Consider the following 60,948-nt stretch of genomic DNA (forward strand, 5'->3'; position numbering starts at 1 on the left):
AGAGGCTTGAACGATTCTGCGTCATTTCAGCACTTATTACAGGAACTGGGTAACGAGAGCAACATTGTGAGCGGCGACATGACTCTTAGGTCAGACAGAGTTGAGGATAGGAACGGTAGAAACTATCAGAATGACAGGAGAGCATGGAATCAGAGGAATGACGGAAATGGAAGATGGCGAGGAAATAGGGGGCAGAATTCATGGGGATATCGACCAGCAAACCGGGAAGATAGAAGATGGGACAGAGATGGAAGAAGGGAAAATGAAAATGATGGGCGAAGAGAGGATAGGCAATTATTGGGTTCACGACAGGACAATCATTGTCACAATGACGGAGGGACAAGAAGGTGACTACTTGATAGACGGGTACAAACCAGGACTATTAATGATGTAAATATTAGGTATATCGATTACGGAAAACTAAGGGAGAATCTGTTAGAGGAGGTAGGAGATGTGGGGAGTGAAGTCCACCCAATAATTAGCGTAGAAATAAATAATATAATCGTACCTTGTGTCATCGACACAGGCAGTGTAATGAGTGTTTTGAGGGAAGATGTGTTCAAGTGTTGTAGCCTTACGAAACCATGGCCAACGTTGCCATTGCAAAGGACAACAGTGAGAGGGGCAATTACAGGAAAGGGAATTGAGGTGAAGTTACAAGCGCAGGTAGACTTCGTGTGCCAGGCGAAGAGGTTTAGTACAGTGTTCATGATTGTGTCATCTCTAACTGTTGAAGGGATATTAGGGGTTAATTTTTTGAACCAATATAAAGCAGTCGTTAACATGAGAAATGGTTCGATGGAGTTGAAACGAGATTCGGAGGAAATTACATTAAGATTCGACGATTGCTTACATGGTAAAGATAATGCACACTTAGCATTATGTCTGGCGGTAAAGTCCGGTAAACAGGCACAGAATACGGGGTTCGAACAAGAGAAGAAGGAAATTCATAAATGTTTGGAGGAGGAGATCAGGGAGAAAATCTGGCATTTACGAGGGACCACGGTCTACGGGGAATTGCAGAAAATTTTATACGAGAATAGAAAGGTATTTAAACATGCTGCGGGTACAATAAGAAATTTTGTGTATAGATTCAAGGTCAAGCCACATAAACAGTTTAGGGCCCAAGTGTACCCGATACCTGTTGTGTACAAAGAAAGAGTGGAAGCTGAGATCGAAAGCATGCTACAACAAGGGATTATCGAACCAGCATCCAGTCCGTACAACAGTCCTTTAGTTTGTGTTGAAAAAAAGGATGGGTCAATTAGATTAGTTTTGGACGCAAGAAGGATTAATAAGATAATAGAGCCAGAGACAGATCGGCCGCTGACACTTGACGAATTGCTACAAAAGTTCCACGGGATCAGAGTTCTCAGCTCAGTTGATTTGAGAATGAGTTTCTGGCAGGTGGAGTTAGACAGGGGGTGTAGAAAATACACTGCTTTCTTGTGCTACGGGAAATCGTATCAGTTCCGGAAACTACCATTTGGGTTAAATGTATCATCCGCGGCATTTATCAGAGCGCTAAATACTGTCATTCCTAATGAAATAAAAGATAAGATAACACAGTACGTGGATGATGTCCTGATAGCCGAAAGAAACTGGGAAGACCACAATAGAACGTTAGGCATATTGCTCGGTGCACTGGAGAGACATGGGGTGACCGTGAATTTGGGAAAGTCAGAATTTGGACGAAAAGAAATCGAGTTTCTAGGTCACATTGTGACACCAGAGGGAATAAGACCAAATCCAGACAAACTCGAAGCAATCAGAGATTTTCCGGTGCCAAGAACAAAACGTCAGCTACGGGGTTATTTAGGATTAATCAATTTTTACAGGAGGTTCATTAAGATTGGGGGTGCAGCGACACCCAGACTATGTCAGCTGACTGGAAAGAAAACGGTATGGAATTGGGACCCTGTTGCGCAGGAAGAGTATGAGGCGTTAAAGAAGGCACTGCTATCGGCACCTCTTCTCGGGCATCCAGACCTAGGGAAAGAGTTTTGTATGGCCACGGACAGTTCCCGTAGTGGACTTGGGGTAACATTGTTCCAAGAGCAAGAGCAAGGAGGAGAAGTAATACAACAACCTATTGCATTTGCGAGCCGAGTGCTTAGCAAAGCTGAGAGAAATTACACGGTAACTGAGCTTGAAGCTTTGGCAATAGTATGGGGTTTTAGTAAGTTTAGATACTATTTGTATGGAAGGCATACTAAAATCTATACTGACCACAAGTCACTACAGTTTCTGATGTCGGCCAAACTTAACCATAGACGACTCGCTAGGTGGGCACTCTATTTACAGGAGTTTCAGTTTTCGGTCATGTATATTCCTGGGCCACAGAATATAGTGGCAGATGCGTTGTCAAGGAATCCAGTAGGTCACGGTCAATGCTTTGATGAGGAGGTAAACGAGAACAGATATGATATATTGTATATGCAGGGCGTGCCGTTCGAGAAATACATAGGGACGGTACTCACAAATATCGCGAAAGAGCAGGATAAAGACGCGTCATAGAGAATGGTGAAGGACAGAGTTACAGCGAACTTAGATGCCAATATAGCACGTTTTTATACAATTCAGAACGGGGTCCTTTTCTACCGTAGAAATCCGAACACACAGGACTGGGTGTTGTGTATACCAAATGAAATAGTCAACAAGCTGATCTGGTACACTCACCTAAGTTACGGGCATTACGGGGCAAGGAAATGCTGTAAGAAGTTAAGGGAATCAGTTTATTTCATTAGTATGGAGAGGAGGATCAAGAACGTGCTTGGTAGTTGCAAATTGTGCCAGAAGGCAAAATCGTTAACTATCTCATGCAAAGCACCGCTTTTTCCGATAGTGCCAGGTAGATTGAGGGAATTCGGAGCAACAGATTTGTTTGGCCCGCTACCTAAGTCAGTGCAGGGATATAGATATGTTTTAGTAGCAGTGGAATTGGTGTCAAAGTATGTGACTTTTACCGCATTGAAACGTGCGACGGGAAGGACAGTGGCAGCAGCGATCGTTAAAAACTTTTTGCGAGAAGTAGGAACTGTAGAAAAGTTCATAGCTGACAATGGACCGCAATATAGATCCAGACAATGGCTAACCACACTGAAGAGAAGAAGGATAAAACCGGTGTTCATATCCCGATACCATGCTGCAAGTAACCCCAGTGAAAGAGTGGTAAAAGAACTGGGAAAATTGTGTAAGATCTATTGCCATAGGCAACACAGAAGTTGGAGTATTTTTCTCAAAGATTTTCAGGACATCCTCAATGAGCTACCACATGGAGCAACTGGATTATCACCAATTACGGTACTAAAGAATGAACCACCACCAGATCGAGTCAGGGAGCTGGTAGATTTTCCGCGATCAGGAAAGCAGAGGCACACAGAAATTGTCAAGGTTGCGATAGAGCGTATTAAGAAAGCAGCTAAGGATAGGCAGGAGAAGCAGAAAGGAAAGATCCGTAAGATCGAATTGGCAGTAGGAGACAAGGTTCTAATTAAAACTCATCGATTATCAAAGAAGCACAGATTCCTAACTAGCAAATTCTTTACTGTGTATAGTGGACCATTCAGAGTGAGGCGGATTGTCCATGAAAATGCTGTACTGATTGAGACGATCAAGGGAAAACAGTCTCGTGGGCTTCATCACATTTCTAACATCAAATTATGGAAAAGTTAAGGATAGATCTAAAGTAGGCAATTTATGGTAGATAGTCAGTGTATTTATTTGTGGTGTGTAACGTTGTGCAGGGTCAAATCGAACATAAGAATTTTCAGGCGGGATGTCAGGAAGTATGACGGAATAGACTGGTCAAATGAGTCATGAACAGGAGTCGACAGAGTGGTGTATGTACGTATTTTTTGTCGTATGAATAAGGATCAAGCAGAAACGACGTGATAATTTATGAGGGAATAAAGATGGTAGATAGAGAAGCGACGTGATAAATAGTAGTGGATAAAGGTGATAGGTAAGGGAAGAAGCGACGTGAAGCAGTGTGATTAATAAATAGAGATTCGACGTGATGAAACAGTGGTAAATAAAGGTGAGTAGAATTGAATAATGTGGAGATGTCTTAGATGTATGTTACAGAGAGACCTGTGTATGCTGCAATAGAGATTGATGCGAATGGCGAAGGAAGACCAGGAAATGATGGAGTAATGGACGGACGGAGAGCCGAAATACGAATGAAGAGATGAGGACAACTGCACAATGTGAAAGGACATAAAGGGAGTATGAGATCCAGATGGTGAACGTTGTGGAAAACTGACGTAAGATGTAATATAAGTGTAAGATCTAATTCTTAGCATAACATTTGCGATTTGGCAAAAATAATATTTATTGTTGTTGTTGTTGAAGCCTGGTACCAGGATAACTAATCAAAACGGTACCAAGAATGTGTACAGTTATTTTGCAGGTTGAATAATTTGTGTATTTTTGTTTCTTAGATGAAATGTCGCAATTCTAAGTTGATATTTAGCATGAAGTGAATGCGGAGGTAAGCCGATGGAGAGAGGTGCCAGAGTGAAAGGACGAATTCGGAGACTGGAAAGCTATCTCCGGAACAGCTTCATGTGTTATGTGGTTGAGTATAAGGGAGCAAAGGTATGGTATGTTGTCGTGAGTGTGGTGGTGTTATAAGTATAAGGGAGCAAAGGTATGGTATGTTGTCGTGAGTGTGGTGGTGTTAAGGTTAACTGACTTCTAGACCTATTCAGTTAGTGTATTAATGGATTGAATGAGAAGGAAAATGTGATGTCTGGTGAGTGAGAGTCGTAGAGTAGTGTGATCAATGCGCCCACTCCTGTAAAGGGGATCCTACCGATCTGTAACTAAAACATTATTGTGTATTGTTTGATTTGGATGAACCTCGATGGCAGGTCAGGATTTGACATCATGTGGATGGTTCATACATGTCCTAGAAATGTTGTTATATATAATAAAATGTAAAATGTATAAAGAGATACTAATTTCAGTCTGTCACAAACACAAAGGTGCATTGTATGTTGTAGATTTAGAGTCACCAGTTTCTAAAATGTTTATTGTCATAGGATGTTAAAGTAGTTTAATATTTAATAACCTGTGTTAGGTAATTGTGAGCTGTATAGATTATTTCTTATTTTTTTGTTAGAACACTTTCAAGTGGTATTAATTTCAATCTGTCACAAGCACAAAGGTGCATTGTATGTTGTAGATTTAGAGTCATGAGTTTCAAAAAAATGTTTGTTGTGTTAGGATGTGAAAGTAGTTTACTATTTAATAACATGTGGTAGGTAATTGTGAGCTATGTGGATTATTCTTATTTTTTGTTAGAACACTTTCAAGGGGTATTAATTTCAGTGTGTCACAAGCACAAAAGTTCATTGTATATTGTAGTTTTAGGATAAAGTTTCTAATATTTTCACTGTGATAGGATGTTAGAGTAGCCTACTATTTGATATTGTAATTATGAGCTGTATAGATTGTTTATTATTCCTTTTGTTTTTTTTTTTACACTTTCATGTTTTGTATGAGGGACGACAGGTACAATGAATAGCACGAGTGTGGGCTGTCTATAGAAAAGAGATAAATGTTGATGTATGTGTAGAAAACTAGGGTGTATAATTTTAATGTAAGAATTTCCTTTTGTCTGTAATGTTGCGAGATGCACGGAAGGCTAAATGATTGGGTGTCGTAACGCCCATACCGCTAGCGGGCCGAGCTGACGATGCCGTGGCGACAGGCGACAGAGCCGCGGCACTCCCCACTCCACTGTCAGACGGGGTACACTCCACGCGCCCGCTACAGCAGGTCAACGGCCTGGGGCGACACGCACGTACCACTGGCCATTCATGAGTTCCGCCACCCTTACGACTGGGGAAGGTATCCCGCGGAGGCAACAGCGGGTGGTTTCTTCTGCTCAACGGCGCGCGCAGCGGCGCTACTGCAGAATGGACGAGGCGCGGCAGAGCCCGGCGAGCATTTTTTTTTTACCAGCAGCTAATAACTAGTACTGGACTGTGGAGCCGTGAAACAAGATGACTGCGACTTTCCATAATGTGGAAAGTGAAGGACTGGTGTTTCCACGTTGTGAGTGGTGGAAAAGATTTTGTCTTTAGCAGACAGGACGATCGTTTTGTTTTGTCTTGACCACTGAATGGTGGGATCCATAGACTTTTGGCAGTGACTTGTTAAGTGTGCTTTGTGAATTGCACGTGGGACACTTGGTACACTTAGAGGACAGTTGTCGTTTGGTGAACAATTATTGTATGAAGGCAAGAAACTAGAGTGGGACATTGACATTTGCGTCTGTAGTAGGAGACATTTCTTGAACTGGTGCGGGAATAAGTGCTGTTTGTTGAAACTTACGACTTTTAATTACACCATGAACTGAAAGGACAGAACCGTGGGTAGTAGTAGTTGTAGGGCCATTTTTTTGGACGAACAGATTCGTGTGGATGGTACTCTGACAGTGACTATGACGTTTGTGTTTAATGTGAGATACAGTTTGCTGTCCAGTGCGTGTTCAAAATGCCGATTTGAGTGACTCAAAGACTTTCGTCCGGGTAACCATGGGAGAGCTTTGACACCGAGACAGTGGTTCTAGGAAAACTATCAGCAACTTTTTGACCACAAGAAAATCACAGAATGAAAGGTTTCCGTGTGACTCGCAAGATAGGAAATAATGTATTTGTAATTGTGTAAATGTTTTTTTATGTGTTTCATTCCTGAAGGGACAGCAAGTGTAATTGTATTTCATCAACATTTGTGTTTAGAATAGTTAGTGTTTGTTTTTTGTCTGTTCTGGGTTATCAAGTTCACGTAGCATGTTTATTAGAATATTTCGTACAATGATGCTCTAATTATAAGCAAGTGGCGTAATACTAACGTAGCGGTTCATGTAGCATTGATCAGTAAGATTGTCACAGGGGACAAGAGTTTGCATTGCACAACAAATATCGGAATTAACTGATGTATTTTGATGTCGTCCATAGTAATAATCTTGTTGGTGTTTTGACTGAAGCCACTTATTTTTATTATCACAGTGGTGACATTTCACATTAAAGTGTAACGAAGGCTAGTCGAAATGCAAGTTCTGGTCGTCTATATGTGTGACAACAGAGAAAGTATTTTTTATTTGTTTTAGAATTATTGAAATTTGGATTACTCATAAAAATAACGAAGATCCCAGTAACTAAAGCAAAATTTTATCTCAAGATTATTTTTTCATTTCTATGATGTGATGTTTTATTTGTCATGTAGATTGTTGTAAATTTGTATGTGTACGTTACTCCGGATTGTGGAGAGTACAATAATGCAACAACTGCCAATTGCGTAAAGTAACAACATTTGGTCGTCTATTTGAGGTCACCAGGGGCTAAGGTCTCCTCCTGGTTACTTTGATGATTTGCTACGTTTGTTCTAATACAGTTTTCTTAAAAAAATGTTCGGAACTACCCTCGCATTGCAAGGATAGTACCGTGCCATTTTTTTCTGCATGGGTAGCCGGTGGTGAAAGGGTACAGTACCGCCCAACATTGAAAATAGGTACGAAATTCTTGTCAGAACAACACATTTTTTGTGTAAAAGTAACTCAATTTCAATTAATACAGCGAAGCCGGATACCAGTGTGGGAAAGAATGACAATTTATTTATTTAATTGATCACATGTGCACTCCCTCAAAATAAATCCCTACATCCAGTTTGGTGAGATCTGTGAAAGGAATGAATGTATGGTCGTCTGCTAACCACAGATAGTGAATCGGAATATATGATCATCTTTGAGTCGATCCTTTGGCTACCTTTGGTGAGACCAAAGAGATGGAAGTTACCAGAGCTTTGAGCGTCTGAAATGTGGCTGACCAATAAGGTAGCAGGGTGCTTCTCCCACTTCGAGAGAGGTGCGAGAGAATCAGAATACGGCCATGTTTCAGCACTCTGCCGCTGAACCTTCTGCTGTAAAGACCTGTTTTTTTGTTGTGCTCCGGAATGAAAGAGTGGAGGCATGGTATGGATGTGGAATATTTAAGAGTAGTTAGAATTAATAATTTCTCTTTCACAGGACCTTTTGTGGGGAAAATTACAAAGTGAGGCAGGTAATTTTAAGGGGATTGTAGTAAACCAACGGTCACAAAGAGTCCACGTGTAGTTATAAGTTGAGATACTTCCGTGAGCTTAAGCTGAAATATTTAAGAATTAATAGCGTGTGTACATTAAGCTGAAATATTTAAGAATTAATAGCGTGTGTACAATAAGCTGAAATATTTAAGAAATAGCGTGTGTATCATAAGTTGAAGTATTTAAGAAATATCATTCCGTGTGACGCTAAATTTAAACTCTGAGAGAGAATCAAGGTGAGTCGGCCGTTTTTCCAGCAACGCCACTTGGCTTGCATTGCACAGGAAGACGTGCGTTTATCTCCAGAGTTCACAGTAGGAAAGTAGAATTACAAAGTGGGGCAGTGTCGTGTGAAACTGGGATAAATATTGATTGAAGTGGGAAAGCGGAAAGTGATGAAGTTGTAACCGTTCTTTGTGTAATATTTCATATTGTTGTGCTGTGTATGTCTTGTAATTTGGGTATGTGTGTTTTGCATGGGAGTAGCAAGGTAGTTTCGAAAGATTTGTGGGTATGCCTGTTCCTTCTGTATCGCTCGATCTGGAGGAAAGTTTCGTGAGGATTATTGTGAGAGGCGAAGTGTGAGGTATAATAAAAGATCCACCATCCGATCCAGGGAGTGCACTGTTGCGGTAAATAGATTACGAGACCATAGTATAGAGATTCACTAACGTAAAGCCATGCCCACTGGGCGGAATTTCTCATGTGATTTTGTTGTAGGTTGTAGAATTTGTGTGTTTAGGAATAAATCAAATAGTGAAAAGAAAGAGATTGGTGGCCTTTTTCATTAAATTGTATGTTATCGTAATGTCCCGAATTTATATAAAAGCCGTTAAATCAAAGACAAAAGGTAAATGTGGTATTGCCAGTGCGTAGTGTACAGTCAGAGTTCTATAAATCACTGATAGTCAGATGCGTGTTTCCGTTGCGTATTATTCATACAGGAGGATAATTTGTAACTAAATAGTAAGATACGAGAATTCATGTTGCTCGATAAATTAAGGAAGATTCCACTCGCTTGGCAAACCACACATCTTGCAGGCCTGACTGCTTGATGCCACAGTATGAGAAAGGCAAGTGGGTGCCTCTCATAATTTCGACCCTGCCAGGATTCCGTTTTTTTTTTGCCACGATAATTTTGTTACCAGGATATTTAATTTGTTGCCAGGATTCCGTTTTTTTTGCCACGATAATTTTGTTACCAGGATATTTAATTTGCTGCCAGGATTCCGTTTTTTGCCACGATAATTTTGTTACCTGGATATTTAATTTGTTGCCAGGATTCCATTTTTTGCCACGATAATTTTGTTACCAGGATATTTAATTTGTTGCCAGGATTCCTTTGCCAGGATCGTTTTTGTTAGGATATTTTGTTGTTAGGGTTTGCTGTTAAGATTTTTTTTATGGAATGCATTGTGATAGCGCTAAGAAGTAAAATTTTTTCTGTTTGCAAATTCTTTCTGGATTGGTGAGGATCTTTGATTTTATTTTATGTAATTAATTGCTATATCGCACAAGGCTGGAAGATCGTTTCATAATTTTTTTTTTGCGTAATGTCCGTAGTAACTAGGTCGCAGTCAAAAAGTGTAGCCACCATGGAGAATAGCGATTCTGGGGTGGACGTAGCAGTGCAGCAGGAAGTAACTGTTGACCATGGGTTAATGAGCGAGAAAGACAAACACTCCGAAGGGGCTGTATTGTTCAGTGGACCGCTGCAAGGGGATCCTATATGCGGCGGGCTTTGTCCACAAACGCGGGCTTTTCCCGACGACGCGGGCGAGCCGAGACTAGGCCAGGTGTGCGGTGAAAGTGCAGCTACCCTTAGCGAAGCTACGGTTTCTCAGGCGAACGAGGTGAGCGCGTCGAAAGTAAGAAATAACGATGTGATACTGCAGTTTTTACAAGCGATGAGTAGGGAGACTAACGAAAGATTAGAAGCAATCAATAGAGATAATAAGGAGAGAGATAGGGAGGCTAAGGAGAGAGATAGGGAGACTAAGGAGAGATTGGAAGCAAATAAGGAAAGATTGGAGGCAATTGATAAGGGAAATAAAGAGGCAATGAGGAAGCTACACACAGTTATCGATGAGCGTCTGTCAGCAGTTAATAATCGGTTAGATGAGGGGGAGGAGAATCTGGGTGCGTCGAAGCAAGTACAGGATGCTGTGAAAGAAAAAGCCAATAATTTGGAGGTACGAATAATTGCAATAGAGAGGGATATCACAGAACGTAGGGACGTGTTGCCAGATGAGCGAATCAAAGAGGTAGTGAAGGACTTACTTGCGGATAAACAAGGGGCATTAGACAGCGTGGAAGCTCAAGTCACCCAGCAGGAAGTGGCGCTAAATAAATACAGGGATGAAGTTGCGGAGGTAGTGGTCAGAATGAATACAATTAGTGCAGAGGTAGAAAAGGTCAGTGTAAGAGGCGAGACAGGCTCTGACAGTACGCAGCGAGAGGTTTATGCCGAGCAGGAAGAGATACAATCACTATTACAGTTTAAAGAGGCGCAATTAGAAATAAATGGGAAACATAGGGAAGAGCTAGCACAGTTGCGATTAGCATGCAGTAGCGGAGGTGACACACCACCAGGTAGATTGCAGAGGGAGACTGAAATAAATTCAAAAAAAGGAAATAGGCAGAAAGAGAAAGACGAACTCAGAGAGTTAGAAGAACGGTTATGTCGGATAAAACAGGTGGCAAACCCAACTGGGTACAGCCCAAGGTCGGAAAACATAAATGCGGAAGAAGAATGTAGGAGACACTTCGTGTCGGTACAAACGTACACTTGTTTTCCGGATCCTGATAATTACCAACATCCATGCCTGTGGCTGTCTCAATTTCAAGATTCATTACCTTCATCGTGGGGACCGCTCCTAAAAATGAAGTTTGTGTGTAACCATTTGAGGGACGAGGCTAGAGCGAAAATGCAGGAAGTTATTAAAGACTGTAGTAGCTACAAGATGTTTTGTGACAAATTTTTAAATGAATTCTGGTCGAAAAGTAAGCAGGACCAGGTTAAGCAAAGCATATTGATGATGCCAAATTGTAACGAAGGTGGTATAAGAGATCCAGTGTCGTGTTATCAGGAAATGCTGAGACGAAACAGGTATTTGGATGTGCCATACGAAACTGGGGAGCTCATTAGGATCTGTATAACGAAGTTGCCAGTGAGATTGCGCAGAGATATAGTGATAGCAGGCAGAGGCTTGAACGATTCTGCGTCATTTCAGCACTTATTACAGGAACTGGGTAACGAGAGCAACATTGTGAGCGGCGACATGACTCTTAGGTCAGACAGAGTTGAGGATAGGAACGGTAGAAACTATCAGAATGACAGGAGAGCATGGAATCAGAGGAATGACGGAAATGGAAGATGGCGAGGAAATAGGGGGCAGAATTCATGGGGATATCGACCAGCAAACCGGGAAGATAGAAGATGGGACAGAGATGGAAGAAGGGAAAATGAAAATGATGGGCGAAGAGAGGATAGGCAATTATTGGGTTCACGACAGGACAATCATTGTCACAATGACGGAGGGACAAGAAGGTGACTACTTGATAGACGGGTACAAACCAGGACTATTAATGATGTAAATATTAGGTATATCGATTACGGAAAACTAAGGGAGAATCTGTTAGAGGAGGTAGGAGATGTGGGGAGTGAAGTCCACCCAATAATTAGCGTAGAAATAAATAATATAATCGTACCTTGTGTCATCGACACAGGCAGTGTAATGAGTGTTTTGAGGGAAGATGTGTTCAAGTGTTGTAGCCTTACGAAACCATGGCCAACGTTGCCATTGCAAAGGACAACAGTGAGAGGGGCAATTACAGGAAAGGGAATTGAGGTGAAGTTACAAGCGCAGGTAGACTTCGTGTGCCAGGCGAAGAGGTTTAGTACAGTGTTCATGATTGTGTCATCTCTAACTGTTGAAGGGATATTAGGGGTTAATTTTTTGAACCAATATAAAGCAGTCGTTAACATGAGAAATGGTTCGATGGAGTTGAAACGAGATTCGGAGGAAATTACATTAAGATTCGACGATTGCTTACATGGTAAAGATAATGCACACTTAGCATTATGTCTGGCGGTAAAGTCCGGTAAACAGGCACAGAATACGGGGTTCGAACAAGAGAAGAAGGAAATTCATAAATGTTTGGAGGAGGAGATCAGGGAGAAAATCTGGCATTTACGAGGGACCACGGTCTACGGGGAATTGCAGAAAATTTTATACGAGAATAGAAAGGTATTTAAACATGCTGCGGGTACAATAAGAAATTTTGTGTATAGATTCAAGGTCAAGCCACATAAACAGTTTAGGGCCCAAGTGTACCCGATACCTGTTGTGTACAAAGAAAGAGTGGAAGCTGAGATCGAAAGCATGCTACAACAAGGGATTATCGAACCAGCATCCAGTCCGTACAACAGTCCTTTAGTTTGTGTTGAAAAAAAGGATGGGTCAATTAGATTAGTTTTGGACGCAAGAAGGATTAATAAGATAATAGAGCCAGAGACAGATCGGCCGCTGACACTTGACGAATTGCTACAAAAGTTCCACGGGATCAGAGTTCTCAGCTCAGTTGATTTGAGAATGAGTTTCTGGCAGGTGGAGTTAGACAGGGGGTGTAGAAAATACACTGCTTTCTTGTGCTACGGGAAATCGTATCAGTTCCGGAAACTACCATTTGGGTTAAATGTATCATCCGCGGCATTTATCAGAGCGCTAAATACTGTCATTCCTAATGAAATAAAAGATAAGATAACACAGTACGTGGATGATGTCCTGATAGCCGAAAGAAACTGGGAAGACCACAATAGAACGTTAGGCATATTGCTCGGTGCACTGGAGAGACATGGGGTGACCGTGAATTTGGGAAAGTCAGAATTTGGACGAAAAGAAATCGAGTTTCTAGGTCACATTGTGACACCAGAGGGAATAAGACCAAATCCAGACAAACTCGAAGCAATCAGAGATTTTCCGGTGCCAAGAACAAAACGTCAGCTACGGGGTTATTTAGGATTAATCAATTTTTACAGGAGGTTCATTAAGATTGGGGGTGCAGCGACACCCAGACTATGTCAGCTGACTGGAAAGAAAACGGTATGGAATTGGGACCCTGTTGCGCAGGAAGAGTATGAGGCGTTAAAGAAGGCACTGCTATCGGCACCTCTTCTCGGGCATCCAGACCTAGGGAAAGAGTTTTGTATGGCCACGGACAGTTCCCGTAGTGGACTTGGGGTAACATTGTTCCAAGAGCAAGAGCAAGGAGGAGAAGTAATACAACAACCTATTGCATTTGCGAGCCGAGTGCTTAGCAAAGCTGAGAGAAATTACACGGTAACTGAGCTTGAAGCTTTGGCAATAGTATGGGGTTTTAGTAAGTTTAGATACTATTTGTATGGAAGGCATACTAAAATCTATACTGACCACAAGTCACTACAGTTTCTGATGTCGGCCAAACTTAACCATAGACGACTCGCTAGGTGGGCACTCTATTTACAGGAGTTTCAGTTTTCGGTCATGTATATTCCTGGGCCACAGAATATAGTGGCAGATGCGTTGTCAAGGAATCCAGTAGGTCACGGTCAATGCTTTGATGAGGAGGTAAACGAGAACAGATATGATATATTGTATATGCAGGGCGTGCCGTTCGAGAAATACATAGGGACGGTACTCACAAATATCGCGAAAGAGCAGGATAAAGACGCGTCATAGAGAATGGTGAAGGACAGAGTTACAGCGAACTTAGATGCCAATATAGCACGTTTTTATACAATTCAGAACGGGGTCCTTTTCTACCGTAGAAATCCGAACACACAGGACTGGGTGTTGTGTATACCAAATGAAATAGTCAACAAGCTGATCTGGTACACTCACCTAAGTTACGGGCATTACGGGGCAAGGAAATGCTGTAAGAAGTTAAGGGAATCAGTTTATTTCATTAGTATGGAGAGGAGGATCAAGAACGTGCTTGGTAGTTGCAAATTGTGCCAGAAGGCAAAATCGTTAACTATCTCATGCAAAGCACCGCTTTTTCCGATAGTGCCAGGTAGATTGAGGGAATTCGGAGCAACAGATTTGTTTGGCCCGCTACCTAAGTCAGTGCAGGGATATAGATATGTTTTAGTAGCAGTGGAATTGGTGTCAAAGTATGTGACTTTTACCGCATTGAAACGTGCGACGGGAAGGACAGTGGCAGCAGCGATCGTTAAAAACTTTTTGCGAGAAGTAGGAACTGTAGAAAAGTTCATAGCTGACAATGGACCGCAATATAGATCCAGACAATGGCTAACCACACTGAAGAGAAGAAGGATAAAACCGGTGTTCATATCCCGATACCATGCTGCAAGTAACCCCAGTGAAAGAGTGGTAAAAGAACTGGGAAAATTGTGTAAGATCTATTGCCATAGGCAACACAGAAGTTGGAGTATTTTTCTCAAAGATTTTCAGGACATCCTCAATGAGCTACCACATGGAGCAACTGGATTATCACCAATTACGGTACTAAAGAATGAACCACCACCAGATCGAGTCAGGGAGCTGGTAGATTTTCCGCGATCAGGAAAGCAGAGGCACACAGAAATTGTCAAGGTTGCGATAGAGCGTATTAAGAAAGCAGCTAAGGATAGGCAGGAGAAGCAGAAAGGAAAGATCCGTAAGATCGAATTGGCAGTAGGAGACAAGGTTCTAATTAAAACTCATCGATTATCAAAGAAGCACAGATTCCTAACTAGCAAATTCTTTACTGTGTATAGTGGACCATTCAGAGTGAGGCGGATTGTCCATGAAAATGCTGTACTGATTGAGACGATCAAGGGAAAACAGTCTCGTGGGCTTCATCACATTTCTAACATCAAATTATGGAAAAGTTAAGGATAGATCTAAAGTAGGCAATTTATGGTAGATAGTCAGTGTATTTATTTGTGGTGTGTAACGTTGTGCAGGGTCAAATCGAACATAAGAATTTTCAGGCGGGATGTCAGGAAGTATGACGGAATAGACTGGTCAAATGAGTCATGAACAGGAGTCGACAGAGTGGTGTATGTACGTATTTTTTGTCGTATGAATAAGGATCAAGCAGAAACGACGTGATAATTTATGAGGGAATAAAGATGGTAGATAGAGAAGCGACGTGATAAATAGTAGTGGATAAAGGTGATAGGTAAGGGAAGAAGCGACGTGAAGCAGTGTGATTAATAAATAGAGATTCGACGTGATGAAACAGTGGTAAATAAAGGTGAGTAGAATTGAATAATGTGGAGATGTCTTAGATGTATGTTACAGAGAGACCTGTGTATGCTGCAATAGAGATTGATGCGAATGGCGAAGGAAGACCAGGAAATGATGGAGTAATGGACGGACGGAGAGCCGAAATACGAATGAAGAGATGAGGACAACTGCACAATGTGAAAGGACATAAAGGGAGTATGAGATCCAGATGGTGAACGTTGTGGAAAACTGACGTAAGATGTAATATAAGTGTAAGATCTAATTCTTAGCATAACATTTGCGATTTGGCAAAAATAATATTTATTGTTGTTGTTGTTGAAGCCTGGTACCAGGATAACTAATCAAAACGGTACCAAGAATGTGTACAGTTATTTTGCAGGTTGAATAATTTGTGTATTTTTGTTTCTTAGATGAAATGTCGCAATTCTAAGTTGATATTTAGCATGAAGTGAATGCGGAGGTAAGCCGATGGAGAGAGGTGCCAGAGTGAAAGGACGAATTCGGAGACTGGAAAGCTATCTCCGGAACAGCTTCATGTGTTATGTGGTTGAGTATAAGGGAGCAAAGGTATGGTATGTTGTCGTGAGTGTGGTGGTGTTATAAGTATAAGGGAGCAAAGGTATGGTATGTTGTCGTGAGTGTGGTGGTGTTAAGGTTAACTGACTTCTAGACCTATTCAGTTAGTGTATTAATGGATTGAATGAGAAGGAAAATGTGATGTCTGGTGAGTGAGAGTCGTAGAGTAGTGTGATCAATGCGCCCACTCCTGTAAAGGGGATCCTACCGATCTGTAACTAAAACATTATTGTGTATTGTTTGATTTGGATGAACCTCGATGGCAGGTCAGGATTTGACATCATGTGGATGGTTCATACATGTCCTAGAAATGTTGTTATATATAATAAAATGTAAAATGTATAAAGAGATACTAATTTCAGTCTGTCACAAACACAAAGGTGCATTGTATGTTGTAGATTTAGAGTCACCAGTTTCTAAAATGTTTATTGTCATAGGATGTTAAAGTAGTTTAATATTTAATAACCTGTGTTAGGTAATTGTGAGCTGTATAGATTATTTCTTATTTTTTTGTTAGAACACTTTCAAGTGGTATTAATTTCAATCTGTCACAAGCACAAAGGTGCATTGTATGTTGTAGATTTAGAGTCATGAGTTTCAAAAAAATGTTTGTTGTGTTAGGATGTGAAAGTAGTTTACTATTTAATAACATGTGGTAGGTAATTGTGAGCTATGTGGATTATTCTTATTTTTTGTTAGAACACTTTCAAGGGGTATTAATTTCAGTGTGTCACAAGCACAAAAGTTCATTGTATATTGTAGTTTTAGGATAAAGTTTCTAATATTTTCACTGTGATAGGATGTTAGAGTAGCCTACTATTTGATATTGTAATTATGAGCTGTATAGATTGTTTATTATTCCTTTTGTTTTTTTTTTTACACTTTCATGTTTTGTATGAGGGACGACAGGTACAATGAATAGCACGAGTGTGGGCTGTCTATAGAAAAGAGATAAATGTTGATGTATGTGTAGAAAACTAGGGTGTATAATTTTAATGTAAGAATTTCCTTTTGTCTGTAATGTTGCGAGATGCACGGAAGGCTAAATGATTGGGTGTCGTAACGCCCATACCGCTAGCGGGCCGAGCTGACGATGCCGTGGCGACAGGCGACAGAGCCGCGGCACTCCCCACTCCACTGTCGGACGGGGTACACTCCACGCGCCCGCTACAGCAGGTCAACGGCCTGGGGCGACACGCACGTACCACTGGCCATTCATGAGTTCCGCCACCCTTACGACTGGGGAAGGTATCCCGCGGAGGCAACAGCGGGTGGTTTCTTCTGCTCAACGGCGCGCGCAGCGGCGCTACTGCAGAATGGACGAGGCGCGGCAGAGCCCGGCGAGCATTTTTTTTTTACCAGCAGCTAATAACTAGTACTGGACTGTGGAGCCGTGAAACAAGATGACTGCGACTTTCCATAATGTGGAAAGTGAAGGACTGGTGTTTCCACGTTGTGAGTGGTGGAAAAGATTTTGTCTTTAGCAGACAGGACGATCGTTTTGTTTTGTCTTGACCACTGAATGGTGGGATCCATAGACTTTTGGCAGTGACTTGTTAAGTGTGCTTTGTGAATTGCACGTGGGACACTTGGTACACTTAGAGGACAGTTGTCGTTTGGTGAACAATTATTGTATGAAGGCAAGAAACTAGAGTGGGACATTGACATTTGCGTCTGTAGTAGGAGACATTTCTTGAACTGGTGCGGGAATAAGTGCTGTTTGTTGAAACTTACGACTTTTAATTACACCATGAACTGAAAGGACAGAACCGTGGGTAGTAGTAGTTGTAGGGCCATTTTTTTGGACGAACAGATTCGTGTGGATGGTACTCTGACAGTGACTATGACGTTTGTGTTTAATGTGAGATACAGTTTGCTGTCCAGTGCGTGTTCAAAATGCCGATTTGAGTGACTCAAAGACTTTCGTCCGGGTAACCATGGGAGAGCTTTGACACCGAGACAGTGGTTCTAGGAAAACTATCAGCAACTTTTTGACCACAAGAAAATCACAGAATGAAAGGTTTCCGTGTGACTCGCAAGATAGGAAATAATGTATTTGTAATTGTGTAAATGTTTTTTTATGTGTTTCATTCCTGAAGGGACAGCAAGTGTAATTGTATTTCATCAACATTTGTGTTTAGAATAGTTAGTGTTTGTTTTTTGTCTGTTCTGGGTTATCAAGTTCACGTAGCATGTTTATTAGAATATTTCGTACAATGATGCTCTAATTATAAGCAAGTGGCGTAATACTAACGTAGCGGTTCATGTAGCATTGATCAGTAAGATTGTCACAGGGGACAAGAGTTTGCATTGCACAACAAATATCGGAATTAACTGATGTATTTTGATGTCGTCCATAGTAATAATCTTGTTGGTGTTTTGACTGAAGCCACTTATTTTTATTATCACAGTGGTGACATTTCACATTAAAGTGTAACGAAGGCTAGTCGAAATGCAAGTTCTGGTCGTCTATATGTGTGACAACAGAGAAAGTATTTTTTATTTGTTTTAGAATTATTGAAATTTGGATTACTCATAAAAATAACGAAGATCCCAGTAACTAAAGCAAAATTTTATCTCAAGATTATTTTTTCATTTCTATGATGTGATGTTTTATTTGTCATGTAGATTGTTGTAAATTTGTATGTGTACGTTACTCCGGATTGTGGAGAGTACAATAATGCAACAACTGCCAATTGCGTAAAGTAACAACATTTGGTCGTCTATTTGAGGTCACCAGGGGCTAAGGTCTCCTCCTGGTTACTTTGATGATTTGCTACGTTTGTTCTAATACAGTTTTCTTAAAAAAATGTTCGGAACTACCCTCGCATTGCAAGGATAGTACCGTGCCATTTTTTTCTGCATGGGTAGCCGGTGGTGAAAGGGTACAGTACCGCCCAACATTGAAAATAGGTACGAAATTCTTGTCAGAACAACACATTTTTTGTGTAAAAGTAACTCAATTTCAATTAATACAGCGAAGCCGGATACCAGTGTGGGAAAGAATGACAATTTATTTATTTAATTGATCACATGTGCACTCCCTCAAAATAAATCCCTACATCCAGTTTGGTGAGATCTGTGAAAGGAATGAATGTATGGTCGTCTGCTAACCACAGATAGTGAATCGGAATATATGATCATCTTTGAGTCGATCCTTTGGCTACCTTTGGTGAGACCAAAGAGATGGAAGTTACCAGAGCTTTGAGCGTCTGAAATGTGGCTGACCAATAAGGTAGCAGGGTGCTTCTCCCACTTCGAGAGAGGTGCGAGAGAATCAGAATACGGCCATGTTTCAGCACTCTGCCGCTGAACCTTCTGCTGTAAAGACCTGTTATTTTGAGGGAGTGCACATGTGATCAATTAAATAAATAAATTGTCATTCTTTCCCACACTGGTATCCGGCTTCGCTGTATTAATTGAAATTGAGTTACTTTTACACAAAAAATGTGTTGTTCTGACAAGAATTTCGTACCTATTTTCAGTGTTGGGCGGTACTGTACCCTTTCACCACCGGCTACCCATGCAGAAAAAAATGGCACGGTACTATCCTTGCAATGCGAGGGTAGTTCCGAACATTTTTTTAAGAAAACTGTATTAGAACAAACGTAGCAAATCATCAAAGTAACCAGGAGGAGACCTTAGCCCCTGGTGACCTCAAATTGACGACCAAATGTTGTTACTTTACCAAATTGGCAGTTGTTGCATTATTGTACTCTCCACAATCCGGAGTAACGTACACATACAAATTTACAACAATCTACATGACAAATAAAACATCACATCATAGAAATGAAAAAATAATCTTGAGATAAAATTTTGCTTTAGTTACTGGGATCTTCGTTATTTTTATGAGTAATCCAAATTTCAATAATTCTAAAACAAATAAAAAATACTTTCTCTGTTGTCACACATATAGACGACAAGAACTTGCATTTCGACTAGCCTTCGTTACACTTTAATGTGAAATGTCACCACTGTGATAATAAAAATAAGTGGCTTCAGTCAAAACACCAACAAGATTATTACTATGGACGACATCAAAAGACATCAGTTAATTCCGATATTTGTTGTGCAATGCAAACTCTTGTCCCCTGTGACAATCTTACTGATCAATGCTACATGAACCGCTACGTTAGTATTACGCCACTGGCTTATAATTAGAGCATCATTGTACCAAATATTCTAATAAACCTGCTACGTGAACTTGATAACCCAGAACAGACAAAAAACAAACACTAACTATTCTAAACACAAATGTTGATGAAATACAATTACACTTGCTGTCCCTTCAGGAATGAAACACATAAAAAAAACATTTACACAATTACAAATACATTATTCCCTATCTTGCGAGTCACACGGAAACCTTTCATTCTGTGATTTTCTTGGGGTCAAAAAGTTGCTGATAGTTTTCCTAGAACCACTGTCTCGGTGTCAAAGCTCTCCCATGGTTACCCGGACGAAAGTCTTTGAGTCACTCAAATCGGCATTTTGAACACGCACTGAACAGTAAACTGTATCTCACATTAAACACAAATGTCATAGTCACTGTCAGAGTACCATCCACACGAATCTGTTCGTCCAAAAAAAAAATGGCCCTACAACTACTATTACCCACGGTTCTGTCCCTTCAGTTCATGGTGTAATTAAAAGTCGTAAGTTTCAACAAACAGCACTTATTCCCGCACCAGTTCAAGAAATGTCTCCTACTACAGACGCAAATGTCAATGTCCCACTCTAGTTTCTTGCCTTCATACAATAATTGTTCACCAAACGACGACTGTCCTCTTTAAGTATACAAAGTGTCCCACATGCAATTCACAAAGCACACTTAACAAGTCACTGCCAAAAGTTTATGGATCCCACCATTCAGTGGTCAAGACAAAACAAAACGATCGTCCTGTCTGCTAAAGACAAAATCTTTTCCACCACTCACAACGTGGAAACACCAGTCCTTCACTTTCCACATTATGTAAAGTCGCAGTCATCTTGTTTCACGGCTCCACAGTCCAGTACTAGTTATTAGCTGCTGGTAAAAAAAAAAATGCTCGCCGGGCTCTGCCGCGCCTCGTCCATTCTGCAGTAGCGCCGCTGCGCGCGCCGTTGAGCAGAAGAAACCACCCGCTGTTGCCTCCGCGGGATACCTTCCCCAGTCGTAAGGGTGGCGGAACTCATGAATGGCCAGTGGTACGTGCGTGTCGCCCCAGGCCGTTGACCTGCTGTAGTGGGCGCGTGGAGTGTACCCCGTCCGACAGTGGAGTGGGGAGTGCCGCGGCTCTGTCGCCTGTCGCCACGGCATCGTCAGCTCGGCCCGCTAGCGGTATGGGCGTTACGACACCCAATCAGTTAGCCTTCCGTGCATCTCGCAACATTACAGACAAAAGGAAATTCTTACATTAAAATTATACACCCTAGTTTTCTACACATACAACATCAACATTTATCTCTTTTCTATAGACAGCCCACACTCGTTCTATTCATTGTACCTGTCGTCCCTCATACAAAACATGAAAGTGTAAAAAAAAAACAAAAGGAATAATAAACAATCTATACAGCTCATAATTACCTACCACTGGTTATTAAATATTAAACTACTTTAACATCCTAACACAACAAACATTTTAGAAACTGTTGACTCTAAATCTACAACATACAATGCACCTTTGTGCTTGTGACAGATTGAAATTAATACCACTTGAAAGTGTTCTAACAAAAAAAAATAAGAAATAATCTATACAGCTCACAATTACCTACCACAGGTTATTAAACTACTTTAACATCCTAACACAATAAACATTTTAGAAACTGGTGACTCTAAATCTACAACATACAATGCACCTTTGTGTTTGTGACAGACTGAAATTAGTATCTCTTTATACATTTTACATTTTATTATATATAACAACATTTCTAGGACATGTATGAACCATCCACATGATGTCTAATCCTGACCTGCCATCGAGGTTCATCCAAATCAAACAATACACAATAATGTTTTAGTTACAGATCGGTAGGATCCCCTTTACAGGAGTGGGCGCATTGATCACACTACACTACGACTCTCACTCACCAGACATCACATTTTCCTTCTCATTCAATCCATTAATACACTAACAGAATAGGTATAGAAGTCAGTTAACCTTAACACCACCACACTCACGACAACATACCATACCTTTGCTCCCTTATACTTATAACACCACCACACTCACGACAACATACCATACCTTTGCTCCCTTATACTCCACCACATAACACATGAAGCTGTTTCAGAGATAGCATTCCAGTCTCCGAATTCGTCCTTTCACTCTGGCACCTCTCTCCATCGGCTTACCTCCGCATTCGCTTTACCCATTAATCATTCTGCTAAACACCAACTTAGAATTACGACATTTCATCTAAGAACAAAAAATACACAAATTAATCAACCTGCAAAATAACTGTACACATTCTTGGTACCGTTTTGATTGGTTATACTGGTACCAGGCTTCAACAACAACAAAAAATATTATTTTTGCCCAATCGCAAATTTTATGCTAAGAATTAGATCTACACTTATATCACATCTTACGTCAGTATTCCACAACGTTCACCATCTGGGTCTCATACTCCCTTTACGTCCTTTCACATTGTGCAGTTGTCCTCATCTCTTCATTCGTATTTCGGCTCTCCGTCCGTCCATTACTCCATCATTTCCTGGTCTTCCTTTGCCATTGGCATCAATCTCTATTGCAGCATACACAGGCCTCTCTGTAACATACATCTAAGACATCTCCACATTATCAATTCTACTCACCTTTATTTACCACTGTTTCATCACGTCGAATCTTTCTTTATTAATCACACTGCTTCACGTCGCTTCTCTCCTTAAATATCACCTTTATCTACTACTATTTATCACGTCGCTTCTCTATCTACCATCCATATCCACTCATTAATCATCACGTCGTTTCTGCTTGATCCTTATTCATATGACAAAAAATACGTACATACACCACCCTATCGACTCCTGTTCATGACTCATTCGACCAGTCTATTCCGTCATACTTCCTGACATCCCGCCTGAAAATTCTTATGTTCGATTTTGACCCTGCACAACGTTACACCACAAATAAATACACTGACTATCTACCATAAATTGCCTACTTTAGATCTATCCTTAACTTTTCCATAATTTGATGTTAGAAATGTGATGAAGCCCACGAGATTGTTTTCCCGGAATGAAAGAGTGGAGGCATGGTATGGATGTGGAATATTTAAGAGTAGTTAGAATTAATAATTTCTCTTTCACAGGACCTTTTGTGGGGAAAATTACAAAGTGAGGCAGGTAATTTTAAGGGGATTGTAGTAAACCAACGGTCACAAAGAGCCCTCGTGTAGTTATAAGTTGAGATACTTCCGTGAGCTTAAGCTGAAATATTTAAGAATTAATAGCGTGTGTACAATAAGCTGAAATATTTAAGAATTAATAGCGTGTGTACAATAAGCTGAAATATTTAAGAAATAGCGTGTGTATCATAAGTTGAAGTATTTAAGAAATATCATTCCGTGTGACGCTGAATTTAAACTCTGAGAGAGAATCAAGGTGAGTCGGCCGTTTTTCCGGCAACGCCACTTGGCTTGCATTGCACAGGAAGACGTGCGTTTATCTCCAGAGTTCACAGTAGGAAAGTAGAATTACAAAGTGGGGCAGTGTCGTGTGAAACTGGGATAAATATTGATTGAAGTGGGAAAGCGGAAAGTGATGAAGTTGTAACCGTTCTTTGTGTAATATTTCATATTGTTGTGTTGTGTATGTCTTGTAATTTGGGTATGTGTGTTTTGCATGGGAGTAGCAAGGTAGTTTCGAAAGATTTGTGGGTATGCCTGTTCCTTCTGTATCGCTCGATCTGGAGGAAAGTTTCGTGAGGATTATTGTGAGAAGCGAAGTGTGAGGTATAATAAAAGATCCACCATCCGATCCAGGGAGTGCACTGTTGCGGTAAATAGATTACGAGACCATAGTATAGAGATTCACTAACGTAAAGCCATGCCCACTGGGCGGAATTTCTCATGTGATTCTGTTGTAGGTTGTAGAATTTGTGTGTTTAGGAATAAATCAAATAGTGAAAAGAAAGAGATTGGTGGCCTTTTTCATTAAATTGTATGTTATCGTAATGTCCCGAATTTATATAAAAGCCGTTAAATCAAAGACAAAAGGTAAATGTGGTATTGCCAGTGCGTAGTGTACAGTCAGAGTTCTATAAATCACTGATAGTCAGATGCGTGTTTCCGTTGCGTATTATTCATACAGGAGGATAATTTGTAACTAAATAGTAAGATACGAGAATTCATGTTGCTCGATAAATTAAGGAAGATTCCACTCGCTTGGCAAACCACACATCTTGCAGGCCTGACTGCTTGATGCCACAGTATGAGAAAGGCAAGTGGGTGCCTCTCATAATTTCGACCCTGCCAGGATTCCTTTTTTTGCCACGATAATTTTGTTACCTGGATATTTAATTTGTTGCCAGGATTCCATTTTTTGCCACGATAATTTTGTTACCAGGATATTTAATTTGTTGCCAGGATTCCGTTTTTTGCCACGATAATTTTGTTACCAGGATATTTAATTTGTTGCCAGGATTCCTTTGCCAGGATCGTTTTTGTTAGGATATTTTGTTGTTAGGGTTTGCTGTTAAGATTTTTTTTATGGAATGTGTTGTGATAGCGCTAAGAAGTAAAATTTTTTCTGTTTGGAAATTCTTTCTGGATTGGTGAGGATCTTTTATTTTATTTTATGTAATTAATTGCTATATCGCACAAGGCTGGAAGATCGTTTCATAATTTTTTTTTTTGCGTAATGTCCGTAGTAACTAGGTCGCAGTCAAAAGGTGTAGCCACCATGGAGAATAGCGATTCTGGGGTGGACGTAGCAGTGCAGCAGGAAGTGACTGTTGACCATGGGTTAATAAGCGAGAAAGACAAACACTCCGAAGGGGCTGTATTGTTCAGTGGACCGCTGCAAGGGGATCCTGTATGCGGCGGGCTTTGTCCACAAACGCGGGCTTTTCCCGACGACGCGGGCGAGCCGAGACTAGGCCAGGTGTGCGGTGAAAGTGCAGCTACCCTTAGCGAAGCTACGGTTTCTCAGGCGAACGAGGTGAGCGCGTCGAAAGTAGGAAATAACGATGTGATACTGCAGTTTTTACAAGCGATGAGTAGGGAGACTAACGAAAGATTAGAAGCAATCAATAGAGATAATAAGGAGAGAGATAGGGAGGCTAAGGAGAGAGATAGGGAGACTAAGGAGAGATTGGAAGCAAATAAGGAAAGATTGGAGGCAATTGATAAGGGAAATAAAGAGGCAATGAGGAAGCTACACACAGTTATCGATGAGCGTCTGTCCGCAGTTAATAATCGGTTAGATGAGGGGGAGAAGAATCTGGATGCGGTGCAGCAAGAATGTGATGCTGTGAAAGAAAAGGCCAATAATTTGGAGGTACGAATAAGTGCAATAGAAAGCGATATTACAGAACATAGGGGCGTGTGGCCGGATGAGCGAATCAAAGAGATAGTGGAGGACTTACTTGCAGATAAACAAGGGGCATTAGACAGCGTGGAAGCTCAAGTCACACGGCAGGAAATGGCGCTAAATAAACACAGGGATGAAGTTGCGGAGGTAGTGGTCAGAATGAATACGATTAGCGCAGATGTAGAAAAGATCAGTATAAGAGGCGAAACAGGCTCTGACAGTACGCAGCGAGAGGTTTATGCCGACCAGGAGGAGATACAATCACTATTACAGTTTAAAGAGGCACAATTAGAAACAAATAGGAAACATAGGGAAGAACTAGCACAGTTGCAATTAGCGTGCAGAAGCGAAGGTGAAACACCACCAGGTAGACTGCGGAGGGAGAGTGAGATAAATTCAAAAATCGAAAATAGGCAGAAAGAGGATGACGAACTCAGAGAGTTAGAAGAACGGTTGTGTCGGATAAAACAGGTGGCAAACCCAACTGGGTATAGCCCAAGGTCGGAAAACATAAATGCGGAAGAAGAATGTAGGAGACACTTCGTGTCGGTACAAACGTACACTTGTTTTCCGGATCCTGATAATTACCAACATCCATGCCTGTGGCTGTCTCAATTTCAAGATTCATTACCTTCATCGTGGGGACCGCTCCTAAAAATGAAGTTTGTGTGTAACCATTTGAGGGACGAGGCTAGAGCGAAAATGCAGGAAGTTATTAAAGACTGTAGTAGCTACAAGATGTTTTGTGACAAATTTTTAAATGAATTCTGGTCGAAAAGTAAGCAGGACCAGGTTAAGCAAAGCATATTGATGATGCCAAATTGTAACGAAGGTGGTATAAGAGATCCAGTGTCGTGTTATCAGGAAATGCTGAGACGAAACAGGTATTTGGATGTGCCATACGAAACTGGGGAGCTCATTAGGATCTGTATAACGAAGTTGCCAGTGAGATTGCGCAGAGATATAGTGATAGCAGGCAGAGGCTTAGACGATTCTGCGTCATTTCAGCACTTGTTACAAGAATTGGGTAATGAGAGCAATATCGTGAACGGAGACACGACTCATAGGTCAGACAGAGTCGAGGATAGGAACGGCAGAAACTATCAGAATGACAGGAGAGCATGGAATCCTGGTATTTCTTTCTTGTCGTAATAGATTGATGGATAGGAGAAACAAATCCAACATATCAGCCCTTAGCATCTTGCCTTAAAACACATGCGGCTGGCACTGAAAATTGTCTATGTAGCGGACATACTCTACTGATATGTAGGAATGCAAATACCATACTTCTGATCAGAGAATAAACCACCAGTAATGGCATCTGTTAGGCTGGTCTCTCAGAGCAAAATTTGCAAATTTTTATTTCGAACAGTAAAGTAAAAGGACTGCTTCCTCAAAGAAACCAGTTGCTAAAATGTTGTGTAATAATGCCAATGAGTCCAGTTTAATTAGAGTGATTTGACTATTGCAGGTACTTAACACGTAATGTAAAAAGTAAACATTGTGATCTGTATGGAATAGGGTACGTTTATACTGCTGTTACAGGTAACATCAGTAATGTGATCGAAGTTTTTAAATTAGATGCCATCTGATCTATAGTATGTCATAGTCGTGGTGACAGTTATAATTAGGTGCTGTGTATGGTTGTTCGGATTCTGGTGTTAGTGAAAGAGGCTACTAGCACCAAAGTTTCTAACACTTGGGCTGTCCCATTTCTCCCAGCTTGTATATTCTCTGCATACATTTAATTTTCATGTAAGCTTAGATTCCTAACTAGCCAATTCTTTATAGTGGACCATTCAGAGCGAGGCGGATTGTCCATGAAAATGCGGTACTGATTGAGACGATCAAGGGAAAACAGTCTCGTGGGCTTCATCACATTTCTAACATCAAATTATGGAAAAGTTAAGGATAGATCTAAAGTAGGCAATTTATGGTAGATAGTCAGTGTATTTATTTGTGGTGTGTAACGTTGTGCAGGGTCAAATCGAACATAAGAATTTTCAGGCGGGATGTCAGGAAGTATGACGGAATAGACTGGTCAGATGAGTCATGAACAGGAGTCGACAGAGTGGTGTATGTACGTATTTTTTGTCGTATGAATAAGGATCAAGCAGAAACGACGTGATGATTTATGAGTGAATAAAGATGGTAGATAGAGAAGCGACGTGATAAATAGTAGTGGATAAAGGTGATAGGTAAGGGAAGAAGCGACGTGAAGCAGTGTGATTAATAAATAGAGATTCGACGTGATGAAATAGTGGTAAATAAAGGTGAGTAGAACTGAATAATGTGGAGATGTCTTAGATGTATGTTACAGAGAGACCTGTGTATGCTGCAATAGAGATTGATGCGAATGGCGAAGGAAGACCAGGAAATGATGGAGTAATGGACGGACGGAGAGCCGAAATACGAATGAAGAGATGAGGACAACTGCACAATGTGAAAGGACATAAAGGGAGTATGAGATCCAGATGGTGAACGTTGTGGAACACTGACGTAAGATGTAATATAAGTGTAAGATCTAATTCTTAGTATAACATTTGCGATTGGGCAAAAAAATATTTTTTGTTGTTGTTGAAGCCTGGTACCAGTATAACCAATCAAAACGGTACCAAGAATGTGTACAGTTATTTTGCAGGTTGAATAATTTGTGTATTTTTGTTTCTTAGATGAAATGTCGCAATTCTAAGTTGATATTTAGCATGAAGTGAATGCGGAGGTAAGCCGATGGAGAGAGGTGCCAGAGTGAAAGGACGAATTCGGAGACTGGAAAGCTATCTCCGGAACAGCTTCATGTGTTATGTGGTTGAGTATAAGGGAGCAAAGGTATGGTATGTTGTCGTGAGTGTGGTGGTGTTATAAGTATAAGGGAGCAAAGGTATGGTATGTTGTCGTGAGTGTGGTGGTGTTAAGGTTAACTGACTTCTAGACCTATTCTGTTAGTGTATTAATGAATTGAATGAGAAGGAAAATGTGATGTCTGGTGAGTGAGAGTCGTAGAGTAGTGTGATCAATGCGCACACTCCTGTAAAGGGGATGCTACCGATCTGTAACTAAAACATTATTGTGTATTGTTTGATTTGGATGAACCTCGATGGCAGGTCAGGATTTGACATCATGTGGATGGTGCATACATGTCCTAGAAATGTTGTTATATATAATAAAATGTAAAATGTATAAAGAGATACTAATTTCAGTCTGTCACAAACACAAAGGTGCATTGTATGTTGTAGATCTAGAGTCACCAGTTTCTAAAATGTTTATTGTGTTAGGATGTTAAAGTAGTTTAATATTTAATAACCTGTGGTAGGTAATTGTGAGCTGTATAGATAATTTCTTATTTTTTTGTTAGAACACTTTCAAGGGGTATTAATTTCAGTGTGTCACAAGCACAAAAGTTCATTGTATATTGTAGTTTTAGGATAAAGTTTCTAATATTTTCACTGTGATAGGATGTTAGAGTAGCCTACTATTTGATATTGTAATTATGAGCTGTATAGATTGTTTATTATTCCTTTTGTTTTTTTTTACACTTTCATGTTTTGTATGAGGGACGACAGGTACAATGAATAGCACGAGTGTGGGCTGTCTATAGAAAAGAGATAAATGTTGATGTTGTATGTGTAGAAAACTAGGGTGTATAATTTTAATGTAAGAATTTCCTTTTGTCTGTAATGTTGCGAGATGCACGGAAGGCTAAATGATTGGGTGTCGTAACGCCCATACCGCTAGCGGGCCGAGCTGACGGTGCCATGGCGACAGGCGACAGAGCCGCGGCACTCCCCACTCCACTGTCGGACGGGGTACACTCCACGCGCCCGCTACAGCAGGTCAACGGCCTGGGGCGACACGCACGTACCACTGGCCATTCATGAGTTCCGCCACCCTTACGACTGGGGAAAGTATCCCGCGGAGGCAACAGCGGGTGGTTTCTTCTGCTCAACGGCGCGCGCAGCGGCGCTACTGCAGAATGGACGAGGCGCGGCAGAGCCCGGCGAGCATTTTTTTTTACCAGCAGCTAATAACTAGTACTGGACTGTGGAGCCGTGAAACAAGATGACTGCGACTTTCCATAATGTGGAAAGTGAAGGACTGGTGTTTCCACGTTGTGAGTGGTGGAAAAGATTTTGTCTTTAGCAGACAGGACGATCGTTTTGTTTTGTCTTGACCACTGAATGGTGGGATCCATAGACTTTTGGCAGTGACTTGTTAAGTGTGCTTTGTGAATTGCACGTGGGACACTTGGTACACTTAGAGGACAGTTGTCGTTTGGTGAACAATTATTGTATGAAGGCAAGAAACTAGAGTGGGACATTGACATTTGCGTCTGTAGTAGGAGACATTTCTTGAACTGGTGCGGGAATAAGTGCTGTTTGTTGAAACTTACGACTTTTAATTACACCATGAACTGAAAGGACAGAACCGTGGGTAGTAGTAGTTGTAGGGCCATTTTTTTGGACGAACAGATTCGTGTGGATGGTACTCTGACAGTGACTATGACGTTTGTGTTTAATGTGAGATACAGTTTGCTGTCCAGTGCGTGTTCAAAATGCCGATTTGAGTGACTCAAAGACTTTCGTCCGGGTAACCATGGGAGAGCTTTGACACCGAGACAGTGGTTCTAGGAAAACTATCAGCAACTTTTTGACCACAAGAAAATCACAGAATGAAAGGTTTCCGTGTGACTCGCAAGATAGGAAATAATGTATTTGTAATTGTGTAAATGTTTTTTTATGTGTTTCATTCCTGAAGGGACAGCAAGTGTAATTGTATTTCATCAACATTTGTGTTTAGAATAGTTAGTGTTTGTTTTTTGTCTGTTCTGGGTTATCAAGTTCACGTAGCATGTTTATTAGAATATTTCGCACAATGATGCTCTAATTATAAGCAAGTGGCGTAATACTAACGTAGCGGTTCATGTAGCATTGATCAGTAAGATTGTCACAGGGGACAAGAGTTTGCATTGCACAACAAATATCGGAATTAACTGATGTATTTTGATGTCGTCCATAGTAATAATCTTGTTGGTGTTTTGACTGAAGCCACTTATTTTTATTATCACAGTGGTGACATTTCACATTAAAGTGTAACGAAGGCTAGTCGAAATGCAAGTTCTTGTCGTCTATATGTGTGACAACAGAGAAAGTATTTTTTATTTGTTTTAGAATTACTGAAATTTGGATTACTCATAAAAATAACGAAGATCCCAGTAACTAAAGCAAAATTTTATCTCAAGATTATTTTTTCATTTCTATGATGTGATGTTTTATTTGTCATGTAGATTGTTGTAAATTAGTATGTGTACGTTACTCCGGATTGTGGAGAGTACAATAATGCAACAACTGCCAATTTGGTAAAGTAAGAACATTTGGTCGTCAATTTGAGGTCACCAGGGGCTAAGGTCTCCTCCTGGTTACTTTGATGATTTGCTACGTTTGTTCTAATACAGTTTTCTTAAAAAAAATGTTCGGAACTACCCTCGCATTGCAAGGATAGTACCGTGCCATTTTTTTCTGCATGGGTAGCCGGTGGTGAAAGGGTACAGTACCGCCCAACACTGAAAATAGGTACGAAATTCTTGTCAGAACAACACATTTTTTGTGTAAAAGTAACTCAATTTCAATTAATACAGCGAAGCCGGATACCAGTGTGGGAAAGAATGACAATTTATTTATTTAATTGATCACATGTGCACTCCCTCAAAATAAATCCCTACATCCAGTTTGGTGAGATCTGTGAAAGGAATGAATGTATGGTCGTCTGCTAACCACAGATAGTGAATCGGAATATATGATCATCTTTGAGTCGATCCTTTGGCTACCTTTGGTGAGACCAAAGAGATGGAAGTTACCAGAGCTTTGAGCGTCTGAAATGTGGCTGACCAATAAGGTAGCAGGGTGCTTCTCCCACTTCGAGAGAGGTGCGAGAGAATCAGAATACGGCCATGTTTCAGCACTCTGCCGCTGAACCTTCTGCTGTATCCTGGTAACAAAATTATCGTGGCAAAAAAAACGGAATCCTGGCAACAAATTAAATATCCTGGTAACAAAATTATCGTGGCAAAAAAAAACGGAATCCTGGCAGGGTCGAAATTATGAGAGGCACCCACTTGCCTTTCTCATACTGTGGCATCAAGCAGTCAGGCCTGCAAGATGTGTGGTTTGCCAAGCGAGTGGAATCTTCCTTAATTTATCGAGCAACATGAATTCTCGTATCTTACTATTTAGTTACAAATTATCCTCCTGTATGAATAATACGCAACGGAAACACGCATCTGACTATCAGTGATTTATAGAACTCTGACTGTACACTACGCACTGGCAATACCACATTTACCTTTTGTCTTTGATTTAACGGCTTTTATATAAATTCGGGACATTACGATAACATACAATTTAATGAAAAAGGCCACCAATCTCTTTCTTTTCACTATTTGATTTATTCCTAAACACACAAATTCTACAACCTACAACAAAATCACATGAGAAATTCCGCCCAGTGGGCATGGCTTTACGTTAGTGAATCTCTATACTATGGTCTCGTAATCTATTTACCGCAACAGTGCACTCCCTGGATCGGATGGTGGATCTTTTATTATACCTCACACTTCGCCTCTCACAATAATCCTCACGAAACTTTCCTCCAGATCGAGCGATACAGAAGGAACAGGCATACCCACAAATCTTTCGAAACTACCTTGCTACTCCCATGCAAAACACACATACCCAAATTACAAGACATACACAGCACAACAATATGAAATATTACACAAAGAACGGTTACAACTTCATCACTTTCCGCTTTCCCACTTCAATCAATATTTATCCCAGTTTCACACGACACTGCCCCACTTTGTAATTCTACTTTCCTACTGTGAACTCTGGAGATAAACGCACGTCTTCCTGTGCAATGCAAGCCAAGTGGCGTTGCTGGAAAAACGGCCGACTCACCTTGATTCTCTCTCAGAGTTTAAATTTAGCGTCACACGGAATGATATTTCTTAAATACTTCAACTTATGATACACACGCTATTTCTTAAATATTTCAGCTTATTGTACACACGCTATTAATTCTTAAATATTTCAGCTTAATGTACACACGCTATTAATTCTTAAATATTTCAGCTTAAGCTCACGGAAGTATCTCAACTTATAACTACACGTGGACTCTTTGTGACCGTTGGTTTACTACAATCCCCTTAAAATTACCTGCCTCACTTTGTAATTTTCCCCACAAAAGGTCCTGTGAAAGAGAAATTATTAATTCTAACTACTCTTAAATATTCCACATCCATACCATGCCTCCACTCTTTCATTCCGGAGCACAACAAAAAAACAGGTCTTTACAGCAGAAGGTTCAGCGGCAGAGTGCTGAAACATGGCCGTATTCTGATTCTCTCGCACCTCTCTCGAAGTGGGAGAAGCACCCTGCTACCTTATTGGTCAGCCACATTTCAGACGCTCAAAGCTCTGGTAACTTCCATCTCTTTGGTCTCACCAAAGGTAGCCAAAGGATCGACTCAAAGATGATCATATATTCCGATTCACTATCTGTGGTTAGCAGACGACCATACATTCATTCCTTTCACAGATCTCACCAAACTGGATGTAGGGATTTATTTTGAGGGAGTGCACATGTGATCAATTAAATAAATAAATTGTCATTCTTTCCCACACTGGTATCCGGCTTCGCTGTATTAATTGAAATTGAGTTACTTTTACACAAAAAATGTGTTGTTCTGACAAGAATTTCGTACCTATTTTCAATGTTGGGCGGTACTGTACCCTTTCACCACCGGCTACCCATGCAGAAAAAAATGGCACGGTACTATCCTTGCAATGCGAGGGTAGTTCCGAACATTTTTTTAAGAAAACTGTATTAGAACAAACGTAGCAAATCATCAAAGTAACCAGGAGGAGACCTTAGCCCCTGGTGACCTCAAATAGACGACCAAATGTTGTTACTTTACGCAATTGGCAGTTGTTGCATTATTGTACTCTCCACAATCCGGAGTAACGTACACATACAAATTTACAACAATCTACATGACAAATAAAACATCACATCATAGAAATGAAAAAATAATCTTGAGATAAAATTTTGCTTTAGTTACTGGGATCTTCGTTATTTTTATGAGTAATCCAAATTTCAATAATTCTAAAACAAATAAAAAATACTTTCTCTGTTGTCACACATATAGACGACCAGAACTTGCATTTCGACTAGCCTTCGTTACACTTTAATGTGAAATGTCACCACTGTGATAATAAAAATAAGTGGCTTCAGTCAAAACACCAACAAGATTATTACTATGGACGACATCAAAATACATCAGTTAATTCCGATATTTGTTGTGCAATGCAAACTCTTGTCCCCTGTGACAATCTTACTGATCAATGCTACATGAACCGCTACGTTAGTATTACGCCACTGGCTTATAATTAGAGCATCATTGTACGAAATATTCTAATAAACATGCTACGTGAACTTGATAACCCAGAACAGACAAAAAACAAACACTAACTATTCTAAACACAAATGTTGATGAAATACAATTACACTTGCTGTCCCTTCAGGAATGAAACACATAAAAAAACATTTACACAATTACAAATACATTATTTCCTATCTTGCGAGTCACACGGAAACCTTTCATTCTGTGATTTTCTTGTGGTCAAAAAGTTGCTGATAGTTTTCCTAGAACCACTGTCTCGGTGTCAAAGCTCTCCCATGGTTACCCGGACGAAAGTCTTTGAGTCACTCAAATCGGCATTTTGAACACGCACTGGACAGCAAACTGTATCTCACATTAAACACAAACGTCATAGTCACTGTCAGAGTACCATCCACACGAATCTGTTCGTCCAAAAAAATGGCCCTACAACTACTACTACCCACGGTTCTGTCCTTTCAGTTCATGGTGTAATTAAAAGTCGTAAGTTTCAACAAACAGCACTTATTCCCGCACCAGTTCAAGAAATGTCTCCTACTACAGACGCAAATGTCAATGTCCCACTCTAGTTTCTTGCCTTCATACAATAATTGTTCACCAAACGACAACTGTCCTCTAAGTGTACCAAGTGTCCCACGTGCAATTCACAAAGCACACTTAACAAGTCACTGCCAAAAGTCTATGGATCCCACCATTCAGTGGTCAAGACAAAACAAAACGATCGTCCTGTCTGCTAAAGACAAAATCTTTTCCACCACTCACAACGTGGAAACACCAGTCCTTCACTTTCCACATTATGGAAAGTCGCAGTCATCTTGTTTCACGGCTCCACAGTCCAGTACTAGTTATTAGCTGCTGGTAAAAAAAAAATGCTCGCCGGGCTCTGCCGCGCCTCGTCCATTCTGCAGTAGCGCCGCTGCGCGCGCCGTTGAGCAGAAGAAACCACCCGCTGTTGCCTCCGCGGGATACCTTCCCCAGTCGTAAGGGTGGCGGAACTCATGAATGGCCAGTGGTACGTGCGTGTCGCCCCAGGCCGTTGACCTGCTGTAGCGGGCGCGTGGAGTGTACCCCGTCCGACAGTGGAGTGGGGAGTGCCGCGGCTCTGTCGCCTGTCGCCACGGCATCGTCAGCTCGGCCCGCTAGCGGTATGGGCGTTACGACACCCAATCATTTAGCCTTCCGTGCATCTCGCAACATTACAGACAAAAGGAAATTCTTACATTAAAATTATACACCCTAGTTTTCTACACATACATCAACATTTATCTCTTTTCTATAGACAGCCCACACTCGTGCTATTCATTGTACCTGTCGTCCCTCATACAAAACATGAAAGTGTAAAAAAAAAAACAAAAGGAATAATAAACAATCTATACAGCTCATAATTACAATATCAAATAGTAGGCTACTCTAACATCCTATCACAGTGAAAATATTAGAAACTTTATCCTAAAACTACAATATACAATGAACTTTTGTGCTTGTGACACACTGAAATTAATACCCCTTGAAAGTGTTCTAACAAAAAATAAGAATAATCCACATAGCTCACAATTACCTACCACATGTTATTAAATAGTAAACTACTTTCACATCCTAACACAACAAACATTTTTTTGAAACTCATGACTCTAAATCTACAACATACAATGCACCTTTGTGCTTGTGACAGATTGAAATTAATACCACTTGAAAGTGTTCTAACAAAAAAATAAGAAATAATCTATACAGCTCACAATTACCTAACACAGGTTATTAAATATTAAACTACTTTAACATCCTATGACAATAAACATTTTAGAAACTGGTGACTCTAAATCTACAACATACAATGCACCTTTGTGTTTGTGACAGACTGAAATTAGTATCTCTTTATACATTTTACATTTTATTATATATAACAACATTTCTAGGACATGTATGAACCATCCACATGATGTCAAATCCTGACCTGCCATCGAGGTTCATCCAAATCAAACAATACACAATAATGTTTTAGTTACAGATCGGTAGGATCCCCTTTACAGGAGTGGGCGCATTGATCACACTACTCTACGACTCTCACTCACCAGACATCACATTTTCCTTCTCATTCAATCCATTAATACACTAACTGAATAGGTCTAGAAGTCAGTTAACCTTAACACCACCACACTCACGACAACATACCATACCTTTGCTCCCTTATACTTATAACACCACCACACTCACGACAACATACCATACCTTTGCTCCCTTATACTCAACCACATAACACATGAAGCTGTTCCGGAGATAGCTTTCCAGTCTCCGAATTCGTCCTTTCACTCTGGCACCTCTCTCCATCGGCTTACCTCCGCATTCACTTCATGCTAAATATCAACTTAGAATTGCGACATTTCATCTAAGAAACAAAAATACACAAATTATTCAACCTGCAAAATAACTGTACACATTCTTGGTACCGTTTTGATTAGTTATCCTGGTACCAGGCTTCAACAACAACAACAATAAATATTATTTTTGCCAAATCGCAAATGTTATGCTAAGAATTAGATCTTACACTTATATTACATCTTACGTCAGTTTTCCACAACGTTCACCATCTGGATCTCATACTCCCTTTATGTCCTTTCACATTGTGCAGTTGTCCTCATCTCTTCATTCGTATTTCGGCTCTCCGTCCGTCCATTACTCCATCATTTCCTGGTCTTCCTTCGCCATTCGCATCAATCTCTATTGCAGCATACACAGGTCTCTCTGTAACATACATCTAAGACATCTCCACATTATTCAATTCTACTCACCTTTATTTACCACTGTTTCATCACGTCGAATCTCTATTTATTAATCACACTGCTTCACGTCGCTTCTTCCCTTACCTATCACCTTTATCCACTACTATTTATCACGTCGCTTCTCTATCTACCATCTTTATTCCCTCATAAATTATCACGTCGTTTCTGCTTGATCCTTAATCATACGACAAAAAATACGTACATACACCACTCTGTCGACTCCTGTTCATGACTCATTTGACCAGTCTATTCCGTCATACTTCCTGACATCCCGCCTGAAAATTCTTATGTTCGATTTGACCCTGCACAACGTTACACACCACAAATAAATACACTGACTATCTACCATAAATTGCCTACTTTAGATCTATCCTTAACTTTTCCATAATTTGATGTTAGAAATGTGATGAAGCCCACGAGACTGTTTTCCCTTGATCGTCTCAATCAGTACAGCATTTTCATGGACAATCCGCCTCACTCTGAATGGTCCACTATACACAGTAAAGAATTTGCTAGTTAGGAATCTGTGCTTCTTTGATAATCGATGAGTTTTAATTAGAACCTTGTCTCCTACTGCCAATTCGATCTTACGGATCTTTCCTTTCTGCTTCTCCTGCCTATCCTTAGCTGCTTTCTTAATACGCTCTATCGCAACCTTGACAATTTCTGTGTGCCTCTGCTTTCCTGATCGCGGAAAATCTACCAGCTCCCTGACTCGATCTGGTGGTGGTTCATTCTTTAGTACCGTAATTGGTGATAATCCAGTTGCTCCATGTGGTAGCTCATTGAGGATGTCCTGAAAATCTTTGAGAAAAATACTCCAACTTCTGTGTTGCCTATGGCAATAGATCTTACACAATTTTCCCAGTTCTTTTACCACTCTTTCACTGGGGTTACTTGCAGCATGGTATCGGGATATGAACACCGGTTTTATCCTTCTTCTCTTCAGTGTGGTTAGCCATTGTCTGGATCTATATTGCGGTCCATTGTCAGCTATGAACTTTTCTACAGTTCCTACTTCTCGCAAAAAGTTTTTAACGATCGCTGCTGCCACTGTCCTTCCCGTCGCACGTTTCAATGCGGTAAAAGTCACATACTTTGACACCAATTCCACTGCTACTAAAACATATCTATATCCCTGCACTGACTTAGGTAGCGGGCCAAACAAATCTGTTGCTCCGAATTCCCTCAATCTACCTGGCACTATCGGAAAAAGCGGTGCTTTGCATGAGATAGTTAACGATTTTGCCTTCTGGCACAATTTGCAACTACCAAGCACGTTCTTGATCCTCCTCTCCATACTAATGAAATAAACTGATTCCCTTAACTTCTTACAGCATTTCCTTGCCCCGTAATGCCCGTAACTTAGGTGAGTGTACCAGATCAGCTTGTTGACTATTTCATTTGGTATACACAACACCCAGTCCTGTGTGTTCGGATTTCTACGGTAGAAAAGGACCCCGTTCTGAATTGTATAAAAACGTGCTATATTGGCATCTAAGTTCGCTGTAACTCTGTCCTTCACCATTCTCTATGACGCGTCTTTATCCTGCTCTTTCGCGATATTTGTGAGTACCGTCCCTATGTATTTCTCGAACGGCACGCCCTGCATATACAATATATCATATCTGTTCTCGTTTACCTCCTCATCAAAGCATTGACCGTGACCTACTGGATTCCTTGACAACGCATCTGCCACTATATTCTGTGGCCCAGGAATATACATGACCGAAAACTGAAACTCCTGTAAATAGAGTGCCCACCTAGCGAGTCGTCTATGGTTAAGTTTGGCCGACATCAGAAACTGTAGTGACTTGTGGTCAGTATAGATTTTAGTATGCCTTCCATACAAATAGTATCTAAACTTACTAAAACCCCATACTATTGCCAAAGCTTCAAGCTCAGTTACCGTGTAATTTCTCTCAGCTTTGCTAAGCACTCGGCTCGCAAATGCAATAGGTTGTTGTATTACTTCTCCTCCTTGCTCTTGCTCTTGGAACAATGTTACCCCAAGTCCACTACGGGAACTGTCCGTGGCCATACAAAACTCTTTCCCTAGGTCTGGATGCCCGAGAAGAGGTGCCGATAGCAGTGCCTTCTTTAACGCCTCATACTCTTCCTGCGCAACAGGGTCCCAATTCCATACCGTTTTCTTTCCAGTCAGCTGACATAGTCTGGGTGTCGCTGCACCCCCAATCTTAATGAACCTCCTGTAAAAATTGATTAATCCTAAATAACCCCGTAGCTGACGTTTTGTTCTTGGCACCGGAAAATCTCTGATTGCTTCGAGTTTGTCTGGATTTGGTCTTATTCCCTCTGGTGTCACAATGTGACCTAGAAACTCGATTTCTTTTCGTCCAAATTCTGACTTTCCCAAATTCACGGTCACCCCATGTCTCTCCAGTGCACCGAGCAATATGCCTAACGTTCTATTGTGGTCTTCCCAGTTTCTTTCGGCTATCAGGACATCATCCACGTACTGTGTTATCTTATCTTTTATTTCATTAGGAATGACAGTATTTAGCGCTCTGATAAATGCCGCGGATGATACATTTAACCCAAATGGTAGTTTCCGGAACTGATACGATTTCCCGTAGCACAAGAAAGCAGTGTATTTTCTACACCCCCTGTCTAACTCCACCTGCCAGAAACTCATTCTCAAATCAACTGAGCTGAGAACTCTGAGCCCGTGGAACTTTTGTAGCAATTCGTCAAGTGTCAGCGGCCGATCTGTCTCTGGCTCTATTATCTTATTAATCCTTCTTGCGTCCAAAACTAATCTAATTGACCCATCCTTTTTTTCAACACAAACTAAAGGACTGTTGTACGGACTGGATGCTGGTTCGATAATCCCTTGTTGTAGCATGCTTTCGATCTCAGCTTCCACTCTTTCTTTGTACACAACAGGTATCGGGTACACTTGGGCCCTAAACTGTTTATGTGGCTTGACCTTGAATCTATACACAAAATTTCTTATTGTACCCGCAGCATGTTTAAATACCTTTCTATTCTCGTATAAAATTTTCTGCAATTCCCCGTAGACCGTGGTCCCTCGTAAATGCCAGATTTTCTCCCTGATCTCCTCCTCCAAACATTTATGAATTTCCTTCTTCTCTTGTTCGAACCCCGTATTCTGTGCCTGTTTACCGGACTTTACCGCCAGACATAATGCTAAGTGTGCATTATCTTTACCATGTAAGCAATCGTCGAATCTTAATGTAATTTCCTCCGAATCTCGTTTCAACTCCATCGAACCATTTCTCATGTTAACGACTGCTTTATATTGGTTCAAAAAATTAACCCCTAATATCCCTTCAACAGTTAGAGATGACACAATCATGAACACTGTACTAAACCTCTTCGCCTGGCACACGAAGTCTACCTGCGCTTGTAACTTCACCTCAATTCCCTTTCCTGTAATTGCCCCTCTCACTGTTGTCCTTTGCAATGGCAACGTTGGCCATGGTTTCGTAAGGCTACAACACTTGAACACATCTTCCCTCAAAACACTCATTACACTGCCTGTGTCGATGACACAAGGTACGATTATATTATTTATTTCTACGCTAATTATTGGGTGGACTTCACTCCCCACATCTCCTACCTCCTCTAACAGATTCTCCCTTAGTTTTCCGTAATCGATATACCTAATATTTACATCATTAATAGTCCTGGTTTGTACCCGTCTATCAAGTAGTCACCTTCTTGTCCCTCCGTCATTGTGACAATGATTGTCCTGTCGTGAACCCAATAATTGCCTATCCTCTCTTCGCCCATCATTTTCATTTTCCCTTCTTCCATCTCTGTCCCATCTTCTATCTTCCCGGTTTGCTGGTCGATATCCCCATGAATTCTGCCCCCTATTTCCTCGCCATCTTCCATTTCCGTCATTCCTCTGATTCCATGCTCTCCTGTCATTCTGATAGTTTCTACCGTTCCTATCCTCAACTCTGTCTGACCTAAGAGTCATGTCGCCGCTCACAATGTTGCTCTCGTTACCCAGTTCCTGTAATAAGTGCTGAAATGACGCAGAATCGTTCAAGCCTCTGCCTGCTATCACTATATCTCTGCGCAATCTCACTGGCAACTTCGTTATACAGATCCTAATGAGCTCCCCAGTTTCGTATGGCACATCCAAATACCTGTTTCGTCTCAGCATTTCCTGATAACACGACACTGGATCTCTTATACCACCTTCGTTACAATTTGGCATCATCAATATGCTTTGCTTAACCTGGTCCTGCTTACTTTTCGACCAGAATTCATTTAAAAATTTGTCACAAAACATCTTGTAGCTACTACAGTCTTTAATAACTTCCTGCATTTTCGCTCTAGCCTCGTCCCTCAAATGGTTACACACAAACTTCATTTTTAGGAGCGGTCCCCACGATGAAGGTAATGAATCTTGAAATTGAGACAGCCACAGGCATGGATGTTGGTAATTATCAGGATCCGGAAAACAAGTGTACGTTTGTACCGACACGAAGTGTCTCCTACATTCTTCTTCCGCATTTATGTTTTCCGACCTTGGGCTGTACCCAGTTGGGTTTGCCACCTGTTTTATCCGACATAACCGTTCTTCTAACTCTCTGAGTTCGTCTTTCTCTTTCTGCCTATTTCCTTTTTTTGAATTTATTTCAGTCTCCCTCTGCAATCTACCTGGTGGTGTGTCACCTCCGCTACTGCATGCTAATCGCAACTGTGCTAGCTCTTCCCTATGTTTCCCATTTATTTCTAATTGCGCCTCTTTAAACTGTAATAGTGATTGTATCTCTTCCTGCTCGGCATAAACCTCTCGCTGCGTACTGTCAGAGCCTGTCTCGCCTCTTACACTGACCTTTTCTACCTCTGCACTAATTGTATTCATTCTGACCACTACCTCCGCAACTTCATCCCTGTATTTATTTAGCGCCACTTCCTGCTGGGTGACTTGAGCTTCCACGCTGTCTAATGCCCCTTGTTTATCCGCAAGTAAGTCCTTCACTACCTCTTTGATTCGCTCATCTGGCAACACGTCCCTACGTTCTGTGATATCCCTCTCTATTGCAATTATTCGTACCTCCAAATTATTGGCTTTTTCTTTCACAGCATCCTGTACTTGCTTCGACGCACCCAGATTCTCCTCCCCCTCATCTAACCGATTATTAACTGCTGACAGACGCTCATCGATAACTGTGTGTAGCTTCCTCATTGCCTCTTTATTTCCCTTATCAATTGCCTCCAATCTTTCCTTATTTGCTTCCAATCTCTCCTTAGTCTCCCTATCTCTCTCCTTAGCCTCCCTATCTCTCTCCTTATTATCTCTATTGATTGCTTCTAATCTTTCGTTAGTCTCCCTACTCATCGCTTGTAAAAACTGCAGTATCACATCGTTATTTCTTACTTTCGACGCGCTCACCTCGTTCGCCTGAGAAACCGTAGCTTCGCTAAGGGTAGCTGCACTTTCACCGCACACCTGGCCTAGTCTCGGCTCGCCCGCGTCGTCGGGAAAAGCCCGCGTTTGTGGACAAAGCCCGCCGCATATAGGATCCCCTTGCAGCGGTCCACTGAACAATACAGCCCCTTCGGAGTGTTTGTCTTTCTCGCTCATTAACCCATGGTCAACAGTTACTTCCTGCTGCACTGCTACGTCCACCCCAGAATCGCTATTCTCCATGGTGGCTACACTTTTTGACTGCGACCTAGTTACTACGGACATTACGCAAAAAAAAAATTATGAAACGATCTTCCAGCCTTGTGCGATATAGCAATTAATTACATAAAATAAAATCAAAGATCCTCACCAATCCAGAAAGAATTTGCAAACAGAAAAAATTTTACTTCTTAGCGCTATCACAATGCATTCCATAAAAAAAATCTTAACAGCAAACCCTAACAACAAAATATCCTAACAAAAACGATCCTGGCAAAGGAATCCTGGCAACAAATTAAATATCCTGGTAACAAAATTATCGTGGCAAAAAATGGAATCCTGGCAACAAATTAAATATCCAGGTAACAAAATTATCGTGGCAAAAAACGGAATCCTGGCAGCAAATTAAATATCCTGGTAACAAAATTATCGTGGCAAAAAAAACGGAATCCTGGCAACAAATTAAATATCCTGGTAACAAAATTATCGTGGCAAAAAAAAACGGAATCCTGGCAGGGTCGAAATTATGAGAGGCACCCACTTGCCTTTCTCATACTGTGGCATCAAGCAGTCAGGCCTGCAAGATGTGTGGTTTGCCAAGCGAGTGGAATCTTCCTTAATTTATCGAGCAACATGAATTCTCGTATCTTACTATTTAGTTACAAATTATCCTCCTGTATGAATAATACGCAACGGAAACACGCATCTGACTATCAGTGATTTATAGAACTCTGACTGTACACTACGCACTGGCAATACCACATTTACCTTTTGTCTTTGATTTAACGGCTTTTATATAAATTCGGGACATTACGATAACATACAATTTAATGAAAAAGGCCACCAATCTCTTTCTTTTCACTATTTGATTTATTCCTAAACACACAAATTCTACAACCTACAACAGAATCACATGAGAAATTCCGCCCAGTGGGCATGGCTTTACGTTAGTGAATCTCTATACTATGGTCTCGTAATCTATTTACCGCAACAGTGCACTCCCTGGATCGGATGGTGGATCTTTTATTATACCTCACACTTCGCTTCTCACAATAATCCTCACGAAACTTTCCTCCAGATCGAGCGATACAGAAGGAACAGGCATACCCACAAATCTTTCGAAACTACCTTGCTACTCCCATGCAAAACACACATACCCAAATTACAAGACATACACAACACAACAATATGAAATATTACACAAAGAACGGTTACAACTTCATCACTTTCCGCTTTCCCACTTCAATCAATATTTATCCCAGTTTCACACGACACTGCCCCACTTTGTAATTCTACTTTCCTACTGTGAACTCTGGAGATAAACGCACGTCTTCCTGTGCAATGCAAGCCAAGTGGCGTTGCCGGAAAAACGGCCGACTCACCTTGATTCTCTCTCAGAGTTTAAATTCAGCGTCACACGGAATGATATTTCTTAAATACTTCAACTTATGATACACACGCTATTTCTTAAATATTTCAGCTTATTGTACACACGCTATTAATTCTTAAATATTTCAGCTTATTGTACACACGCTATTAATTCTTAAATATTTCAGCTTAAGCTCACGGAAGTATCTCAACTTATAACTACACGAGGGCTCTTTGTGACCGTTGGTTTACTACAATCCCCTTAAAATTACCTGCCTCACTTTGTAATTTTCCCCACAAAAGGTCCTGTGAAAGAGAAATTATTAATTCTAACTACTCTTAAATATTCCACATCCATACCATGCCTCCACTCTTTCATTCCGGAGCACAACAAAAAAAAAGGTCTTTACAGCAGAAGGTTCAGCGGCAGAGTGCTGAAACATGGCCGTATTCTGATTCTCTCGCACCTCTCTCGAAGTGGGAGAAGCACCCTGCTACCTTATTGGTCAGCCACATTTCAGACGCTCAAAGCTCTGGTAACTTCCATCTCTTTGGTCTCACCAAAGGTAGCCAAAGGATCGACTCAAAGATGATCATATATTCCGATTCACTATCTGTGGTTAGCAGACGACCATACATTCATTCCTTTCACAGATCTCACCAAACTGGATGTAGGGATTTATTTTGAGGGAGTGCACATGTGATCAATTAAATAAATAAATTGTCATTCTTTCCCACACTGGTATCCGGCTTCGCTGTATTAATTGAAATTGAGTTACTTTTACACAAAAAATGTGTTGTTCTGACAAGAATTTCGTACCTATTTTCAGTGTTGGGCGGTACTGTACCCTTTCAACTGCAACGCTTTGAAAAAGCCACAGGTGCCATTGTCAACCCTGCTAAGACTGTTTGTTTGCCTCTTACACCCCGCGCACGGTCCTTACAGCGGAACTGGTTCTGCGTCCGCGAACAGCAGAAAGTCCTGGGCGTGCTTTTTTCTTCTCACCCACAACGGATGGAAGCGCTTAATTGGCGGTCCACGCTGCACAAGGTGCGTGCCATTGCCAAGATCTATGCGGCTCGCACGTTGGCGCTTCGTGATAAGGTGGCCTTGATCAATACTAACATTCTGGCCAGGGCATGGTATCTCGCGCAGGTCCTTCCACTGCCTCGGCAATTGGAACGTGCCCTCAAGCAGGCGGTGTATTGGTTTTTATGGCGAGGTGACATTTTTAAAGTCTCGTATGAAACTTGTACTCTCAGCCCGACAGATGGTGGTTTGGGTTTAGTAGATCTTCGCGCGAAGTGCTCCGCTCTGTTTTGGAAGAGGACCACTGTTGTGATGGAGAGGGCCCCGAACGGTACCACTGCGGCGGTCTTCAATCTGTATCGTCCTCCATCTGCGGCGGCGCCGGTGAATGTCTCGCACATTCCCTTTTTTCTTAATTATGTGCGTCGCTACTATATGGAAAACAGCTACTTGGAGCTCTGTGACGTTCCCAGCCTTCGAGTCAGCGACGTCGTTTCTGCTTTCCGTGGGTCTACTGTGCGTTGTAAATGGGAGTATCGGCTACCGTGGTATAACTGGGTCACGGTATGGAAAAATCTTGCCAGCACTGTTCTTCCTCCCTCTGTACACGCAGTGTGGTACAAGGTTGTACATCGTACCTTCCCTACGAATGCGAAGCTCCACTCCATTAATCTCATCTCGTCTGGAGCTTGTGACCTGTGTGCTGTGGAAGATATGCTTGAACACCGTTTCGTGTGTGGCCATTTTTGCAGTGTTTGGCATACCGCCCGAGATATGGTTCGCCTTATCAATCGAGTGGATACGCGTTCTGTTTTGCCGACAGATGTCTTAATCCCTCAGTGCGCCGCCTACCCGAATATTAAGAAGAATGCCACGGTGTGGCTCCTGGGTCATACCGTTTTTGCAATGTTTTCCCTGAAATTGACAACCAAATTTGACTTTCTTACATACTTATGGACTCAGCATGAACAAACTGCAGCCATGCCTGGCTATCATGCTAATTTCGCGAATTTTTTGCAGGTCGCCCTTGCTCATGCTTTTACCCGGATGTCGATGGCTACTTAACATGGTTTGATGATTTGGTATACTCTTCTACTTTGACCGCTCGTGTTGTGTTTTCCAGGAACGTACAATTATTGAAATTCGTGTAATCAGAGGTACTTTACTTTTTATTCTTTGTGTTCCTTTTCATTTCAGGTATGGTTTACCTTCTCCTTGATTCTGATTATTTTTATGCTGTGGACATCGGCATTTTCTTTTTGCAGAACTAACTTTCTCATGTAGGTCTCCCAAGTGGCGGCAGTACTATCTTTTGGTCTTTTCCTGTATTACCGCGCAGTGACTTTAATTTCCTTCTTTTAGTTTCATTTCTCCACTTGTTGGACTCTACTCATCTGCTTTACTGGTGTGGAATTTTCCCAGTAATAGAATACCTGAGGAAGTGGCTTCTTTTTTTAGTTTTGTGTTTTATATTTTCTATACTGGACTCTTGTTTTCTGGTGGATTACTTGTCTCCATTTAGAAGATTTCATGGATCATGGTTTTTTCTTTGTACCTGCCGTTTTTTCTTTCCCGACGGACGTAGACATTCTCAAGGATGCTAACGGGGGATACGTTTTCTTTTTTCGTCTGTTCGTCGTGGGCCATGGAGACAACAGCACCTTATAGCTCATGAAGCTCGCCAATGGAAGGCGTTTTGTGGAGAGTGACAAGGCCGGGCTATAAGGGGAGATTAGTAAAAAAAAAAAAAAAAAAAAAGGTGCTGTTGGCTCCCCTTCATTTTCTCCTTTTTACGCCGCTATCCCTGCCAGCCCTCTTTTCATACTACCTTTCTTTTGTGACAAACGTGCTTCCTTAAGCATTTTCAACGTGCTAGGAATGCCTTGAAAATAACGAAACACTACGAATCGACAGATGTGATCTGAAATGAGTCGGGGCCACCTACTGTTTCGTAGCAGTGCAAAACTCCACAAAAGAAAAAAAAAAAAAAAAAAAAATGAAAATAAATGACTGTAATAAACATAACATACGATATTAATGGCCTCAGTTGGAAGAAGAATGTGCCAAGGAAGATTTCTTAAAAGTGCCTGAAGATAACAAAACGGTATGAACCGACAGATATGTTCTGAGATACGTCAGGGCTTATTGTTTTGTAGCAGCGTACGACTGCAAACTTGGAAACAAAAATGCATCTTTCGTCGCTAGAAGAGATGGATGCTTTGGCGACCCTCCTGTGCCTTGTGTCCCTGTTTTCGCACCTTTGCACAGGTCTGCTGGCCGCAAACGGCGTCTCGGACACGCCCGTTAGGCCCACGGCCGTCTCGCAGATGTTTCTCGTGCTTGTGCTGTCATATGGGCCACGACCCGAGCGGCAGTCGAGCAAAGTCGGGACAAGTCGGGACGGAAGGGGAGAGGTGCGAATGCACTGCACAGATCACGCAAATACCTGGACGCGAGCCGCGCGGCGTGTGTCAGGTGAGGAAGCTGCCGGGGGCGCCCTCCAGCGGGACACTGCTGCACCCCGCACAGCCCCCCGCCGGATAACGGGAACAAGATGCGTCGCCCGCGGGTGTCGGACGCCGCACGCACCAAGCGAAACGAATGACGGGCGGCGCACCGAGCAGCCGCGTGTCTCACGCAAGTGGCGGCGCGGCGCGCCCGCCAGTCCGGCAGACGCCTCTGAGACGCCGGACGCGCACTCGGCGCCGCCTTCGAGGCTCCAGCTGTTGCGGAAGGACGTGCTCTGCGTCAAATGTGTCACCGAAAACTGCGATTGTGTGTGTTGGGAGAAGAGGCAGAGGCAGAGGCGTCTTCTGTCGTGCGGCTGCAGTATAAGGGCGCCAACGGCCATACCATGTTGAATACACCGGTTCTCGTCCGATCACCGAAGTTAAGCAACATCGGGCCCGGTTAGTACTTGGCTGGCTGCCCGCCTGGCAACGCCTCGGTGCCGAGCGAGCAGTGTTTACCTCGTGCGACTGGGCCGGCGGCGCCTCGCGTGTCGTCTGCTCACTCTGCCTCGTGGCTTTCTTTCTTTCTACTGAACTGTAAGTAATGGATATACTTTACGATGACAGTGAAGAGCGACATAACAATATTCAGTGCGAGTTTGATCGTTCCGTAGAGAAACCTTCTGCTTTTGAGATCCATCGTTGGTTACTTGAGGACTTGATGTTGTCTACTACTGATGTGCTCGGTATTCAGTTCGATACGTTTTTAAATTCTGTGTTCTTGAAACTGAAATCTCCCGATCTGTGTGATGCTGTTGTCTCTGTTAATGACGGTGTTCGTAGATTTCGACACCTTAACGGAAATATTAGTAATGTCACTGTGTCTCATGCTGGTTTTGGTCTTCGACAAATACGCATATTTAACCTTCCGTTTGAAATTCGCAACGACACTATTTCTCGTCACTTGCGGCCATATGGCACTGTTTTATCTGTAGTGAAAGAGAAATGGTCGTCTGCGTACATATTTCAAGTCGAGAACGGTGTGCGCAGTGTTAAGATGGTGGTTCGGCAGCATATTCCGTCTTTTATTTTGGTGAACGGCCACCGTGCGTTTGTCACGTACAGTGGCCAGCCACAGACTTGCTCATTTTGTAACGGTGTCGGACATTATCGGCAGGATTGTCCGAAGCGCAAACGGCCTGTTCAGCTACCACTTGAGGCCAATTTGCAAGGAGCTAGTTTTGCTTCCGTCGCCGCTACGGTCTTGGGTTCCGCCCCCCCCCCCCCCCCCCCCGCGCCCGCGCGGCGTGCGGTAGATGTTAATCTTGCTGCCGCCGCGGAAGCGATGGATGTGTCTGCTGATGCTACTGTCTCTGTTCTTGCGACTACCGGCCAGGAATCTTTGTCCGCGGTTTCGGAAAACGTGCCTGCTGTTCTTCAACCGGTTGTGGGTGCTGTTGTGTCGGAGACTGTCTCTGACTCCGTGCCGCCATCGGTAACCGATGTCGTTCCGCGTCCTATTTTGGACGCTGTTGCACCTATTGAGTCGCAGTTGGCACCCTCTCCTTCTGTGCCTGCACCCGTCGTTGTACCCTCTGATGTTTCTGAGCCTATTCCTGTTGCGGAATCACGCGATAACTTTGTGGAACCCAAACCGCAACGGGATGACGTTCGTTCTCGGAGTTCCAGTCGGCAACGCTTCCGCAGTGTCAGTAGCTCCCCTTCTTACGACGGGGGTTCCACGCGGCGTGACCGTAGTCCGTCCCCGGTAGGGCGCTCCCCCGCCTCTTCTTGGGCGTCGCAACGCCGTGCCGCGCGGCGCGACCTCGACGTGGAGCTCCGGCCGCCTCAGGCTTCCGGCTCCGGGCGCCAGCCGCCGCGCAAACAGCAACAACAACAGTCGCCGCGGGCCTCCTCTCGCCACGCGCAGTCAGCTGATCTGGGTGATGCCGCGCAGCAACGTGACGTTGCTGTTCGCCATCTGCGGACTGTGTTAAGTCAACCAGCCTCTGTAGACGTGCCTGTTTTAGCGCCTGACACTGTCTCGGCTGTGACTACGGCACCTATGTCGACGAAACGGAAGGCTGAGGATGTCCACCGACGTCGCGCTGGTCCTTCTATCCACGACCGCGTGTCGGTGCCTCCCTCCGACGTGCAGATGCCCGTCAGGGATCCTGTGTCAGTTACTTCTGCCGTGCCAGCTACTGCCACCCTGCCACCCTGCCACCCCTCTCCCCCTTCGAGCCTTCGGAGTGGGCGAAGGATGTTGTAGAGGGTGAGGAGACGTAGTGTGTGTCCTGTGTGCCCCCTCCTCTGTCGTGCACCTGCACATTCCGTGTTTTTTGTGTGTTTTTACTTTTGTGTGTCTTTTAACTGTGTGAGTCTATGACTTACGATTTTAGCCAGTGGAATGTTGTCACTATTAATCTTAACAAGTTGAGCCACCCGTGCAAGTTACTGGCTTTTCAGGCCTTTTTACGTGATCACCACTGCCATGTTGTCTTTTTACAGGAGGTGACGCGCGATGCACTTGTCTTTTTACACGATTTTAGTGACTTTATTGTTGTTGACAATGTTTTACCGGATTCCAATGCAGGAACTGCCATTTTAGTCCGTTCTGACCTTGCTATTTCCGACGTTGCTATTTTATCAAATGGTCGTGCTGTTAGTTGCACTATACTGGGCGTTGTCTTTGTTAACGTTTATACCCCGTCTGGGAACGATAAGCCGGCGAGGGCTGTTTTTTATGGGCAGGAACTGTGTGCACTGCTACACCGGAATGTGGATGCTTTCGTTGTCGGCGGCGATTTTAATTGCGTTTTAGATGTTGTCGATCAGGTGCCTCGTCCTAACATTTGTCGCGAGCTCGGCGATTTCATTCGCAGTTTTCATCTCGTTGATACGTGGCGTGTTTTAAACCCTGACGTCACCCACTATACTCATTTTTATCCCACGGGGCACAGCCGCCTGGACAGGATTTACATTTCTGCCTCGCTTTCTGCCCGAATTTGCCGCATGGAAATGTTTCCCGTGCTCTTTTCTGATCATTCCGGTTACCTTTGCCAGCTTTTATTGCCTAAATTCTGTATTCCCAGACGACCGACTCTGTGGAAATTAAATTGTGCTTTATTGAACGACGACCATTTTGTGATGTGTTTCATCAATCGGTGGCACAAAATACTCGAGACTAGGCGAGGTGACTGTAGTGTGCTGGAGTGGTGGGTTGGGGAGGCCAAGCCGGTGATCCGGCGGTTTTTAATGGATTTTAGCCGCGAGGCGGCTCGTTGGCGTCGCGCTACGGCCCGTTTCCATCAGGCGTGTTTACAAGACCTCGCGCTGCGCGTGACGTCACAGCCTGCCTTGCTGCCCGCTTTTAAGCAATTCCAGCGTAAGCTTCTCGATGATTTGCGTGCTGTTAGTGCCGGTGTCGTCGTCCGCATCCAGCCTGTGGGGGTTGTGGATGGCGAACCTTTGTCGCTTTACCATCTGACCAGGGAACGAAGGCGGCGCGCCCGTCTGCACATCAGTACCTGGAAAAAGTGCGACGGCGGACGGACTACTGTCCAGTCCGACATTGAGCGGGATATTTTTCATCATTTTAGTTCCCTTTTCCGTGCGCTGGATGTTGATTGTGATGCGTTGCGGGATTTTTTACAAGTCATACCTCATGTTTTAACTCGTGCGGATAGGACGCATTTAAATGCTGCTTATGTACCTGACGACCTGTACGACGCTATCCGACGAAGCCCTAAGTGTAAATCGCCTGGTCCCGACGGCATTCCTGCTGAATTTTATTTGAAGTTTTATGATCTTTTTCGTGATGTTTTTGTGGCTCTTTTAAATGAAATACGGGATGGTGCTGTTATCCCTGCTGCGTTTGAGGAGGGGGTAGTGACCTTAGTACCTAAATCGACTGCGACGCCCTGTATTGACGCTGTTCGGCCGATCACACTACTTAACGCCGACTTTAAGATTGTGACGCGCTGTGTGGCTCAACGTCTTAAAGTTGTTTTACCGTCGGTTCTCAGTGACAGTCAATCATGTGCGGTGCCGGGTCGAAACATTTTTGACGCCGTTCTCGCATATCGCGACTGTATCGGCTTTGTTAAAAGTGCGAGAGTGCCGACCGCTGCCATCTTATTGATTGACTTCAAAAATGCTTTCGACCGCATTAGCCATGTATACCTCCGCCAGGTTCTTGTGCGGATGGGATTCGGTCTTAAGTTTACGACTGTGGTAAAGCATCTTTTACAGAATGCGACGTCACGAGTTAGTGTCAACGGCCGCTTGACGCCGGCTTTCCGTGTTGGGCGCTCGGTGCGGCAGGGGTGTCCCCTTTCGATGGCCCTTTTTTCTGTCGCCTTAGATCCGTTGCTGCGGATTATCGGCCGCGAATGCCGCGGCATTCAGGTCGGGGCAGACCGCCTCATTTGTAAGGCATACGCCGACGACCTTGGTGTTTTTCTTGGCCATTCCGATGACGTTGACAATTTATATGGCGCACTGCAACGCTTTGAAAAAGCCACAGGTGCCATTGTCAACCCTGCTAAGACTGTTTGTTTGCCTCTTACACCCCGCGCACGGTCCTTACAGCGGAACTGGTTCTGCGTCCGCGAACAGCAGAAAGTCCTGGGCGTGCTTTTTTCTTCTCACCCACAACGGATGGAAGCGCTTAATTGGCGGTCCACGCTGCACAAGGTGCGTGCCATTGCCAAGATCTATGCGGCTCGCACGTTGGCGCTTCGTGATAAGGTGGCCTTGATCAATACTAACATTCTGGCCAGGGCATGGTATCTCGCGCAGGTCCTTCCACTGCCTCGGCAATTGGAACGTGCCCTCAAGCAGGCGGTGTATTGGTTTTTATGGCGAGGTGACATTTTTAAAGTCTCGTATGAAACTTGTACTCTCAGCCCGACAGATGGTGGTTTGGGTTTAGTAGATCTTCGCGCGAAGTGCTCCGCTCTGTTTTGGAAGAGGACCACTGTTGTGATGGAGAGGGCCCCGAACGGTACCACTGCGGCGGTCTTCAATCTGTATCGTCCTCCATCTGCGGCGGCGCCGGTGAATGTCTCGCACATTCCCTTTTTTCTTAATTATGTGCGTCGCTACTATATGGAAAACAGCTACTTGGAGCTCTGTGACGTTCCCAGCCTTCGAGTCAGCGACGTCGTTTCTGCTTTCCGTGGGTCTACTGTGCGTTGTAAGTGGGAGTATCGGCTACCGTGGTATAACTGGGTCACGGTATGGAAAAATCTTGCCAGCACTGTTCTTCCTCCCTCTGTACACGCAGTGTGGTACAAGGTTGTACATCGTACCTTCCCTACGAATGCGAAGCTCCACTCCATTAATCTCATCTCGTCTGGAGCTTGTGACCTGTGTGCTGTGGAAGATACGCTTGAACACCGTTTCGTGTGTGGCCATTTTTGCAGTGTTTGGCATACCGCCCGAGATATGGTTCGCCTTATCAATCGGGTGGATACGCGTTCTGTTTTGCCGACAGATGTCTTAATCCCTCAGTGCGCCGCCTACCCGAATACTAAGAAGAATGCCACGGTGTGGATCCTGGGTCATACCGTTTTTGCAATGTTTTCCCTGAAATTGACAACCAAATTTGACTTTCTTACATACTTATGGACTCAGCATGAACAAACTGCAGCCATGCCTGGCTATCGTGCTAATTTCGCGAATTTTTTGCAGGTCGCCCTTGCTCATGCTTTTACCCGGATGTCGATGGCTACTTAACATGGTTTGATGATTTGGTATACTCTTCTACTTTGACCGCTCGTGTTGTGTTTTCCAGGAACGTACAATTATTGAAATTCGTGTAATCAGAGGTACTTTACTTTTTATTCTTTGTGTTCCTTTTCATTTCAGGTATGGTTTACCTTCTCCTTGATTCTGATTATTTTTATGCTGTGGACATCGGCATTTTCTTTTTGCAGAACTAACTTTCTCATGTAGGTCTCCCAAGTGGCGGCAGTACTATCTTTTGGTCTTTTCCTGTATTACCGCGCAGTGACTTTAATTTCCTTCTTTTAGTTTCATTTCTCCACTTGTTGGACTCTACTCATCTGCTTTACTGGTGTGGAATTTTCCCAGTAATAGAATACCTGAGGAAGTGGCTTCTTTTTTTAGTTTTGTGTTTTATATTTTCTATACTGGACTCTTGTTTTCTGGTGGATTACTTGTCTCCATTTAGAAGATTTCATGGATTATGGTTTTTTCTTTGTACCTGCCGTTTTTTCTTTCCCGACGGACGTAGACATTCTCAAGGATGCTAACGGGGGATACGTTTTCTTTTCTCGTCTGTTCGTCGTGGGCCATGGAGACAACAGCACCTTATAGCTCATGAAGCTCGCCAATGGAAGGCGTTTTGTGGAGAGTGACAAGGCCGGGCTATAAGGGGAGATTAGTAAAAAAAAAAAAAAAAAAAAAAGGTGCTGTTGGCTCCCCTTCATTTTCTCCTTTTTACGCCGCTATCCCTGCCAGCCCTCTTTTCATACTACCTTTCTTTTGTGACAAACGTGCTTCCTTAAGCATTTTCAACGTGCTAGGAATGCCTTGAAAATAACGAAACACTACGAATCGACAGATGTGATCTGAAATGAGTCGGGGCCACCTACTGTTTCGTAGCAGTGCAAAACTCCACAAAAGAAAAAAAAAAAAAAAAAAAAAAAATGAAAATAAATGACTGTAATAAACATAACATACGATATTAATGGCCTCAGTTGGAAGAAGAATGTGCCAAGGAAGATTTCTTAAAAGTGCCTGAAGATAACAAAACGGTATGAACCGACAGATATGTTCTGAGATACGTCAGGGCTTATTGTTTTGTAGCAGCGTACGACTGCAAACTTGGAAACAAAAATGCATCTTTCGTCGCTAGAAGAGATGGATGCTTTGGCGACCCTCCTGTGCCTTGTGTCCCTGTTTTCGCACCTTTGCACAGGTCTGCTGGCCGCAAACGGCGTCTCGGACACGCCCGTTAGGCCCACGGCCGTCTCGCAGATGTTTCTCGTGCTTGTGCTGTCATATGGGCCACGACCCGAGCGGCAGTCGAGCAAAGTCGGGACAAGTCGGGACGGAAGGGGAGAGGTGCGAATGCACTGCACAGATCACGCAAATACCTGGACGCGAGCCGCGCGGCGTGTGTCAGGTGAGGAAGCTGCCGGGGGCGCCCTCCAGCGGGACACTGCTGCACCCCGCACAGCCCCCCGCCGGATAACGGGAACAAGATGCGTCGCCCGCGGGTGTCGGACGCCGCACGCACCAAGCGAAACGAATGACGGGCGGCGCACCGAGCAGCCGCGTGTCTCACGCAAGTGGCGGCGCGGCGCGCCCGCCAGTCCGGCAGACGCCTCTGAGACGCCGGACGCGCACTCGGCGCCGCCTTCGAGGCTCCAGCTGTTGCGGAAGGACGTGCTCTGCGTCAAATGTGTCACCGAAAACTGCGATTGTGTGTGTTGGGAGAAGAGGCAGAGGCAGAGGCGTCTTCTGTCGTGCGGCTGCAGTATAAGGGCGCCAACGGCCATACCATGTTGAATACACCGGTTCTCGTCCGATCACCGAAGTTAAGCAACATCGGGCCCGGTTAGTACTTGGCTGGCTGCCCGCCTGGCAACGCCTCGGTGCCGAGCGAGCAGTGTTTACCTCGTGCGACTGGGCCGGCGGCGCCTCGCGTGTCGTCTGCTCACTCTGCCTCGTGGCTTTCTTTCTTTCTACTGAACTGTAAGTAATGGATATACTTTACGATGACAGTGAAGAGCGACATAACAATATTCAGTGCGAGTTTGATCGTTCCGTAGAGAAACCTTCTGCTTTTGAGATCCATCGTTGGTTACTTGAGGACTTGATGTTGTCTACTACTGATGTGCTCGGTATTCAGTTCGATACGTTTTTAAATTCTGTGTTCTTGAAACTGAAATCTCCCGATCTGTGTGATGCTGTTGTCTCTGTTAATGACGGTGTTCGTAGATTTCGACACCTTAACGGAAATATTAGTAATGTCACTGTGTCTCATGCTGGTTTTGGTCTTCGACAAATACGCATATTTAACCTTCCGTTTGAAATTCGCAACGACACTATTTCTCGTCACTTGCGGCCATATGGCACTGTTTTATCTGTAGTGAAAGAGAAATGGTCGTCTGCGTACATATTTCAAGTCGAGAACGGTGTGCGCAGTGTTAAGATGGTGGTTCGGCAGCATATTCCGTCTTTTATTTTGGTGAACGGCCACCGTGCGTTTGTCACGTACAGTGGCCAGCCACAGACTTGCTCAATTTGTAACGGTGTCGGACATTATCGGCAGGATTGTCCGAAGCGCAAACGGCCTGTTCAGCTACCACTTGAGGCCAATTTGCAAGGAGCTAGTTTTGCTTCCGTCGCCGCTACGGTCTTGGGTTCCGCCCCCCCCCCCCCCCCCCCCCCCCCCCCGCGCCCGCGCGGCGTGCGGTAGATGTTAATCTTGCTGCCGCCGCGGAAGCGATGGATGTGTCTGCTGATGCTACTGTCTCTGTTCTTGCGACTACCGGCCAGGAATCTTTGTCCGCGGTTTCGGAAAACGTGCCTGCTGTTCTTCAACCGGTTGTGGGTGCTGTTGTGTCGGAGACTGTCTCTGACTCCGTGCCGCCATCGGTAACCGATGTCGTTCCGCGTCCTATTTTGGACGCTGTTGCACCTATTGAGTCGCAGTTGGCACCCTCTCCTTCTGTGCCTGCACCCGTCGTTGTACCCTCTGATGTTTCTGAGCCTATTCCTGTTGCGGAATCACGCGATAACTTTGTGGAACCCAAACCGCAACGGGATGACGTTCGTTCTCGGAGTTCCAGTCGGCAACGCTTCCGCAGTGTCAGTAGCTCCCCTTCTTACGACGGGGGTTCCACGCGGCGTGACCGTAGTCCGTCCCCGGTAGGGCGCTCCCCCGCCTCTTCTTGGGCGTCGCAACGCCGTGCCGCGCGGCGCGACCTCGACGTGGAGCTCCGGCCGCCTCAGGCTTCCGGCTCCGGGCGCCAGCCGCCGCGCAAACAGCAACAACAACAGTCGCCGCGGGCCTCCTCTCGCCACGCGCAGTCAGCTGATCTGGGTGATGCCGCGCAGCAACGTGACGTTGCTGTTCGCCATCTGCGGACTGTGTTAAGTCAACCAGCCTCTGTAGACGTGCCTGTTTTAGCGCCTGACACTGTCTCGGCTGTGACTACGGCACCTATGTCGACGAAACGGAAGGCTGAGGATGTCCACCGACGTCGCGCTGGTCCTTCTATCCACGACCGCGTGTCGGTGCCTCCCTCCGACGTGCAGATGCCCGTCAGGGATCCTGTGTCAGTTACTTCTGCCGTGCCAGCTACTGCCACCCTGCCACCCTGCCACCCCTCTCCCCCTTCGAGCCTTCGGAGTGGGCGAAGGATGTTGTAGAGGGTGAGGAGACGTAGTGTGTGTCCTGTGTGCCCCCTCCTCTGTCGTGCACCTGCACATTCCGTGTTTTTTGTGTGTTTTTACTTTTGTGTGTCTTTTAACTGTGTGAGTCTATGACTTACGATTTTAGCCAGTGGAATGTTGTCACTATTAATCTTAACAAGTTGAGCCACCCGTGCAAGTTACTGGCTTTTCAGGCCTTTTTACGTGATCACCACTGCCATGTTGTCTTTTTACAGGAGGTGACGCGCGATGCACTTGTCTTTTTACACGATTTTAGTGACTTTATTGTTGTTGACAATGTTTTACCGGATTCCAATGCAGGAACTGCCATTTTAGTCCGTTCTGACCTTGCTATTTCCGACGTTGCTATTTTATCAAATGGTCGTGCTGTTAGTTGCACTATACTGGGCGTTGTCTTTGTTAACGTTTATACCCCGTCTGGGAACGATAAGCCGGCGAGGGCTGTTTTTTATGGGCAGGAACTGTGTGCACTGCTACACCGGAATGTGGATGCTTTCGTTGTCGGCGGCGATTTTAATTGCGTTTTAGATGTTGTCGATCAGGTGCCTCGTCCTAACATTTGTCGCGAGCTCGGCGATTTCATTCGCAGTTTTCAGCTCGTTGATACGTGGCGTGTTTTAAACCCTGACGTCACCCACTATACTCATTTTTATCCCACGGGGCACAGCCGCCTGGACAGAATTTACATTTCTGCCTCGCTTTCTGCCCGAATTTGCCGCATGGAAATGTTTCCCGTGCTCTTTTCTGATCATTCCGGTTACCTTTGCCAGCTTTTATTGCCTAAATTCTGTATTCCCAGACGACCGACTCTGTGGAAATTAAATTGTGCTTTATTGAACGACGACCATTTTGTGATGTGTTTCATCAATCGGTGGCACAAAATACTCGAGACTAGGCGAGGTGACTGTAGTGTGCTGGAGTGGTGGGTTGGGGAGGCCAAGCCGGTGATCCGGCGGTTTTTAATGGATTTTAGCCGCGAGGCGGCTCGTTGGCGTCGCGCTACGGCCCGTTTCCATCAGGCGTGTTTACAAGACCTCGCGCTGCGCGTGACGTCACAGCCTGCCTTGCTGCCCGCTTTTAAGCAATTCCAGCGTAAGCTTCTCGATGATTTGCGTGCTGTTAGTGCCGGTGTCGTCGTCCGCATCCAGCCTGTGGGGGTTGTGGATGGCGAACCTTTGTCGCTTTACCATCTGACCAGGGAACGAAGGCGGCGCGCCCGTCTGCACATCAGTACCTGGAAAAAGTGCGACGGCGGACGGACTACTGTCCAGTCCGACATTGAGCGGGATATTTTTCATCATTTTAGTTCCCTTTTCCGTGCGCTGGATGTTGATTGTGATGCGTTGCGGGATTTTTTACAAGTCATACCTCATGTTTTAACTCGTGCGGATAGGACGCATTTAAATGCTGCTTATGTACCTGACGACCTGTACGACGCTATCCGACGAAGCCCTAAGTGTAAATCGCCTGGTCCCGACGGCATTCCTGCTGAATTTTATTTGAAGTTTTATGATCTTTTTCGTGATGTTTTTGTGGCTCTTTTAAATGAAATACGGGATGGTGCTGTTATCCCTGCTGCGTTTGAGGAGGGGGTAGTGACCTTAGTACCTAAATCGACTGCGACGCCCTGTATTGACGCTGTTCGGCCGATCACACTACTTAACGCCGACTTTAAGATTGTGACGCGCTGTGTGGCTCAACGTCTTAAAGTTGTTTTACCGTCGGTTCTCAGTGACAGTCAATCATGTGCGGTGCCGGGTCGAAACATTTTTGACGCCGTTCTCGCATATCGCGACTGTATCGGCTTTGTTAAAAGTGCGAGAGTGCCGACCGCTGCCATCTTATTGATTGACTTCAAAAATGCTTTCGACCGCATTAGCCATGTATACCTCCGCCAGGTTCTTGTGCGGATGGGATTCGGTCTTAAGTTTACGACTGTGGTAAAGCATCTTTTACAGAATGCGACGTCACGAGTTAGTGTCAACGGCCGCTTGACGCCGGCTTTCCGTGTTGGGCGCTCGGTGCGGCAGGGGTGTCCCCTTTCGATGGCCCTTTTTTCTGTCGCCTTAGATCCGTTGCTGCGGATTATCGGCCGCGAATGCCGCGGCATTCAGGTCGGGGCAGACCGCCTCATTTGTAAGGCATACGCCGACGACCTTGGTGTTTTTCTTGGCCATTCCGATGACGTTGACAATTTATATGGCGCACTGCAACGCTTTGAAAAAGCCACAGGTGCCATTGTCAACCCTGCTAAGACTGTTTGTTTGCCTCTTACACCCCGCGCACGGTCCTTACAGCGGAACTGGTTCTGCGTCCGCGAACAGCAGAAAGTCCTGGGCGTGCTTTTTTCTTCTCACCCACAACGGATGGAAGCGCTTAATTGGCGGTCCACGCTGCACAAGGTGCGTGCCATTGCCAAGATCTATGCGGCTCGCACGTTGGCGCTTCGTGATAAGGTGGCCTTGATCAATACTAACATTCTGGCCAGGGCATGGTATCTCGCGCAGGTCCTTCCACTGCCTCGGCAATTGGAACGTGCCCTCAAGCAGGCGGTGTATTGGTTTTTATGGCGAGGTGACATTTTTAAAGTCTCGTATGAAACTTGTACTCTCAGCCCGACAGATGGTGGTTTGGGTTTAGTAGATCTTCGCGCGAAGTGCTCCGCTCTGTTTTGGAAGAGGACCACTGTTGTGATGGAGAGGGCCCCGAACGGTACCACTGCGGCGGTCTTCAATCTGTATCGTCCTCCATCTGCGGCGGCGCCGGTGAATGTCTCGCACATTCCCTTTTTTCTTAATTATGTGCGTCGCTACTATATGGAAAACAGCTACTTGGAGCTCTGTGACGTTCCCAGCCTTCGAGTCAGCGACGTCGTTTCTGCTTTCCGTGGGTCTACTGTGCGTTGTAAGTGGGAGTATCGGCTACCGTGGTATAACTGGGTCACGGTATGGAAAAATCTTGCCAGCACTGTTCTTCCTCCCTCTGTACACGCAGTGTGGTACAAGGTTGTACATCGTACCTTCCCTACGAATGCGAAGCTCCACTCCATTAATCTCATCTCGTCTGGAGCTTGTGACCTGTGTGCTGTGGAAGATACGCTTGAACACCGTTTCGTGTGTGGCCATTTTTGCAGTGTTTGGCATACCGCCCGAGATATGGTTCGCCTTATCAATCGGGTGGATACGCGTTCTGTTTTGCCGACAGATGTCTTAATCCCTCAGTGCGCCGCCTACCCGAATACTAAGAAGAATGCCACGGTGTGGATCCTGGGTCATACCGTTTTTGCAATGTTTTCCCTGAAATTGACAACCAAATTTGACTTTCTTACATACTTATGGACTCAGCATGAACAAACTGCAGCCATGCCTGGCTATCGTGCTAATTTCGCGAATTTTTTGCAGGTCGCCCTTGCTCATGCTTTTACCCGGATGTCGATGGCTACTTAACATGGTTTGATGATTTGGTATACTCTTCTACTTTGACCGCTCGTGTTGTGTTTTCCAGGAACGTACAATTATTGAAATTCGTGTAATCAGAGGTACTTTACTTTTTATTCTTTGTGTTCCTTTTCATTTCAGGTATGGTTTACCTTCTCCTTGATTCTGATTATTTTTATGCTGTGGACATCGGCATTTTCTTTTTGCAGAACTAACTTTCTCATGTAGGTCTCCCAAGTGGCGGCAGTACTATCTTTTGGTCTTTTCCTGTATTACCGCGCAGTGACTTTAATTTCCTTCTTTTAGTTTCATTTCTCCACTTGTTGGACTCTACTCATCTGCTTTACTGGTGTGGAATTTTCCCAGTAATAGAATACCTGAGGAAGTGGCTTCTTTTTTTAGTTTTGTGTTTTATATTTTCTATACTGGACTCTTGTTTTCTGGTGGATTACTTGTCTCCATTTAGAAGATTTCATGGATCATGGTTTTTTCTTTGTACCTGCCGTTTTTTCTTTCCCGACGGACGTAGACATTCTCAAGGATGCTAACGGGGGATACGTTTTCTTTTCTCGTCTGTTCGTCGTGGGCCATGGAGACAACAGCACCTTATAGCTCATGAAGCTCGCCAATGGAAGGCGTTTTGTGGAGAGTGACAAGGCCGGGCTATAAGGGGAGATTAGTAAAAAAAAAAAAAAAAAAAAAGGTGCTGTTGGCTCCCCTTCATTTTCTCCTTTTTACGCCGCTATCCCTGCCAGCCCTCTTTTCATACTACCTTTCTTTTGTGACAAACGTGCTTCCTTAAGCATTTTCAACGTGCTAGGAATGCCTTGAAAATAACGAAACACTACGAATCGACAGATGTGATCTGAAATGAGTCGGGGCCACCTACTGTTTCGTAGCAGTGCAAAACTCCACAAAAGAAAAAAAAAAAAAAAAAAAAAAAAA

General features: G+C 43.4%; 2 pseudogenes; both read left to right on the forward strand.

Annotated features, from left to right (window-relative positions):
* Nucleotides 1-47,520: 47,520 nt before the first annotated feature.
* LOC124803570 lies at nt 47,521-47,638 on the forward strand (annotated as a pseudogene).
* A 7,013-nt stretch (nt 47,639-54,651) lies between these two features.
* LOC124803571 lies at nt 54,652-54,769 on the forward strand (annotated as a pseudogene).
* Nucleotides 54,770-60,948: the final 6,179 nt, after the last annotated feature.

This window comes from Schistocerca piceifrons, chromosome 6 (genome assembly GCF_021461385.2).
Source record: "Schistocerca piceifrons isolate TAMUIC-IGC-003096 chromosome 6, iqSchPice1.1, whole genome shotgun sequence".
In the NCBI taxonomy this organism is placed as follows: Eukaryota; Metazoa; Arthropoda; class Insecta; order Orthoptera; family Acrididae; genus Schistocerca; species Schistocerca piceifrons.